Below are 62953 nucleotides of genomic sequence, written 5' to 3'. Positions count from 1 at the left end.
TGAGAACTAACAAAAAATGGAGCAAAACAAAAACCGCTTTCTACTTTTTTTTAACCAAGGGGGGGGGGGGGTGGGCATTTTCATTTTTTGTTTAAAAAAGGTATAATTAACGTTACCATCTTTTAAAAAACTTTTTTTTGCCAGGGGCCAGACTCGTCGCCCCCCTGGATCCGCGCCTGCATCAGGCTAAGTCATACAATGTTCATTGAGAACATTGATCTTTTCCCAGTGGTGTATATCGAGGGTCTTAGTGGCTTGAAATACACTAGGCTAGCAAGAATGTATGTTCTTTCAGAAACACCCAACCGTGTCCAAATTCATGTTAAGGGATCTTTTTTGGTGACATTGTGACATCAGTCTTCGTCAACAACAGCTATAGATGTTTCCTCGACCTCGGCAATATAACAATACAACTTCCTTAACAATCACTGCTATATACTCCTCTTATATCATGCTGCAAGATGATGTAAATTAATCTAGTACTAGTATACTTTTATCAGAGGAGGCTCTCCCGTGGGGCAGGGTGTACAGTGCCTCCAACTATTTCAAGTAACACAAAAGTACTTTGTAAAAAGTGCCCATTTTTACAAAGGATAAGTGCCTCTTTTATTTTGACACGTGCCTCTTTTCCTTCGAAAGTTTCCATTTTCCTTTGCAATAGATTTCCATTTTCTTTTCTCATAGGTGCCCTTCTTAATCTCTAGTAAGTGCCCCTTTTAGGTACGAGAAGTACCCCTTTTCACTCTTAATAAAAGCCCCTTAACCTCTGATAATTACCCTATTCAAATCTGAGAGGTGCCCCTTTTACTTTGCCAAATGCCCTTTTTTCTTTATAGGAAGTGCCCCTTCTCCTTTTTGTAATATCCTCCTTTTTAAACTCGGATAAGCTCACCATATATTGTCAAATGTGCCCCTTTTCCTAATGATAAGTGCCCCCATTAAAAAAGAGGAGCCACTTCCCCTTCTCATAAATGCCCCTTTTCATCTCTGGTATACGCCCCTTTTTAGGGGCATATAATTGCTTTTGTAAATTCAATGACAATTTCTTTGCTTTGATCCAGTCAGCAACTACTAGTTATTGAGAGTTCATCGTACTCAGTAAAATGTCTGGGTCTTGATGATTAAAGAATAGTTAAGAGTCGTCAGCAAACAAAATGAAGGACAGGGTTGTTGTTGGACATGTAAATGCAATAAAAATGAATGGACTTAAAATGGAACTTTGAGACACGCCAGATGCAATGGTCTTCATAGAAGGATGTGCATCGTCCATGAGTACCCATTGCTTTCTATTGTGGAGTTAGTTCTTGAACCACTCCAAGGCTATTCGTCTGATCCCGTAGTTAGACAGTCTATAAAGAAATATTTCGTAATTTATCATGTCAAAGGCCTTCGAGAAATCCAATAAAACCCCCAACCGTATGTTAAAAATTGTCAATAGAAAGAGCCACCTTTTTTACTAGAGTCACAAGGGTATGGGTTGTACTGTGCTTTTCACGGAAGCCAAACTGTGACTGAAGGAAGTTTTACAAGTACATACGAATTTCACAGTACGAACACATACCATTTTTTCAAGAACTACGGATAAAGATGTCAGCAATTAAACAGGTCTGTAGTTTGCCAACTCTAACGGATCTCCTTTCTTGAGGACTGGAACAATTTTACCAATGTCATCAATGCCCCAGATGTAAGTGATAGTTTGAAAATATGGACTGAACGTTGGACGATATTTAGTGTACTTTTTCAGGAGATCATCGCTTATGTCATCATGTCCAGAACTGCGCTTTATTTAACCCCTTAATTATGTCTACAATTTCACTTTCAATAATTGGTGTAAAATATATAGAGGATTTGGGGGGCCAAGAAAGTCAGTTAAATGTTTATTTGGGACTGGTATCTTTTGGGAAAGGTAAGACTTAAAAAATAACCATTAAAACATTCCGGAATAAGTGGGGTAATATCAATAACTTAATCATTGAATTTAATCTTTATAATCGTGGAAGTATTGCTTTTCCCGTGTATAACAGTTTTGATAACCTTCCACGTAAAAATAGGCCAATAGAGCTAACCGCGTCTGGAATAAATTTCACTAAACATAAATGATATAAATACATTAATACAATTTGGTTTCGTACCCTTTTCCCAGTCTACTCCGAAATAAAAAACGATAAAATCCCATCATTCATTTTTTTCAATTTTTAAAAAAAATGGGCATTGTAAGGTGTGCACTGGCCCAGGTCGATTTCTCTTTATTTTTGTTTGCGTACAAGTATTATCTCATGCACCGTTCAGTCAGCTCGTATAACAAACCCAGCACCTCTTATAGTATTACTCCATTGCAAAGGAAAACGCGAGTCGATTAGGTACGTTTGCATTCTTTCTGGAGAACATAACCGTCAAATCCTGCCTCACCCGTCTAATTTTCGCTACCATGATGTGGATTTATATACTAATCATAAACCTTATACTTGCTGGATTTGTGCTAGAGGTAAGAATATGATTCTTTGTGCTACTCTGATTTATTTATATTTTGACAAGTTGGAACATGGCAACAGCTAAGGTCACAACATCGCCAAACGATTATTGGAGAAGTCGAGCAGGCTGTAGAGCCCCAGGGATGCCTGAGCGGTGCCCTGTCTATTTCCCTTTGGTCGTCGGTCGATGTTAGGTAAAAACTAGGCAAGTCATGGAGCTTCTCCGCGAGGCGTCCCGGCAGTTACCGACTGATTCCAGGGCGTTCTCCCGCCGGCCACCGGCTGATTTTAAAGTAATTGTCCGGCGGCCGGCCAGTGATCGGCGGGGCATCTGCTGGTGTCTCGTAGGCCGAAATACGCTCGGTGCCCGGGCGGTCGCCTACCGGGCAGCGACCCAATCGAGCGTTCGCCATCGAGCGATTTAGATCAAAAATCGAAGCCGCTAGGTCAAAGGCTGCCGGGCTGGCGCTGCCTGGAGGCCGACCGATTTTGAACTCGCTCCCTAGTGACCTAGTGACCGGAAGCAGATTGGGATGGGGGGGGGGGGGGGGGGCAAACATTCCAGGGAGCTCATCTTCCAGGGGCAGTGGCGTAATGAGCAACACCACCACTCTTACATGTTACATGCAGGCCCCGCGGGACGTTTTTCAAAGTGGAATATTAACGATCAGGTAAAGCGTAGCGAGCGTAAATGGCGTAGGGTCCAGGAGCTTTGCCCCTGCGGGGGAAAAGGGGCTTACCCCAGAAAGCTCAGGCTTTTTAGGCATTAAATTACGGTCAGATAAGTATATTTAGACACCTTAATTGTGACACTGGCAAGTCACTAGTTGGCGGGGGGTCCAGGGAGCAGAGCCCACGGAAGCTATGGGGTTTGGGGTATTAAATTACGGTCAGATAGGCATCCAGGGCCTTCTTTAGGGCCCTAGCTTGTTGGGGGAAGAGTCTCCGGAAGCTCAGTTTTTTTAATGTTATTTAAATACGGTCAGATAAGCATCCAGGGGCCCTCTTTAGGGGCCTTGGTAGGGTCCAGGGGGTAGAGCCCCCGGAAACTCAGAGAGTTTAGGTATTTAATAACAGTCAGATAAGCATTCAGGGGTCCGCCTTAGGGCCCTTTGTGGGTTTCAGGGGGCAGAGCCCCGTAAGCTCAGGGGATTTAGACACTTAATTACGGCCAGATGAGCATATTTTGATACCTCATTTGTGACATTGGCTGGTCGCTCATTTTTTTTCTGTCTCTTTCTTTCTTTATCTCTTTAACAGGCTTTTTTCAAAAAAATGAGGGGGGGGGGGAGGGGGCTCGAATCCCCGTGTCCCAACGTTCTGCAGGCCCTGGAATGAAGGCTTCTTAATAAGCATATTTTTTTTTGCCCAACTGTAAATTGGGGAATTTGTAATTTTCCAACAAACGCATAAAAAGGTGTGATTTACACAAAAATTGAGAACAAATACCGGAAAATAATGTAATTTCACCAACATTTGTAAATCACTGGTATCAAAAAAGAAATAGCCCCCCATCATCAGTACGCCAGTGTTCAGGGGCTCATGTCTTCTCACCTGTATAATAAAAACACACACGCTTTCCCATCCTCGGACAGAGCCCTTACGCTTACCGGCCAGAACCTGACACAAACCTTATAAATGAAAATCAAATGAGTCCCGTACGGTCTCTAAAGTCCATGGGCAAGCCGCCGGATAGGGAAAATCGTACGCGGTCCGGTGTATATGTGACCTATAGGCATTAGGTCGGTGCCCGGGCGGCGACCGTCCGGGCACCAAGCGTATTTTGGGCGGCGAGTGAAAAGCAGGCAGGCACAGCCCGAATTTTAACTCCGCGCTAAAACTTCAGCGGCAATCGAGCGATGCCATAAAAACAAGCGGTGCCCGGGCGGCCGCCACTCGGTGCCCGGGCGAAGTTGGCTAAAAACTCACCGCCTGGATCCAGAGCAGGTTAGTTTTTTTGGGTTGTGACCATAGCCTAAGGATATAATCATGATACAATATTTTCATTCATAAAGATAAACATGCATGGTTCAGCCGGCATGTATCTTTAGTTACGCAAAACTTGGCTAATTCAGATAATTTGATTTGCTTCGTTTTCAAACTCTTTTAACAATGTACGTATCTGCCCAAAAATGTGTTGTGACATGTCTGTATTATACTTGGGGTATATCGCAGGTATCGGCTTCAGCTAGGAGCTCATGGTATTACGTTTTGCTCAATTACAGTATTTTCTTATTGTCAATCATTAACTATTAAAGATCGAAGCCAATATTTCGATTTTTTGTTTGCTTTTTAATACTGTGCTTGTGCTTTAAGAATATTTTGCTGTTAGAGTTGAGACAGGCCAATGTGTCTGTCAATCTTTCCTTTCTCCGTTTCTTGATGGTTTAGTTATTACGCAAACATTTGTAGATAAATAATTAAAGACACATTAAGAATTTCATTAATAGGGTTACCTACTACCAACCTCCGTCTCATCCTAACATCTTACCAGTTCTAAGCAAACACAATTAACTTTGCTTGTCATCATAGACCAAGTAGTCATATTTTACGAGCCGTACTATTTTTGTTATATAATTTTGAATAAAATCTATTTATAATTGTTATGAGGTTCAATTTTTAGAAACCCACTGCATTTGCTTTCGGCCAAGGATTTCCTCACATTATTGTGTTCTTTTCAATAATGAGATTTTATTCTAATATGGCGAAAGGAATACTAATCTCAATTATAATTTATTCCATTGTTCATCATAGTTGTCCCTCAAATATCCGTTTTTTACACCACAAAGTTTACTTTTCGTATTCGTAACGTTTATTTATAGCGACAGGACCTACCGGGTAGTGTTAATCCTTGTTTATTAGGAACTTATTTGGACATTATGTGCAAATGCCAGTAACAAGAGAAAGATTCGCCTTAACAGTGGAGATAACGATTGGACTCTAAATCCTTTTTAAGATTCTGTATCAGTTTTAATCGTCTTTATAACTATGATGGTATTATCGTACGTCATAATTATGTGCCTTTGAACAGAGTATGGGATACTATGTCAAATCGTCCTTTAATAAACAAGGAAGTGTACTTGTATAATATATTCGTGTCAAATCATATTCTCATGAAATTTCACAATGATCTAAACTTCGTTTATAGGCGGACTATAGGAAGGGTTGTGGGGTTTGCTGACCAGAACAATTTTAAGATTACTGCTCCCATCGGAAAATCCCCTTTACGAGCTTCTGAAGGAGGCTCACAATTTTGTTTTTAATATTCTAATTAAATCTTATCTTGAGCTCTGGTATGGGAATGTTGTGTCGAAAGAACATGGATATAATTCATTCTGGTTCGTTTATCCTGCAGTAGATTGATTGTCTGAACCAGTTAGATGAAAATGATCTCACATAAACTTGTTGGAAATCATCTTCAATAAAAACCACAACTCTCTTTTGCACAAAGTGACCTGTGTTAAGCAAATGGTGTCGGGCCTATTTACATGTACCTTGATTTCCTTATCTTTCTATGCTGATCACTCAGTCCCTATACATTTTCTACCAAAATCGTTTAGAACATGTCATGTATTTGCAAACTTGAACATTCCGTGTAAATTTTGTGCGATTTTTTTTCTATCATTACGAGAACTCAAGCTTATCTTTAAACTTTAAGGTATGTATCTCTCGATATCAACCGTTGAAGTTTGTGGGAGTGGTTTTCCGTAAGCCTGAAAATATATTTCCAAATATGGACATGACTTTATCAACAACAATGGCAGCCACTAGAGCCTTCTCTAGCTTCTATTGAAGAGTTACAGCGATTACCAGGAAGAAAAGATTCTGTGGTGCGTGTTTGATTTGTGACATCATCTGCCTTATTAAACTTGATCAGTGAAGCTTGGATTTACCTCTTCGTTTCAGCAACAGCATATTGCAGTACTGATTTGTATCATTCAAAGATAATTTATGTTGTTGTTGTGTGTTTTTTGTTGGTGGGGGGGGGGGGGGAGGCATTTTGTCAGACATAAATGTATAAATAGCTTTTTTGACATAGACATGTTTAATGGTGTTTTAGTAAATGAGCTACACAATTGCTATCTTAATCATGAGTAAAGATGAGTTATATTCAAATCTTGAAGGGACCGCGGTCGCCTTATCTTCGGGTCTGTCAATGCCTTCCCTTTGGAGTGCATTTAAACATTGTATTTAAACAAACAGAAGCAGATAATTGGATAGGTTCGAAAGAATCGGGAAGAAAGAAAGTAACAACAGCATAATTGACTTATGTGTTACAAGAACCACTGCCACACCGTTGTATGTATTATTGAGCAAAACATGACCTTACAAGTTCATCAAAAGAAACATTGATAACCGGATTTAGGGTCATGCAAAGAATCAAGTGAACAGACGATGATAAATAAGTTATTGTTGTTTATGGAACCTGGTCTCATATTCTCCAACCGCGTTGTACATGTAATTCCTAATTTTGAAACATTTTACTTAAACGGACAAAATGTTGTTGTCGGGTCTGCAAAAGCCATACAGACATAATTTTGTCATTGGAGCTGACGTCTATTGCCAGAAAATTCACTTTTTTAAAAAATTTGCATGCGAGGATCAAAAAAGGAAAAAAGTTGACTATTGCCCCCTTAAGGATTTCTCTAATTTTGACATTTTAAAAGTATTTATTCGATTATCGGAAGGGGCTGCAGCATCTCCTTTTTATGCATTTTGCAAGGATCAAAATCCGTCCCTTTACCAGTTTGGTCTTTTCAGTACGCAATTCTGTATTTATTAAACTTGCCTTTTTAATTTTTCTATGTCAAAATGCCGTTCATTCAAATCAGGTTCTGACTGAGCATTCTTTAAATCTGTACTAGTTTACAAGAGGGATTAGACCACCCTGCCAGGTCACTGGACAGGTGGTTATCTCATCAAATCAGCTCCCAGTTAACATAAGATAAAGAGGCTTATGGGGGACCAATGGTCACCGGTTAGGCATTGTTTCCTATATAGAGGGCGCAAGTAGCTATAAGTAGTACAGTGGGGGTTTAAAAGGTGCTGTATTTCAAAGCCAAAAATATTTTCTGTGTTAGTCTTGATATTCATTGTACATTAACTAGTCTTTTACCATATTAAAGTGTTTTATTGACTTCGTTTGTTTAAATGCTTGACATCCAATGATTTTTTTTTAATGGACAAATATTTATTTTATTTAAAAAATAAAATAAAAAAGGGGAAAAAAGAAAAGAAAATAAAAATAAAAAAAGACTCCCAAAAATGAAATTAATTTTTTTTTTGTTGCCTAACCCTCACTCTCGCCTCGTACACACCTTTACAAAATAACTCCAAAAAGAAACAATTTTGTCCAAATAAAAAGAAATGAGCAACAAGCCAAAGCGTCTGCATGATGAAGTTGAACCTGTAATGAGAGTTGAAACTGTAATGTTATTACAGGTTGATTTATTTATTTGATTATTTTTGGTGTGTTTACAATATTCAGGTGTAAAATTGTGCCTTTATCTTTTCTCACAGATCCATGGTAGGGTGAAAGTGTCATTCAGACTGGTAAACTACGAAAACAACGGTCACTATGAACTTGATGGGGGATGTTGTGACACTTTTTTCGGTTGTAATAGATGCGACAACGAATTCACACTCTGCTTTGATGTCTACGGAGGGTGAGAAGAACCATCATGACATTTATTTATGTCTCATAGATATAGCAATCAACAAATGTTCCCAATTTCATCCAGACAGCTTTTTTTAATCGAAAGAAACTTTCATTTGTTTACAGGGTATCAAAAAGAAGATATTTCCAAGTGCATCAACATAAACGAGAACAGTACCGAGCTTCATTCGAAGCAATAGGAGACCCTTTTGATATTGACGACATATTAATTTAAGAGTTAAGGAAATAATTTGCATATAATTGAGCTCCGACATCTGAATGCGTATGCACATGTAACCACGTCATCTTGTTAACATACGACTTCGTATTACAGTCTAAAATCCCGTTGCGTTTATCGCTGGAAATGTAAAAATCAATTTTTTGCCATGTCTTTGCATTTTCATCACATGTTTAGCCTTCATCCCATTTAATATCTTCCTTTATTCAGGAATAACGATATGAACAATTGTGCTTATGGCAAGTTTCAAACGGACCTCCTCTATGAAAACAATGATAATTTCAACTTCCCGTCGTCTCTAGCCAGCAATCTAGTAAACCCAATTGTATTGACTATCAGTCCATGGTCGGTGAGTACATCTTTTTTTATAATTATTATAAATAATAATGATATAATCTGGATTTGAATAGCGCTTAAGACGAAATACCGTCTCCAAGCGCTTTACAAATATTATAACACCGGTCATCGGATTTACTCACGCACAATGTGCAACATCTCCACTTCCTGAGAAATATACCTACCATATGCTCACCGTGAGGCCATATGGCAATTACTAACACAAAAGCTTTCGTCATCCTACCAGGTCCCCATTTTTCTTCTGGTTATTGATTGGTAAATGTAGGTTAACGCCTTGCCAAAGGACATTATCCTTAAGGAACAATCACAGTGTTACCACATAGTGAACCACACTGTGTACCACATAGTCAAGCACAGTGTGTTACCACAGCATGCTATGCACATGCGATGTTGGGACATGTGGTAACGCTGTGGTATTAACTGCATAGTCTACCACATTGTGGTACGCACCACATAGTACACCACAGTGTTACCACATGTCCCAAAATCACATGTGGCCCACATGTGATGGCACGCTCTTGGACCAAACACATAATTACCACATAGTATACCACACTGTGGCTATACCACATAGTCTGGTAAACTGTGGCATCCGCCACATAGTCAACCACACCCTCTAGATGATAACAAGAATTAGTAATTTACGCTAGAAGTAGCGATTGTACTAATTAATTTTGCCAATGGCAACAATATTAACACAGCTTCACTGGTTCATCTGCAATTTCCGAAGTAAAGGCATTGGTAATAGGTAGGCTTGTTCCAGTATGTGTGTATGTGTATTGGGTTTTTACAGACGTGTATCAATCAGATACACGTTCCAGTGTGTCTTAAAACTTTTAATATAGTTGTATTTATTGAATATATTTTAGTTTATAGTTAATATTTTCCTAATTCATGTTTAATTAAATGTAATTTATACAAAGTAGTAACATTTCCTAATAACTGGCAATTTATATTTTGTAGTATTTTTGAAATTAATGGCATATTACTTAATCATCAGTAATTAAGAAATATGCTTTAAATTAAGATAAATTGTATTAAAACATAGATCTGCAGGCATCCCATATTCATTATGCAAATAAACTGGTGTCAACTGGTTCTACTGGAAATATGCCCATGGACCCGTTTTCAACTAGTGCAACTGGAAAAATGCCTACAGTCAGGTATCGACTGGTTCAACAGGAAATAAGCCCACATACTATGTGGATATCATTTTGTGGTAAAACCACATGATCTCAAAATCTCACGCTGATAATATACTGTGAACCAGTCTACACATAATGATTCATACCACATTGTGGTAAATATGTGGCACACTGTGTTAAATATTTACGACTATGTTGAAGACCACATGTTCTAAAATTCAACACTATGAAAATACTGTGAGCACAGAGTTTGAACATAGTTAAATACATAGCACACTGTTGTAAACATGTGTCACTCTGTGTATATGACCGATTATGTGGTAAACCAAACCCCACACAATATAGACTAGACAAAGATGTGTCACTCCGTGTTTAGTTCGACAATGTGAACACAGAATGTCCACACAGTCTACACATAGTTGACTATGTGAACATAGTGTGGCAACACTGTGATTGTTCCATAAGGGTAGCGCCGTGTCAAAGGATCGAACCCGCGTTTTTTCCTTTTCAAGTCAGGTGCTTAAAGCCACAATGGTAGCTACTTGCTCCCTCTACATAGAAAACTACCCAAATCGGTGCCTGTTAGTCCTCCATGATTCTCTTTTTCTTATGTTGATTGAGAGCTGAGTTCCCTACGAACTGTTACTTGTTAACCGCTGTGACGACGTCGAGGGAGACTATACAACTATAATATTTGTATTTTCTCGAAGTTTCATCTTACTATAATATCAGCAAAAGAATTTGCTATCCAGACACTCGAACACGAGAGTTTTGATGCACAGGCGCCGCACTCTTTCCAATCACGCCACATCGAATGATTGCTCAATGAGGTTGCACACTTTACTATATAGCTACGAATCCTACGATGCTCACTAGTCTTGACGAAATAAACCATATATTTATGAGGTCGAAGAAAATGACCATGTGCGCATACGCAAGTTCTAGATAGTTCGTATGCAAAATATTTTAGCCCACGGCCCCGGGTTTATAGGGTTGAATTTGAAGACATAGGGACATTGTCATTACTATATTTGTCGGTAATTGGTGGCTAGTTTTGTCAGTAATCAGTTGCCACCCTCACTGAAAAATGTCTAGGGCCGCCCCTGGTCCAATATTCATCTTTCTGTGTACAGTGCTTGTTCCTTTGCCAAGACAGGGATACATTTCTTATCATTTTGATGACTCAAATTTTGTCTTAATTCTGCATTACAATAATATATTACTCGAAGTTCTTCTAATTTTCATTTAAATAAAATAAGACTAAATATAACTAAGAAATTTATATTTTTTAAAGGGCCACAATTGTGGAACAATATTACTCATGATATAAAATCTAGTCCATCAATTAATGTTTTTAAAAGGAGATATAAAGCATTTTTAATCCAAAAACAAAATAAATAAAGTTTGATTCTGTACACGGTCAGGTTTTTGTTTTGTTTTTGTTTTTGTGTCCCCTCCTTTTGCAGCCAACATCAAATGCTGTAGAACTTTGCAGGAGTTATGAATATGTAATGTATGTCCTATCTGTGAAATTTCAACGTTAGCAGTGTCCTAATATTTACCGTCAGACAATATTGAGTGACTGACTGGCTTTTCTTTCTTCTTTGGTAATAACATACATAAAATGAGCTGTAAAGGGTAATTGAGCATTGGTCTACATCAATAACCCACTTCTTGTGATGGCCAAAATTAAAAAATTAAATTGATTGAATCTTTGCGCATCATAAAACGTACAACCGTGCGGTACAATGGTCTGAAAATCAGACTATTACTTACTGGCTCTATAGCAAAGTCGATTCGAAAACTAATAGTCGTTATTTTCCCACTTAAAGACAATTTTAATCCGCCCTTTTTTAAGGGAAGTTCTAAATTAGTATTAGTATTATCTTTCAAATGCCGTTGTAATTTAAACTTTTTTATTTTTTGGGCCTGCAAATGGGACATTTAAAGATAAAGACCAGTTATCGTCATGCGATTGCATTGTGAAAGAAACCATCTAGCATACAAGTATTGGTGCGTACTGCAAGGTTCTGGAATCATCAAAATGATAAGAAATTTGGCCCAGTCTTCGTAAAGTTACAAGCACTGTACACAGAAAGATGTATATGGGACTACGCAAACGTGCGCGACACGTGCGTTTATCTCTCACACACCAATAGATAAACTAATTTACCAAATAATATAGGATTTCCCGGCCAAATTCGCGAGTTTGTCATTCAAATTCATTTATCTTGCGTTCAAATTCGACGGTTTTAGTGCTGTCGGGTATATTTCGGGTTTATATTCCTTTTTCTAGATTTCAAATCTATGAAGTTTTCGTTAGAATCTATGTATGTTTCATTCCAATTAATGAACAAAGTGCTTCTTTCGTTATTTGGTCATTCGATTTAGCGCAACACGATTTTCTGACATCGCGACGGTGTACTTCTAGCATTCAAATTCATTTGTAGCATTCAAATTAACACTTTATGCACTAAAATTAATGGTCAATATACATTTCTCGTTTATTAAACACATTTTATAGCTCATTCTTTTTCTTTCAAGATAGTTTTTTCATGTGTATTTCATCCTATTTAATTTTCTTGCATTAATACACGTTATATACTTTTAGATTTATCAGATATTCATCAGCCTTAAAGTTTGATTGTTAAAAAAAAAGACTTACGTCTACGGACTTGATGGTCTCAATATTTGTGTAAATTTTCATGTATGGAAGTTGTTTGACTTGAGTTTCATCATAAATTTATCACAATTTCATTATGGAGGAAGGGTACAATATTGTGACTGGGGTAGGTGTTTTTGTATCCCCACTTTTCCGGGGTATATGAACATGTTCGTTCAGAGATGCCATATCCCTTGATTTCGCCCCTTCTTTACCTAATGTCTGACTACAAACTATGCTTTGTCCTCAAAATTAATAAGTTGAATAACAGAAAAGACCCCAATGGCAAATCATGTATTTAATTTCATTTTTTTTAAAGCTGTAAACGTGTGTTGCATTTCTTCCCCATAACATTCCTAACTTGAATAAACATAATTCGAATACGAATGACAGGTGTTAATTTGAATGATAAAAATGACGCCTCGACAAGTGACGACTAATTTGAATGCTAATTGAGCAGTTTCTAAATTGAATGACTGATCTATGAAATCCTTCGACCAAATTCCTAAATTAAATACAAAATCGAGAAAATTGAATGATAATTGGCATGGCAAAGCTGATCTGCGCTTACTTAAATGCACAGTAAACGAATTCGAATGACAAACTCGCGAATTTGGTCGGGAAATCCTATAGTAGGCGGTTTCCCGGCAAATCTTTTATCATCATGTATTAGTCAAAACATACTCTTTCACATGATTGGTAATAAGAGCTTCCATTTCATTTTTTTTAAATTGGGGCGTTTCCAATACTGGTCTTTACCTTTAAGGCAGTAGTTTTTTATTTATTTAAATATTTTTTTAATCACCTTTTTAAACAACAGTATAATACTGTTTTATACTGTATTACTGTTTTGGTGGCAGCACCAATAAAGCCTTTGACTTTCCTAGCTGTCTCCGCATTCATATACATTTTTGTTGTTGTATTCTATTGTAAATGTTTCTTTTTAACTTGTACGCTCTGTTTTGTATTTTATATGTTTGTTATGATGTTTTTATGATGAATGAAATAAACATCAAATCAATTTAATTCAATTCAACTCTAGAACCTTGCAATAGACACCAATACTTATATGCTACATGATAAACCTTTTCTGATCTAATTCATACCGTTTCTTTCACAAAGCAATCGCATGACCAGAACCCAACTTTACCTTTAAACCATTTGAATACGACACCTGCATCTATTTTATTTCCTTTTTTCTCTTTCTCCCTTCTTATCCTACCATTTCTTACATCGCTCTTTTTTATAAGGACTTCTGAACAAGTTCTAGTTTGATACGAATGTCTGCATGTGCATTTATGATAATCCATTACATTTAACATGAAGCATGTGCATAGGCATGGGCTCAAGAGCCCTTTTTGGCATGAGCTCCAGGGACATTTTCGCCACGGGAGTCCAAATATAAACTTTCAAGTTTTTAAATTTCGCGAGTACGCGAAGGGATGGAGAGAAAAAACACTTAACTTAATTATGGTAAGAAAGACTTAGCCATCAAATGCAATAGACTTGAAATGAAAATTACATATTAAGCCCGTTGTGTTGCCCTAATATTCGTGTGGTGAAGGTTGCCCGGGTATTGCTATTTAAAAATAATAATTTCAGGGGTGGGGCGGAAGCCGTGCCTACATATAGGGTTGCAGTACATCTTTAATCTGTTATTTTGTTATATTCCATAGACCGGGTTCAAGTCCAAGATTGAAGTTTGGGATTATGATCCACAAAATTCAGACGACAAGATAGATTATTACGGCAACAATTACAACTATAGTCCCGATCGAACATCAGCTTTGGCAACAGAACACACTGTGACACTGAATGGAGCAGGATCATCTCTGTAAGTGAACTTAACTTGTAGTGTCCATCTTCAAATACATTAACTGTTTCGTCTTTGAGATTATTCGTGGTACTATATAGGCATTTGTATTGCGCCATCTATCTGGAACTTCTATTCCGAGGCGCACAAGGGAATAAGTCCGAATGGGCGCCACATTCTCATGTCGAGCAGTGCGTAAAAAAAAAAGGAAGAAGAAAGAAAATAGGAATTAAACTTGGATTTGAAACTCTAATAATATTGTAGTTCTAAACTGCAAAGGTAACTGGGTTATTGGAATCTGAAAAAGATGCCGATGTGTTTATCTAGACAAAAGTAGGCGTATATAAATCATGGGTGTCGATCTGTAACGGATACCTATTCATCAGGGGGGGGGGGGGGGAATCTATCTATTTATTCATCCCCCCTGATGAATAGGTATTACGTAAGGATCGACACCCATAATATAAATAGATCATGAAGGAGCTTGGTGTGAAGGAGCTTGGTGCGAATGAGAATCATATTGTTATTAATGGTATACTTTAAAGATCACATCAACATAGCAGGTACAATCAAAGGGGAGGTCTACAAACAAAGTGCCATATATTTGCCTATGATCAAACCTGTGTGCTAGAAACATTCAAACAAGAATAACGAGTAGTAACACATTAGTTTTGCATCCATATAAAACTCCTGACGACGGATAGTCAACCTGTTCGAAACGTCGAGCCACTCCCGCCATTAATATTTATCCTCTCCAAGCTCTATAGTTCTCCTTAGAACTATAAGCTAAGAAAGATAACCAACAGTCTTTTTCAAGACTATACCAAATTAACAGTCCTTTTTCAGGACTACAAACCCTCAAGAAAGATTACCGAGAGTCCTTTTTCAGGACTCCTCAATCCTCCCTCTCTCTCACATGGGGCACCCGCAAGCCTTCTATATATCTACATCACCATGCAAGCCGAAACTTACAAATGTATGTGTTAAGGGTGTGCTATTGGTTGTAAGGATAATTCAAAATCCAACTCCAAATAATACATGATTTGATTTATGATTGTGTTAATGGTATTTGTAATTAATTTAATCATGTACTATCACTAGATATTTAAAAACAAAGCATGCTTTTTCAGAAGGGATATTCATAAGAATAACAGCACTTTCATAAAGGAAAACTGAAAAGTTGTGTTCTTTTTATTCTGTTTGTTAGAACGAGGGTTGCAGTGAAGGTTTACTGCGATGTGCATTACTACGGAACGTCTTCAGGCTGTAGCACGTATTGTTTAGCGAGAGACAACAGTAGAGGCCACTATGATTGTAATGATATTACAGGAGCTAGGGTTTGTCACTCAGGATGGCAAGGATATTACTGCAATCTAGTAAGTCTGATTTGAACATATTCATTTGGATTAGGGTTTGAATGGTTGATGTTGTAGGAATTTATTCCTTGAAATGCTAGAGCGCCGTATGGCAGCCGTGCTAAAGCCAGGGTAATAATCGGGAGCGCCAGGAGGGTCAAATCTGACTGACATGTGCGCTATACAAGAACTCATTATTATTATTATATGTAGAGCTAACGCTTTGTCTAGCTATGCAGTGGGTAATCACCCATACCCAAGGATACATTACTCCACCGGGCGTCGCTTTGGCGACCTGACGTGTTTGTGTCTCCTTTTACCAGGGATAAACAAATACCTCTTTTCAATTTTTAATGACAAAGATTTAATGACAAAGATTGACAGTGACTCAAAGAATAAGTTATAAAAAAAAACTAATTTTGTTTTGGATGGCTATAAATAATAATAGTAAATTCTTAAAGTTCTATATTAGGGCCCTATGTCCCGAGTTGTTCTTTGAGGAACAACAACAAAATATTCAAACATTTTTCTTTTTCTGCTAGAGAATCTCCGTTCAAGATTTATACATTACTTTTGTAATGTCTCATGACAGTGGTCAGTGGCAGGCAGAATGTACGTCCTGTAAAACATTATTAGGGACTTTTCGATTTGCACTTTCATAAGTGGACTGCGACGTATGCGGTCATTTTCATGCAGGGTTGACGAGGCACGCTGACTGTTGTTCGTTACCTTTTCAATTTTACACAACTACGACGCTCGCTTAGTGAACTTGCGAAACGCGATCGAATAGCTAAAATATAACACCAAATTCGGTGCATGGGACTGATCTCGAAAATTATGCTGCAAAAGATTGGCGATGCACAAACAAAATGTGTTCATTTCATGAATTATTCTGCAACAATTTTGATTTAAGAGAAATTACAGACACGAAAATGTGTTAATTTAAGAGAATTCACGCTTCCACCACTCTCCGCTTCTAGAATTAGGTCAATTGGGTCCATTTTGTGACTTCAGTTTTATGTTTCGTGCCTACAAAAGATTGCTTACGAACATGTATCGTCATAGGTTGGGAACGACGGCAAAACAAGGGCGAACGCGTTCGAGAATTCTGCTACGAACGATGAGCTCATCGATGCGCATGCGCACTGCTTCAAAAGTGACCGCATACGTCGCAGTCCACTAGTGAACGTGCAAATCGAAAAGTCCCTAATGTACATTTGATCTTGACCTGTACAAATTTGTAAAAGTAGGGGTGCAACAGATCGTAGCATAGCCCGCCCCTTTTTATTCGGCTGTGAGATTTACTGATTTTGAATTATGCTTGATACCAAGTAATGGTCATCGATTAATTCAACGTTCATTTTATTTCTTCATTAACAGGAGATCAATGAATGCGACTCAGATCCGTGTCAGTTCAACGCTGTCTGTACAGATCTCTTGGCTGATTATAGATGTAACTGCCCAGCTGGTACACGAGGTAACAATATATACATCTACAGTTGATCATTTGTAAAATTCTAGTTAGCGACCTACGGGTTTTTTAATTTTAGAATACATATCTTAAGATTTAACAAAAAAGAAGAAGTAAAACAAAACAAAACTATAAGTTAATATCAGGTACGATGCTGTTCTAACATACTCAAAATGCTTTCAAAATTAATTTTGCAGGTAAGAACTGCGACGACATAAACGAGTGTTCTTCAGACCCCTGTGAACACGGAGGCACGTGCGAGAATAAACTCAACCATTATCAATGTGATTGTCCAAGAGAGTATAGCGGTGCCAACTGTGAATTCGAGATAGACTTCTGTGTCTCTGACCCCTGTCAAAATGGTGCAACATGCCTGGGTGAAAATGACATTGGCGTCCTGGAGTGTGTATGTGCTCCAGGTTACAACGGTGATTTCTGTGATGCAGATATCGATGAATGTATCGGAGTGGACTGTCTGAATAATGGCACCTGTCAAGATGGTGTTAATGAATTTACGTGTAATTGCACAGAGGGGTATGGAGGAACCTACTGTAAGTTAGATATTCGAGATGAGTGTGCATCCAGCCCATGTCAGAACAACGCGTCATGCGTAGATATGGTTGGTGGATATGTTTGTGTATGTCGAGCTGGCTTTCAAAGTGATAACTGTGAGAAGGATGTCAATGAGTGCGATCCCGATCCTTGTTCTTATGGTAACTGCACAGATCAAGTCGGACGATACACATGCGACTGTTGGCCTGGCTACTCTGGAGAGAACTGTACAGTGAACATAGACGAATGTGTGGATAACATGTGCCAGAAAAATTCAACTTGTCAAGACGGAGTGAATAACTACACATGTAGTTGCATGTCAGGGTATACCGGTGTCTACTGTGACACTGAGATTGATGAGTGCTCAAGCTCTCCATGTCAGAATGGCGGAAGGTGTGAGGACAGTCTCGACAGTTTCACGTGCCAATGTGCGTCGACCGGATACCGAAGTCTACTATGTGAAATCGACATTGATGAATGCCAGGATGAACAAGCGTGTCCATCCAACAAGAGATGTGCCAATGTAAATGGGAGCTACGATTGCAACACCAAACCTCCGGAACCGACTCCCATTCCAGGACTGTGTCGTACCAGTGTGTGCTATAATGAAGGAACATGTCAGATCATCAATGGTAGCTACCAGTAAGTCGCTTGGGTCGCGGTGGTGCATATGGGTAAAGACCAGTGGCGGATCAGGGGGGCGAGTGGTCCGGGCCCCCCTCCCCCTGGGAAAAAAAAGAAGGAAAAAAAAAGAGAAAAAAGAGAGAGAGAGAGAGAGAGAGAAGGAAAAGAAGGGAAAGAGGAGAGAAAGGGAAAGAAAGAAGAGAAAGAAGAAAAGAAAAGGGGGAAGAAGTGATCGGGGGGGGGGGGGGGGGGGCGAAAGCGCCTCGCCTCCCAGGCTGTCGCCTCCCCCTCCCCATAAGAGAGAAGGACGGAAATGGAAAGAAGGGGGTATCAGATGCAATCTTTTCCGCCAACAAGTTGTGGATCGGGGTGGGGTGGGGCAAAAGGCCCTTGCCTCCCCCGCCCCGCTAAAAAAAAGAGAGAAAGAAGGAAAAGGAAAAAAGGAGAGCTAAAAGGGACCGACAAAACAAGGTGAAAAGAAGTGGAAATAGATCATTTGCAGTTAATCCCGCCAACAACGTGTGGAGAAGGGTGGGGGCTGAAATGACCTTGCCTCCCCCTCCCCCCCATCAAACCTAAAAGAGAGAGAAGGAAGGGAAGGGAAAGAGGAGAGAACGGGAAAGAAAAAAAAGAGAAATAAGAGAGGTAGGGGAGATCAGTTACGATTTTTCCGCCAACAAAGTGTAGATCGGGGGGGGGGGGGAGGAGGGGGTGGGGCACTGGCGTATTGATCGGGGAAGGGGCTCGGGGAAAATAAAATTTAAACGTGGTTTATTTTTAATTCCATAACGGTGGTTTACACATAATGCTGAAATGACATAATTTTCAGAGATTTTTCCTCATTCTTTAGTAAATTATACTTTTTTATGCGTTTGTAAATTAACAGACAGGCAAGAAATACCGTATGCTTCTTGAGATGCTTACATGTCAGGGCCCCGGAACGGCGGGGATCGGGAGCATCCAGCTCCCCCCAAAGACAAATAGAAAGAAAGAGAGCAAGAAAGAAAGAATAGTTAACTGCCAGTGTCAGAACAAAATAATGTATCAAAAAAATCTCATCTGACCGTAATTAAACGCCTAAAACACCTGAGCTTCCGGGGGCTCTGCCCCCGGGACCCAACTAAGGTCCCTTAGGCAGGCCCCTTAATATTCATCTGACCGCAAGTTAGTGCATTAAACCCTTGATCTTCTGGGGTCTCCGCCCGTTGGACCTCACGCCAATCTGTGTCCTGCCAGTGTCACAAATAAAGTATAAAAATATGTTCATCAGATCGTAATCAAATGCCTAAACCCGTGAGCTTCCGGGGGCTCTGCCCCCTGCACCCCACTGGATGCTAATCTGACGGTAATGTAATGTCTAAACCCCCTGAGCTTCTGGGGACTCCGCCCGCTGGACCTCACGCCAATCAGTGTCCTGCCAGTGTCACAAAAAAGGTATACAAATATGTTCATCTGACCGTAATCAAATGCCTGAAACCCCTGAGATTCAGGGGTTTCCACACCCTCGACCCCACCATGGGCCCTGAGGCGGGCCACTGAATGCTTATCTGACCGTAATTTGCCTTCGACCCATGAGTTTCCGGGGGCGGACAAGGTATCAAAAGATGTTCTTCTGACCGCAAGCGCGTAGCCAGGGGGGCAGTGGGGGCGCCCCCCCCAAAAAAAAAAAAGAGAGGAGAGAAAAGGAGGAGGACGTAGGAAGAAAAAGGAGCAGACAAAAAGCATTTTTGAAATTCAGACAAGGATTAAGAGTCGAAAATGGTACAACGAATCGTCTTCTTTCTCTAATGATTTAATGAAACGTAAAAGCTTCCGCGCTTAGCACGGGAGGGGGGGAACTGTATTCAGACGAGCAGGCGCGTACGCAGGGGGGGGGGGGGGGGAGTTGAACCCCCCCGCTTCGTTTTTTTTTATGTGTGTATTTTGGAGCAAACCACTCCCCCTTTTGTGATGTTTTTTTTGTTCTTTTGTTCTTTCTTTTACATTAAAAAAAAAAAAATTATGCCAATGGCTGACCTAAAAAAGGTGACTTCTCCCTCCCCCCCAACGGAACTAAACTTCAAATTTTCAAATTTCGAGACCCCACCTAAAAAATAAAATGTCCTTTTGCCTGCTAGTAAGTACAGTAAAAGGAATATAATAATTAACATTTCATAGAAAAATTACATTTTTTTCACCAAACTTCAACAATGTTACCGAGGCACTTTAAAGCTGTATGTTCCTTGGTGATGGAATCACATATTCACTTCTCTTGACTATTCGGTTCGTGGAGCCTATGTTTTCGTATCCTGATATACATTCATGTTTGTAGGTATACATATATATTATGTATATTATGTAAGAAATTTACAGTACCTTTGGAAATCAATGTTTGCAAACGTAAAATTGTGATAATATTCCTTGTACCATTTCTGCGCTGTCTTCTCTCCAGATGCGTATGTACAGATGACTTTTCAGGCGAGCTTTGTGAGACTCCCACAGAGCCATGTTCTTCTAGCCCATGCCAGAACGATGGAAACTGCCATTTCGTAACTGCGGGGGATGGGTCCGTCTATTACATTTGCCAATGCTTAGAAGATTATGCAGGAATCAACTGTGAACTACGTGAGTATGGTTAATTGAATTAATATTTCTAATGTTATCGTGAAGTAAGACACAAAGGGTAAACGGAGATAAAATAATTCAAATAACAAGAAAGTTAAAGGGCATTTATGTAAAATTGGAAATGATAAAGGTAGGTGGATATGTTAATCTTTGATTTATTAAATCATTGTAGCAAAGTTATGACTTTTTAAAATATCAGATCAATATCAAGTCTTTGCGAATCTTAGATAGGAAGGATGTGTAATTTGAGTTCATACATGAAGTGCATCAATAAGATCAGATAATCACCCGTAATTAGGTAGCTTGTTAGATGATAAACCTCTCAGAGCCCGTCTGCACTAATTTGGACAGGGGGATTAGACCTCCCTGCAAGGTCACTTACAGATGGTTATCTCATTAAATCAGCTCTTAATTTACATAAGAAAAGGGGGACCATCGGGGACCAACATACACCGATTAGGCATTGTTTGCTATATAGAGGGCGCAAGTAGCTATACGTAGTGCAGTGGGGTTTTAACCAAAAAAATTACCCTACGAAAATCGTTGTTATTTTTCTATTGAATTTTCAGCGCTTCCGATGGGAATAGCTTCGGTAAGAGCACAAGTTTCCTTATTTCAAGAATGTGTAGTTTCCGTTGTTTGTAATATCGATGCTGTTTAACCCTAAATCTGATTTTTTTCCCCCCTCTCTCCCCCTCTCTCTCTCCTTTTTAAATTTTGTTTACACTTGTTTACAAAAGGTATCTGATTTGCGTAATGTATACCAATGACATGCAGTTACTGCGTTTTGTTACTTGACGATGGCAAGTAGTTGAGATTAAAAATCTTGAATGCGTTTGAATACGTTGATGTGCACCGGTATATGTAAGACCTTTCCATTTTCGTTGTCATAATGCAAAATATTCCCATTCTCTAAGGAGAAAAAAATAATAATACAAAAAAAAAGAAGATTGGAAAAGGGACATGCAATGACGAACTCATATTTACATGATATTGTGATGACTTTTATCAATTGCTTTTCGTGTTATCTTTTATTTATGCTCAATAATTGATAGTATAAATGTTATTGTCGCTGGTAAATTAAGGTCAATGGATAGAAGTCAACAACAACATTATAGTTCAATTCAATTTTCTTTCAGGAAGGAGTCTTCGCCCACTTGGAATTCGTACTGATTGCACTACTTTTCGTTATAATCATCCTATTTGGCATTTGTGTCATCAAAGTCCGCAGGTATGTTCAATTTGTAAATAATCCATGGTGTATATTTGCGTTGTTGAAATGCCTGAATTATTTAAACAGCCTTCAGTGGGGAAAAGCACACTTTTTGAAAGTCTGTGTGACATAAAGTACATTACTTTTTTAAATCCCAGTGCCATGCAAACATTGTACACTTGGGTAATTCATTCCTTAATTTAAGCCGTGTCATGTTAAACTAGTATTGATCATGGTCTGTATATAGAGATCACCGTATCCATATATTTAGGATACATAACAAGAAGAGATAAAGATACACTTTTAGGGAGGCGATGCATTCTGAGAAGAGGTGACTTAAACGGCTGATTTGTGAAAGTCAGATTTACCTTATTTTCAATGGAAATTATGTGAATATATTAGTTTTGTAATATTTCTGCGTGATTGATATTTCGGGATAGGAGAAAGAAATTGGCGACAGCGACATCGATGCCGACGACACACGATGCTACTACAGCAGCTACTACAGCAGACCCACCCCATCCACCAAACATACCCATGAACAACTTAGTCAGTCAACCAATAAATGGCAGCCTACCGCCGACCGCTTCACCAGGTACAAGTACAACAATTGATAACAATTTTATGTGTCTGGGTTGAGTGAAAGACGTTAATTTGAAGGCATATGCATATACAGTAGTTCATGACCAAGGTAATTTCATATGTTTTCCTTTCGAATGTCACTGATGCATTTTGTAAATATGACTTTTGGTAGATATTTTAATCAGTTACCAAACATGTGATGGAAATAGTTCTTGAAGCAGTCGAGCGCTTACAATCACGTGATACTAATATTGTAACGACTTTTATGATTGCTTGTATTAGAGAATTATGTTTAATAATTTCTGGTTCAGAATTTTGATTTAGGGAGTCAAGGGGAGGCCAAAGTATATTTTTATAGATATCGATATTATAATGATAAACTACGTACAGTACTAAATATATATATATATATATATATATATATATTAAATCATAAACGATAATTGTCTTTGCAAATTTCTAAGTGGAGTCCAGTTCGATATGCCTTTTTTCACAAGAGGTCAAAATAAAAACGTACTTGCTTTAAAAATTTGAACTCTGTAGATTTGATAACGAATTACAAGCGTCAATGAATCATCCTCATAATAATAATAATAATGAACATTTATAATGCGCCATGTCTGTCAAAAATGACACTCCTGGCGCAGTTGTGTGGAAATTGTATAATTGTGGGCATACGACCATAAAGTAATTTTCCATGCATGTATAAAGTGATCGTAAGGCTTTTTTATTATTCCAACATGCAACTGTAATTATATGTAATCTAAGAATAAAAATATTTTATAACTGGAAAACGTTCAATGCAGTATAATTCCACTATCTAAAGGGATCAAAGAACCCACTTCAATACAGCTTGCTTACATAACATGGCTATGATTAATTCTCGATTATGATGTCTTGTCTCCCTTGATTTGCTTCACACAATTATCTTTTGTCTTTATCGTATTGCTTGCATGGTTTGCAGAATCTTCCTCATGATATACAAATGTTACTTTCATTTCTCTTTGTTTCACATCTTACGATTCTGCATTTAAAGGTAATGTTGAGTTCTGGTGATGATGGATATAAAATGTTAAGGATCAAAGCAAACATAAAGTGTGTCACATGAGAATTAAGAATGATGTTACCCTGGTAAGGGTGAGTTTTTCCTTTGGTGTTTGGAATTCAGTTACACCAGTTACACCATGAATAAAGACATTAAAAGAAAGAGATGCGATGAAATTGGCAACAATAGTCAAATTTGACTAATAGCCATTATATAATACCAAACGAACAACAACCTCTTTGAGCCGAGACCTAAAACCAGTAAGACTAATTGTCGTTTTTGCGTGACAATTTATGGCGACCTTGCCAGGACCAAAGTTTTAGGTCTCGTATGTTATATCACATTTTGTTGGTTAAATATCCGTTACACTGTATGTGTAGGTTTCGTTTTGAAAGAGAGACGGATGTTAGCAAAAAGAGTGATTTTGCGGTTCGGTGTGGTGTGTCTCTCTCGCCACGGTTTCAGCAGTGCGTGTACCGTCAATAGACGTACAGTATTTGCGGTGGGTGATTTGCGTCGGTATACGGGATTGTGTGTAGATTGTTATTCAGATTTCAGGTATGCGTGTTATGTGCATGTGTGTCCGTAGGCATTGTGTATTGCAGCGGTGTATACAGGTTTGTGTGCGAGGGCTGTACTTGGTTTCAATGACCTGAATTGGACATGGTATTGGATTTAGCTATGTGTGAGCATGAGTTAATCCAGGTTGGATGCACAGGGATACTTTTTGTCATACTTTGACTTTGAGACAGGTCTTGATATTGCATGTCTATCTTAATTAAGACAAATGGTGGATAGTTTTTCACGGGTTCTTGTCTTGGGAATTAAGCTAGACCTCTACAACAAGAGTCTTGATGGTTGTCAGTGTTTTCTTGAATAGATTCTACGGGGATTGTTCCGTACCTGTTGATACCCAGTTGTGATTTCGAATACAGTTGCATAATGGCCAGTATAGATCAGATAAAAGAGTTCTCAACCCGTCGGGAGATGAGCCTTGCGGGTAGTGAGCTTAACAAGTTCGTTTCCGAGCGCTGCGCCGAAGTGTTGAGAGTAAAAGAGCTAGAATGTGATCGCGAAGAGCGCGAAAAAGAAGTGAAGCTAGCCGAGCTTCGGGTCGAGGAGAGAAAGACTGCCGGTGTAGATTCGGGTGGTTTGAGGTTGAAAATTGGTAAATTTGATGACACATGTGATAAATTTGATGCATACATTACCAAATTCGAATTAGTCATGGCTAGTCAAAAGGTACCTGACAGTGTAAGAGCCTTACACCTTATTTCTTAATTGACAGGGCAGGCTTTAGAGGTAGTGAATAGAATGTCAAGGGAAACTCGCAATGATTACGAGGCAGTAAAGCGAGAGTTGACGGAGTTCTATTATTTGACCGCCGATGGTTATAGGAGAAAATTTCGTACAGCAAAGCCAGAAAAGCATGAACAGCCTAGGCAATTCAGTGTACGATTGAAGGGTTACTTGCAGAATTGGATTGAGTTATCAAACATTGAAGAGAATTATGACTCCCTGTTTGATTTAATTCTAAGAGAACAGTTTGTGTATTGTTGCCCAAGGGAAGTTGAAGTGTTTGTTAGAGAGGGGCAGGATAGTAGCATTGATAAGGTTGTTGAAAGGGCTATGGTTTAGGTAGGAGCCCATGGATTACATACATTCGGTACACCCCGAAATCCAGGTGAATTCAAACCAACGTCTACAGGTACACAGGGTAGTGTTGGTCCCACTCGGCCAAGTGTCCCCAAGGGTAAGGGTTTTGACTTGCGTACACCAAGTAGTAAGGGTGCAAGAGCACATGATGCAGGCAATCGTTCTGCTAGAGGTTAATGTTATATGTGTGGTAGCCAGGGGCACCTTAAGAGCGAATGTCCGTTGCGCAAACAAATACAGTCAGCGCAAGGAATGATGACTTTGGATTGGACAGATTTCCCCACCCAAGGAGTAGACGGTAATGACAGTTCTCAGTTAGTCGCGAATGGTGTTGAGGATACAGGAGATAGTATCGGCACATTGAAGTCTGTGGATAGTTCACCACATGTAAATACAGTGCATCTTGGACTAGCTAGTATCTGTTTACTACCAGTAGAAGCAAATGGATTGAATTCATTAGAGCAGGCAAGACAAAGCATTGTGAATAAGTTAGGCATGGCTTATGATCTGGTAGGGGCTATGACGAAGCATATGCCCGTAGTTCAGGTAGGCTGGAAAAAGGGAACAATTAAAGCAGTATCAGTTTTGAGAGATTGTGGGTGCACTACTTGTGTAGTTAAATCGGAACTAGTCAATGAAGATCAGCTGACAGGGTACAAGCAGTTGGTTTTGCTCATTGATGGTACAGTAAGGGAGTTCTCAGTTGCGAGGCTGACTGTTGATTCTCCATACTTTGTGGGTGAGATAGAGGCTTTGTGTATGCCTCATTCACTATTTGATGTTGTTATTGGGGATATAACTGGTGCACGTGAACCCCGCGATCCAGATTTGAACTGGGTACCTAAAGGAGGTAAAGTAGTAAGTGACGATGCAGACCAGGTGAATAGTGATGGTGAGAATACCATTGGTGATGTCAAGGACACTAGTGAAGTGCAGGTTGTGGATGGAGTTGAGCAGGTTGCAAATATCTCTGGTGTGAAAGAGGATAGTCCACGGGTGATGGCAGTTGAAACTCGATCTCAGAAGGAGGTCAAGGTCAAACCGCTCAAGGGTTTGAAAACTGGAAGTCCCATTTCCTGCATAGAGCCTGCAAGTTTTGTTCGTGAACAGAAGGAAGATTCATCTTTGAGTTCATTGTGGAACAAAGTAGGTAGGGAGGAGGTTAACTTGCCAGTGGATGGCTGTGTTCATATGTGTACAGAGAGTAGCGAAGTGTGTGAAGATTCAGAGGAAGATGTTGAGGTTCAGATCAGTGATGTTGATAGTACTGAAGTGACAGTGATGCCATCCATACATGAGAAGGAATTCATAAAGCATGTCAGGGTGAATGAGTCCTTGGAAGAGAGTCGTATGAAAGGGATATCTCAGTCATTGCGCGAGTATCATGAGGTCTTTTCTGATGTACCATAGAAGACAAAAGCTGCAGAGTGCAAGTTGTTTTTGACACGATTAATGAACCAGTACGTTCACCTCCACACAAAGTGCCCAATTGATAAGGCATCTGACTAAGAATCATGAGATGGAGCATGAGGCTCCAAGAGTACATGTTTAGAATGTAAAGGGTCAGGATAGGGTTGCAGCAAATGGTATGAGGAAAGTGTAAAAGGCTCTACACATGTGTTTATTTTGGTCTGCGTACCATTGTAAATGATTGAATATGTGTATTATGTATCATGGGTTAACACAGTTTATTAATGTCATTTTGTTGGATACACATTGCATTTAATAAGATTATGTAATATCTATGATGTTAGCACGAGATAGCAAGAGCTTTGTAGACATCATTTGTTTATTTTCTCGTAATTTTTTCGAGCATAGTTTATGGACCTTGGAAATGTAACATATACGATTTAGTACGATAAAATCTTGTCTGTTTAAAGCAGCTATTTTATATTGATCTTGCAAACTACAAATGTATGTACCATCAAACTGTACATGATAGTGCATACACATTAATTTATTATCATGGCTATTTGTTTCGTATAAATGCATTACTCAAAGTTGATATTAAGAAGAAATATTACAACAGTATTACTTGCATTTTAGTTAATGCAAACGCAGGAATGTTACTGCATTTTAAACCATGCCAATGAATATTTTTAACGATGTCTATGTATGATAATCGTTATGAATGTTAGTGCTGGAGCTATATCATTGTGGACATTATAACAGATTTAGATGTGAGTTTTGCCATAGTTAGATTTGGACTTCTGCTGGTGGTCATCTTTAAAAGTCTTCAGGGATCACAAAGCTTGGATTCAGACGACAAACAATGACCGAGATGATGTCCCATTACGAGGAATACTCCTTGTTACTGCAGAGACTATGTTTACAGCATACGGGTTTACTAAAAAGTCACAATTTGGACTGATAATTTGGATCACATAAAGAGACTGGTGATACTTATTGTTTACAGCATATGTGGTTACTCACAACTTGGATTGATCAATTGGATCACAGAGAGAAACTGATGATACTTATTGGAAAGCCTTAAAGACAATTTAATGATTTTTGTGCAGTAAACATTGAAAAGTTTGATTTTCAAATTTTCATGAGATATTTATTTGCCAATAATTCTAGGTTTTGTGTAGAATATTTATTGTAAACATGCTATAGTAAGTACATTTGGAATGAGATGTTCAGTAAACATTGAAACAGTTTGCTTTAAAAATTTCCATGAGATATGTAATTGCCAATAATTCTATGATTTGTGTAGAAAATTTACTTTGGTAAATTGTTCTTAAAATGGGGGGCTAATTGTCACATGAGAATTAAGAATGATGTTACCCTGGTAAGGGTGAGTTTTTCCTTTGGTGTTTGGAATTCAGTTACACCATGAATAAAGCCTCTTTGAGCCGAGACCTAAAACCAGTAAGACTAATTGTCGTTTTTCTCATGATATACAAATGTTACTTTCATTTCTCTTTGTTTCACATCTTACGATTCTGCATTTAAAGGTAATGTTGAGTTCTGGTGATGATGGATATAAAATGTTAAGGATCAAAGCAAACATAAAGTGAATGTTCAATGATTAAAAAGAAGTGGTATCTTGTATTATCTGCTGTAGAAATTCATTCATTCAGGGTAGTGAGCACAATTTTTTTTTTGGTCCTCGAAAATTTTAAAATGTCCACCCCCCACCTTGAGCGCCGGGGGGGGGGGGGGCCAACCCCCCAAAAAGGTAAAAATCGCGTGATTTTGCATGATTTTTTTCTCAAGGGGGGGGGGGGGGGGCGGGCCCCCCGGCCCCCCCCCTGGATCCGCCACTGTCATGGACAAAGTCTCGACTAAAAGACTCAAATATTTTGGTCACGTCCTACGAATGAAACCCACAAGATACCCCAAAATTGCTGTTGAAGGAAACGTCACAGGAAATCGACCCAGAGGCCGTCCACCCAAAAGATGGCTTGACTTCATCTCAGAGGACTGCAAAGCAAGATCCATACCAAGGCTGACAGATGCATCAAGATTGGCTGCAGAAAGAAAGATTTGGCATACCATCACCATACAGAAGCCATCACGAGGCCCCTGGCCTGCGTGGACGGCATAAGTCAAGTCAATTTATAGAGAGAGAGAGTTAGAGAGAGAGAGAGAGAGAGGGGGGGGGGGCTGAGCGAGTATAAGGGAAAGGACTCTTATACAGAGGGAGAAAGGTAGATAGATAGATAGAAAGAAAGAAAGAGAAAGAGATAAAAAAAAAGATATATATATATATATATATATACATATATTTTACTAAAGGCGTCATTAGAGGGACATTTGGAGTGAAAAAATGAGTCATTAAGTAGACATTGTCATTAGAAGGACAATATGGTGTCCTCTTAACGTTTTTTACGTTTTATTTCTCATAGAAGGCCCAATTTGTTTAAATATCTCTCTATATATTTCACTAAAGGTGTCATTGGAGGGACATTTGGAGTGAAAAAATGAGTCATTAAGTAGACATTAGGGTTAGGGTAAGGATTAGGGTTAGGGTTAGGGTTAGGTTTAGGGTTAGGTTTTAGGGTTAGGGTTAGGGTTAGGGTTAGTGTTAGGGTTCGGATTTTTATGATGTCCGCTTAATGTACCATGTAGGGTTATATATGTATATATATATATAAGAGAGAGAGAGAGAGAGAGAGAGAGAGAGTGGACAGGGGGGGGGGGGACTCATAAATAAATATTAGAGAAAAGATGAAGTAGGAAATACTGCCAATTTATGTGGAAATTCGATATCTATTCAAGCTTATTCAACTCGACAGAGTTTGGACTCGTTAAAAGGATTTTTTAATTCGAAAGCAGAGGCGGCGTTCCATGGGGGGGGGGGGGGGGGGGTAGGCATGCCTACCAGTCTCCCCACCCCCAGTTTTCAAGCCCTCACGAAAGCCCTATTTTTTAAACATCAGAACAGTGCCCATTTTAACGTCGGAAGATGTCTTATGTTTTAAAATTTGCTCAAACAAGTGCTCATTTTCCCTTCAAATCAAATCACCTGACCTATTGAAGAGCTAGCCATAAATCATTACGGATCCACTTGCCATTGTCACTAATATTAGATTTCGTTTACAATTAGAATTTAGGAAAGAAAACAATCCAACAAAATTAATGTAGACTGTTTCCTGATATTTTGTTGATTGTACCATTGCATGATCGTCATGTATGAAAGGGCACATCAATTATTCGATGATTTGTTTTTCTGTTTCTTCTATACCCAGTTACTTTGCTTTTCTGTTTTCATCTATACTGTATTTTTCTTAAATAACAAGTTTTCCTGTCTCATATTTTGGACACTCTAGCCTTGCCTTTACCATCATCGAGTTATTCGTTAGTCCGGAATCTGACCGGTTCTTTATATTCCCTACACTTGATTCAAGCGGCCTAAGATGGGGTTATCAACGAAGTAATACGCTCATCAGCCCGCGACTTTTTTAAAACCTAACATAGCCATCCTTGGTCCTCGCGTGTTATACCAATTAAAGTGATAATGATAATACGGTTTATTTAGTCAGACTACATATCTAATGAATATTCATGACATATCGTACTCTAGATGAGAGGTTAGGCCTTAGCAGGGGAGGCGATCCCGGGGGACGGTGGGGGGGGGGGGGGGGATACGTCCCCCCTCAATACATCCCCCCAGAAAATGTAAAAATGTGCAAAAAACAAGATGTCTAGCAAATACTAACTAAATACTGCAACACACTTTTAGGCTCTGGAGGGCCCAAGAGTGCAGCGTTTAGACTAACTCGAGGAAGGACCGCCTTCGGCGGCTGTTTGCTCCGTGTAAGCAATATAAATTGTCAATGCTAATGCGTATTGATCTTTAGCGCTGCAAACGTGCTAATAGGCAGCAGTATCGCAGTATGCTGACGGTATCGCTAATTTTATAATCCTTAAATTCAATTTAAAGAGTGTACATTCGCTGTACAGCGCAAATACCGATATCCGTTGCCATCCTCTTTCACGAACTTTTTTGAGTTTTTATATTTCATTTCGAGATTTGAAACAACTTATTTAAAAAATCCCAGCCTTTAGAATAATCTGCAGTCATAACGAATGACACGTGGCATTTTTTTTTTCAGTCGGAGGCGTGCAGCACCCTAAAAGTTTTTAGATTTCAATGGATTTCCTTACTCAAATTATAATATAGCTAATAATATAGATATATAGATAGATAGATATAAATGCAAACATCTTCTCGCTGGATTGCTACGCTCCCTCGCATAACATCCTTCAAAATATACAAGTAAATGTTGTAGAAAATCTGTAATCCGTTGATATACGTAAGCACAGTTTACACTATGCCCCCTCGTCCCTCCCATGTCGCCCTCCGGTCAGGAACTGAAATCGCCGCCCCTGGGCCTTATGATTATAGGATAGGGCTTAGTTAGGGTTTCGGTTTGGGTTAAGATCAGGATTAGGGTTAGGGTTTGGGTTGGGTTAGGGTTAGGGTTATGATAATCAGGCAAACCCTTTTTTCATCTACTCAGCTTCGTTGGTTCAATCGATGAGGTTAGCGTTCTTAAATCATGAATCGCAGTTATCATTTCGTCCTATTGTTTTTCCTTTGTAAATAGTGAGGCAAAACAAACAATGATCAAACTGTAAGGCCCGAATTTACAAAGGAGGTTTGTCGACAAACCTTGGTTTTCGTGCGTCATATGACGCGTTTGGGCGCGTTTTTACAAACCAGGTTTGTAAAAATCGCGTCAAAACGCGTCATATGACGTCCACAAACCTCCTTTGTGAATTCGGGCCTAACTGTTTATGACCTCTTTCCAAACCCGTTTTCATTCATTAATAGGATTGCTAGATTAGGTTAAAAAATAGTCGCCACCAGCCCTATGACCCAGGCTAGGTCGGGCGTCATAATTTAAGGATCACGCCATCTTCGGCTGGCAGCAGGTAAGTAGGGGAGGTCGCATTGCGTTGGTGTGGTGGAGATTAAAATTAAATTGGCCAGATTCATGACTAGTTCTTCGTACGCGCAGATGATGCTGTGCTGACTGTATCTCGATAAACTTCTCCAATTGTTTTCCGCTCAATCCAATTGATTGATGCCATACTCAACCCGTACAGACTATTTATAGAAACTCCACAGGCACATCACATCAAGTAGAAATAAGGTTGGCTCAAACGGAAATTCATTCAGAGAAATGTATGCAAATTGAAAATTCAAGTGTATAACATAGTGTTCTATAATGCATGCTTTTGACATTCGATATGATCGGTTTGAAATCTAATGACCTTTAATGACGATTAACTTGGTTTTAGAGTTTCTATGAACCTTTGTCACATTTTACAATCTGATACTTCAATTTATGAATACAGATCAATTATAAGTACTGCACAAACTATTAGTTGTATTTCTCGAATATTAAGCAAATAACTACCGTTGGTGAAGGTGATGGGACAAACTATCACTTCCGAGGCGATATGGATGTAGCTATCTTTCCGAAGCGAAGCTGAGGAAACATAGCGTATATATTCTGATCGACGAGGAAGTGATAGTTTGCCATCGCCTGAAACCAAAAGGTGATTATTTGCTTTATATTCCACGTTGGTGTGGTGGAGATTAAAATTAAATTGGCCAGATTCATGACTAGTTCTTCGTACGCGCAGATGATGCTGTGCTGACTGTATCTCGATAAACTTCTCCAATTGTTTTCCGCTCAATCCAATTGATTGATGCCATACTCAACCCGTACAGACTATTTATAGAAACTCCACAGGCACACATCACATCAAGTAGAAATAAGGTTGGCTCAAACGGAAATTCATTCAGAGAAATGTATGCAAATTGAAAATTCAAGTGTATAACATAGTGTTGTTTAATGCATGCTTTTGACGTTCGATATGATCGGTTTGAAATCTAATGACCTTTAATGACGATTAACTTGGTTTTAGAGTTTCTATGAACCTTTGTCACATTTTACAATCTGATATTTCAATTTATGAATACAGATCAATTATAAGTACTGCACAAACTATTAGTTGTATTTCTCGAATATTAAGCAAATAACTACCGTTGGTGAAGGTGATGGGACAAACTATCACTTCCGAGGCGATATGGATGTAGCTATCCTTCCGAAGCGAAGCTGAGGAAAGATAGCGTATACATTCTGATCGACGAGGAAGTGATAGTTTGCCATCGCCTGAAACCAAAAGGTGATTATTTGCTTTATATTCCACATCTAAAAACAATATAACTACAACAAGAAAAGGACGTGTATGCATCTACATGAAAGACACCAGGCCCAAATAAAATTCACACCAAAAAGGCTAAAAGTTTAACCAAACCCCTCGAGGGTACGGTGCGCGCATGTGTTTGCTTTAATTGCGCTCATTGGTAATGCGCGCTTAATTACGCCTATTTTAGTGCGCTTTTGGATAATCTTTAGTGAAAGTGCGTTGCCCTTTGTGGATAGTACCTCTATCTTCAGTAAAAGTGCGTTGCCCTTTGTAGATAGTAGTACTATCTACAAAGGGCAACGAACTTTTTGCTTCTCCCATCAATGATGGGCGAACTATCTTTGATCACGTGATTTACTTATGACCAATCGTAGAGCAAGATTCTTGGTATGTGGAATATAATACATAATATAAAATATCTAATCATTGATTGTAATACATGTAAATAACATTTTAAACTGTGTCTCTGTTTAATAGTTGAATGTCGTTATTGTGCGTTTAAAGGTATAGACCAGTTCTGGTCATGCGATTGCATTGTAAAAGAAACGTTGTGGAATCGATCAGAAAAGGTTGACCATCTAGCATATAAGTATTTGTGTGTACTGCAAGGTTTTAGAATCATCAAATTGATAAGAAATTTGGCCCAGTCTTGGTAAAGTAACGAGCACTGTACACATAGAGATCTAAATGGGACTACGGGATATATATCTAGGCCGGATAGATATAATAATAATAATAATTTACCAAATATATCAATTAGTAGGCGGTTTCCCGGCAAATATGTAGCATCACGTATTAGTCAAAACATATTCTTTCACATGATTGGTAATAAGAGCTTCCATTTCATTTTTTGAGAGGGTGCGGGGGCCGTTTCCAAAACTGGTCTATACCTTTAATGCGATGCGGACTTTACTGAAAGCATTGCATTACGGTTTTCTCACCTCTGTCTCTCGATAGTTGCTCCCTCTCTCTTTCTTTCTCAAGTCTCAACATTACACCAACCGTTGCTCATGAGTAAATACAAAAAGAAAGTGTGGGAGGGAGGGCGATAGAGAGAGAGAGAGAGAGAGAGATTAATGGAGGGGGGGGGGGGGTATTGAGCACTAACAAAAAATGGAGCAAAACAAAAACCGCTTTTTACTCTTTTACTTTTTTTTTGGCCAGGGGGGGGGGGGGGGGGGGTGGGGGGGGCATTTTCATTTTTTGTTTAAAAAAAGGTAAAATTAACGTTACCATCTTTTTTAAAAACTTTTGTTTTGCCAGGAGGCCAGGCTCGTCGCCCCCCGCCCAGGATCCACGCCTGCATCAAGCTAAGTCATCCAAAGTTCACTGAGAACACTGATTTTGTCCCAGTGGCGTATATCGAGGGTGCTTAAAAATACTAGGCTAACAGGAATGTATGTTCTTTCAGAAACACCCAACCGTGTAAAAATTCATGTTTAGGGAATTTTTTTGGGTGACATTGCGACATCAGTATTCGTCACCGGATAAAGTTGTTTACTCGGAAATATAACAAAACAACTTCAGTAACAATCACTGCTATAAACGCCTCTTATATCAAGCTGCAAGATGATGTAAATTAACATGGTACTAGTATACATGTACTTTTATCAGAGGCGGCTCTCCCGGGGGCAGGGAGTACAGTCCCCCCAACTTTTTCAAGTACACAAAGTACCCCTTTTTCCAAAGGAAAAGTGCCCCTTTAACTTTGTAAGAAGTGCCCCTTTTTTACAAAGGATAAGTGCCTCTTTTATTCTGACACGTGCCCCTTTTCTTTCGAAAGTTTCCATTTTCCTTTGCAATACGTTTCCATTTTCTTTTCTCATAAGTGCCTTCTGAATCTCTAGTAAGTGCCCCTTTTAGGTTCAAGAAGTACCCCTTTTCACTTTTGATAAAAGCCCCTTCACCTCTGATAATTGCCCTATTCAAATCTGAGAGGTGCCCCTTTTACTTTGACAAGTGCCCCCTTTTCTTTATAGGAAGTACCCCTTCCCCTTTTTAAATTCGGATAAGCTCACCTCATACTTTTAAATGAGCCCCTTAACCTAATGATAAGTGCCCCCATTAAAAAAGAAGAGCCTATTACCCTTCTCATAAATGCCCCTTTTCATCTCTGGTAAAGCCCCTTTTCAGGTGCGATTAGTTACCCTTTTCACATCTTATAATTTTTAACAAAGAAACGTGCCCCCTTTCCTTTCTAAAGAGGGACCTATCACCTTTTCCTATATGCCCCTTTTCACCTTTTATAAATGCCCATATCAAAAACTGATGGATGCCCCGTATCCGTCAACAAATGCCCATTTCCCATAAAGTGCTCTTTTGCATCCCTGGTGAGTGCCCCTTTTTGTAGGTGTAATTAGAAGTGTCTTTATTTTCACCTCTGATAATTACCCTTTGTACTCTGACACGCGCTCCTTTTCTTTCTCTCATCATTAAACGCGACTCTAATTTGAAGAGACTAACATCAGTTTCCCGCAAAGATCGCTCGCTACGCTCGCTAACATTTATATATGATATATTCATGTTAGTTATCGAAGGCGTATTAAGTCTTTCGTTAAGAGAATGTGCTTATAACTCCATCAGGTTTGGGCCTTTCCCTCTTTATACGATGCAAGTTTTCGCACTGCGACTCCGCAAACCCTTTTTTTTTTATTCCCTCGATCCCTTTCCTTGTCTGCAAAATGAATTTTCAATCCATCACACCTAGCTGCAAAGTATGATGCTTATGCAATATCTTGTATGGTGTATTGAGAGAAAAAAATATTGAAATCATTCCTGATAACATAATCACAATGTAGGGGTATATACCAATGTCTAAACTAATGTTTATTTTGGCTTTGAGATTTCCCTTTCTAGGTTGGCTTTTTTTCCAGAAAGAAGTGCCCATTTTTTGTTGGTGCCCACCTCTCCCCCCCCCCCCACTTTGGAAGTCGCTCCGCCGCCCCTGGCTATTGTACACCCATTCCACCTTCCGTTCATTGAACATGTACTTATAGATTATCGAATGTACATATGGATTATAATATTTTAAACCATCGGGTTAAACATTATAATGACAATTTCTCCATGATGCTCATGACAACAAAACACTTTGTAGATTAAGGAAAATACAAAATCGGATAGTGATTACATTATTATTATTATTTTTTTTTACAAATGTCAGACTAGAAAAAAATAAAGAATAACTTTTAAATATGTATAATATTATAAGTATGAGAATGAATTACTTTTGCGACCAAGTAACATAATATCAAAATGTTGTAGAAACCTTTTTGTTATCATGATAATACTGCATATCTATACGATAATCACAGTTAACTGGAAAGTTTCTATGATCGCGAAAGAAAAAAGAGTTTTGAAAAAGATAGAGAGAAAAAAGGGTGATGGTGAGTGTGTGTATGTCTTTTTTAAAATAGAAAGTTTTTAAATATTAAAGGGGAAACAGTGAGGATGCGTTTGCATGTATTTTTTTTTATCATGGTGTAAAATACTATTGTGTGACAAGTAAAAGTATTTTTGAAAACTGTTTTTTTGCCAGGGGCCAGGCTCGTCGCCCCCCCTGGATCCACGCCTGTTCATTGAGAACATTGATCTTGTCCCAGTGGTGTTCATCGAGGGTTGTCTTAGTGGCTTAAAATACACTAGGCTAGCAAGAATGTATGTTCTTTCAGAAACACCCAACCGTGTAAAAATTCATGTTAAGGGAATTTTTTTGGTGACATTGCGACATCAGTATTCGTCAACAGCTTAAGTTGTTTACTGGACCTCGGCAATATAACAATACAACTTTCTTGACAATCACTGCTATATGCGCCTCTTATATCATGCTGCAAGATAATGTAAATTAATATGGTACTAGAAGTGCCCTTCTGAATCTCTAGTAAGTGCCCCTTTTAGGTTCAAGAAGTACCCCTTCTCACTTTTGATAAAAGCCCCTTCACCTCTGATAATTGCCCTATTCAAATGGGAGAGGTGCCCCTTTTACTTTGACAAGTACCCCTTCCCCTTTTTAAACTCGGATAAGCGCACCTCATACTTTAAAATGAGCCCCTTTTCCTAATGATAAGTGCCCCCATTAAAAAGAAGAGTCCCTTACCCTTCTCATAAATGCCCCTTTTTATCTCTGGTAAATCCCCTTTTCAGGTACGAGAAGTACCTCCTTTTCACTTCAAATAAGTGCCCCCTTCCCCTCCGATAATTGCCCCTAGTCAAATCTGATCGGTGCCCCTTTTCTTTCAGCTAATGCACATTTTCCTTTATTATAAGTGTCCAAGTCATTTCTGGCCAATGCCCCTTTTCAGGTGCGATTAGTTCCCCTTTTCACATCTTATAATTTTTAACAAAGAAACGTGCCCCCTTTCCTTTCTAAAGAGGGACCAATCACCTTTTCCTATATGCCCCTTTTCACCTTTTATAAATGCCCGTATCAAAATATGATGGATGCCCCGTATCCGTCAACAAATGCCCATTTCCCATTCTCATAAGTGCTCTTTTTCATCCCTGGTGAGCAGGGGCGTAAATCCGTACCGAGGAGTGGGGGGATGATCGGCGATAGCCATCACATACTAGCACGAGCACACGCCCACACACACAACACACACACACACGCACACACACACACACACACACACACACACACAACAAACATGTACATAAATTTATACATGCATACATATGTGCACGCACATGCCAAATTTGACAACCATAACATAAAAGAATTGGACATATTTCGAAATACTGACAGCTGCAAACTGTAGTGTTTTATTATAATGAACTCCGAAATAAGACGACACACTTTCAAGAAGTAACATAAAGATTGAGTATTTCGTCAGGAAGATGCGAACTCTTTATTTTGAGTCCCATCACTAAGAAAACGATTTATAATGGTCAGGGGCGTCGCTAGTGGGGGGGGGGGGGTGTAGAGGCCAACGATTACCGACAAAACTAGCCCCCAATTACCGACAAAATCAAATGTCCCAATATTTATAAATCTAACCCTATATACCCGGGGCCGAAGGCTAAATTGTTTTTCCTACGGACTATCTATAGTACTTGCGTATGCGCAAATGATCATTTTCCTCGACGACATAAATATACGAATTATTTCGTCAACTTAGTCAGCATCATAGCTATATATTTTAATGCAGGCGCGGAGCTAAGATCTCATTTTAGAGAGGGGTGGTAGTGAGCAGGCGAATCACTCAAAGAGCACGCGAAGCAGGCTCATTAGGGGGTGTGGGTGATAGGCCTACCGCGCGAAGCGCTGAAGCTTAGACGTTTCCTTAAATTATTAGGAAAAGAAGACGATTCATTGTACAATTCTCGACTGTAAAACCCTTGTCTGAATGAATTTTCCATCCCTCCCGCGCGAAGCGCGAAAGCTTTGGCGTTTCATTAAATTATTATAAAAAGAAGACGATTTGCTGTACCTTTCTCGACTATTAATCCTTGTCTGAATTCAGTCCCCCACAGCCCCCCCCCTCCCGCGCGGAAGTTTTGGCGTTTCATTAAATTATTAGAGAAAGTAGACGATTTGTTAAATCGTGCTCGACTCTTAATCTTTGTCTGAATTCGGTTTACCCCTCCCGCGCAAACAAGCGCGTAGCCAGGATTTCATTTTAGGGGGGGGGGGGCGGTAGTGAGCACGCGAAGCGTGCGAATCACTTAAAGGGGGGTGGGTGCAGGGAGGGGGGAGTTTTGAAAGAAGACGATTCGTTGTACCTTTCTCGACTCATAATCCTTGTCTGAATTTAGTCCGCCCCTCCTGCGCTTAGCGCGGAAGCTTTGACGTATTATTAGACAAAGAAGACGATTCGTTGTACCTTTCTCGGCCCTTAATCCTTATCTGTATTCAGTCCCCCTCATGCGCAAAGCGCGGAAGTTTTGACGTTTCATTAATTTATTAGAGAAAGAAGACGATTAGTTGTACCTTTCTCGACTCATAATCCTTGTCTGAATTCAGTCCGCCCCTCCTGCGCATAGCGCAGAAGCTTTGACGTATTATTAGACAAAGAAGACGATTCGTTGTACCTTTCTCGGCCCTTAATCCTTATCTGTATTCAGTCCCCCTCACGCGAAAGCGCGGAAGTTTTGACGTTTCATTAATTTATTAGAGAAAGAAGACGATTCGATGTACCGTTTTAGACTCTTAATCCTTATCTAAATTCAGTTCCTTCCCCTCCCGCGCACAGCGCGGAAACTTTGAAGTTTCTTTAAATTATTAGAGAAAGAAGACGACTCGAAGTACCGTTCTCGACTCTTAATCCTTGTCTGAATTCAGCCCCCCTCCTCCTGCGCGAAGCGCGGAAGCTTTGACGTATTATAAGACAAAGAAGACGATTCGTTGTACCTTTCCCGACCCTCAATCCTTATCTGTATTCAGTTCCCCTATTTCGAAGCGCGGAAGCTTTGACGTTTCATTAAATTATTAGAGAAAGAAGACGATTCTTTGTTCCGTTCTGGACTCTTAATCCTTAATTTAAACTCAATTTCCCCCGTTCCGCGCGAAGCGCGGAAGCTTTGACGTTTCATTAAATTATTAGAGAAAGACGATTCGTTGACCCGTTCACGACTCCTTTCCCTTTTTCTTCCTACGTCCTCTTACTTTTTTTCTTCTCTTTCTCTCTCTCTCTCTTTTTTTTTTTGGCCGGAGTTTTTTTTTTTGGGGGGGGGGGCGACCGCCCCCACCGCCCCCTGGCTACACGCCTGCGCGCAAAGCGCGGAAGTTTTGACGTTTCATTAAATTATTAGAGAAAGCAGACGATTCGTTGTACCGTTTTCGACTAGTCTTAATTCTCGTCTGAATTCAGTTTCCCTTCCCCGCGCGAAGCGCGAAAAGCTTAGACGTTTGATTTAATTATTATAGAAAGAAGACGATTCGTTGCACCGTTTTCGACTCTTAATAAGCCCTATATATCTGAATTAAGTTTCCCCCTCTCGCGCGAAGCGCGGAAGCTCAGACGTTTCCTTAAATCATTAGAGAAAGCAGACGATTCGATGTACCGTTTTCGACTCTTAATAGGCCCTATTTATCTGAATCCAGTTTTTCCCCTGTCGCGCAAAGCGCGGAAGCCTTGACGTTTCCTTAAATTATTAGAGAAAGCAGACGATTGGGTGTACTGTTCTCGACTCTTATTTTTCGTCTGAATTCAGTTTCCCCTTCCCGCTCGAAGCGCGAAAAGCTTAGACGTTTGATTTAATTATTATAGAAAGAAGACGATTCGTTGCACCGTTTTCGACTCGTAATAAGCCCTATATATCTGAATTAAGTTTCCCCCTCTCGCGCGAAGCGCGGAAGCTCAGACGTTTCCTTAAATCATTAGAGAAAGCAGACGATTCGATGTACCGTTTTCGACTCTTAATAGGCCCTATTTATCTGAATCCATTTTTTCCCCTGTCGCGCAAAGCGCGGAAGCCTTGACGTTTCCTTAAATTATTAGAGAAAGCAGACGATTGGGTGTACTGTTCTCGACTCTTAATCGTGGTTGAATTCAGTTTCCCCTTCCCACGCGATTGATTATAATAGATTATAATAGAAAGAAGAAGATTCGTTGCACCGTTTTCGACTTTTATTAAGCTCTATTTATCTGAATGCAATTCAATTCATTCAATATAAACAACAAATTCATTCATTCATAGACCTACACAAACATCTCATGCATTGCAGCCCTTAAATATCATCCCCTCGTCCCTTAAGTTTTAGGTGTGAACAAATGACAACCACCGAGTAGGACTTGGGCAATGCAATAGTTACCGTGATATTTATCACTCTCAATCAGATGCGTTCACAGTTTTCACACCTCTTAAAAAATGTTTCTGGAATTCATATAATGATAAATGTACTGTGTTTATTAATTAAATTTAATGAATTCTTTAATTTCCTCAGCCAAATCCTTTCTCAAATATAAAAATAATAAGAATGTGCAGGCTTACCTTGAAATAACTGAAGAGACAAACGGCCACTGTAAGTCTTGAACACACCAGGTCTGGAACTTCAGTCTTCATTTCCCCCCCCCCCCCCACTACGGGTTCGGAGGGACCGCATGCGCGTTCCTAAAATCTCCACGAAAGGGGTACTTTTTCGCGCGACAAAATCCGGCCCGAGAATTGTAAAAAAAGGGGGTGTATTTGACTTTTCACCCGGAGATTTCTTTAAAAAGGGGGTGTTTTTTTTCTCCCTCTATTTGGACTCCTGAGAAATGTAAAAAGGGGGTTATAAAATATCTTGAATATCATAGAAAAATTGATCAAATCCCGGAATCAAATTCCTGAAATTCCTGCTAGTTTTGAAAGCTCATTCAGGATTATTTCATTTTTAAAAGTAAAAACATTGGCCCCCAGTCCCCCTCGATCGACTAGAGCTCACCTGAAATGGGGGGGGGGGGGGGGGTGGTACATTTAGCAGTGTTCCGGATTTGGGGGGGGGGGGTTCCAAGGCAGGAAAAGCAAGCGAAAAGCCGGCGAAAGGGGGATTCAGAAATGTTGGCAGTCCTGAGATAGGGGGGGGGGTGCTTTCAAGGGGGGGGGGGGGACGAGCATACGCGTACCCTAAATAACACTGAGTGGGGGGGGGGGCGGGCATCTACTCTACATGATTGCACTTTTTAAGCGCTCGCGCGCTGGCGCAGTTTACGTCTGGCTATAATAATACCTTGCAAAATTATTCTGAAGTTTATGAAGTGCTAGTTCGCGCACGTTGCGCAACTACTCTTAATGATCGTGACATACTGAATACGTGTAGGCTATACAGTTATACATACATTAAAAAATAACTCATTTCTCATGCATTATGCTGAAATTGAAACAATCGTGGTGGTAAATCAAGTCTTTATTAGAGATCATGTACACAAAAACCAGGCCCGCCAACCCAGTGGGTTAGGCGGCAGGTTATAATGAACAGTAAATACAATAGCAAAGTACATTAACAATAACAATACAAGTTACAGTGTAATAATATATGTGATAACAAGGAGCACCGGGATAAAGAGAGAGGGAAAAGGAAGATCTGAAAAGGAGAAAAGGAGAAAAGGAGAGGAAAACAGAAGTGGTATAGTACAGAACAGGGTAAAAGAAGAAGATTGTAACATTATGGTGAGGAAGCTAGAAGATCCCCATACATGATACATAAATGAATAGTGTATAATTGAATCGAGATAAATTGCGTATTACGGTAAATATTGTCATTTTAGTACAGAATGGTTACAAGTTCATTGATAAACAAAAAAAAATGAAAAATTAGTGTATATAGATTCATAAATTAAAGGTATTGATCAAATTGCCATGCTGGCTCACGTCTACCTTTGAATATTACATAAGAACTAAAAAGAACGGCCTTCAATATTTCGTCCTTGGATTCCGGGTACCTAGTTGAGTTAGTGATTTTGAGGATTTCCTTTAGGCGGTATTTATTTTGTGGGGTTATGAGTCCACGTGAACCGATTTCAATACAGATTAGTTTGCTCGTCCACCCTGTTGATGTTATGTGTGAGGCTTGCGTATTTGTCTTGTTTTCGTTGATGTGCTTTGTCAATGTTAGTTTCGAAGGGGACTGTGAGTTCGATGGTGATAATGTCCTTATTTTTGTTGTCAATGTGGCAGATGTCTGGTTTGTGTTGGGTACGTATTATGTTTGGTGGTATGGTGCCCCCATTGATGCTTTCTCCTTCTATGTCTGCATATACTTTGGTGGAATTGTTTGAAGTGTTTTGAATGTGTTTGAGCATGATGCGTAGTATGTTGTTGTGGAGCCAGGTATATCGGTCGAGCATTCGTTCACAATTATTAAGAACATGATGCAGAGTGCCTTATGCTGAAATTGAAACAATCATTTAAAAACAATTGAAACAATCACATTTTTTTTTTCTTCTTCTTCTTCTTCCTTTTTTTCTCTCTTTTTTTTGTAATCTCAGGGGTGATATTTGTACAGGCCAACCCCCCTCCTTCAAGCGAGGGGGTGGGGGATGCATCCCCCATCCCCCCGGGATTTACGCCTCTGCTGGTGGGTGCCCCTTTTTGCACGTGTCAGAGTACAAAGGGTAATTATCAGAGGTGAAAATAAAGGCAACTCTGATAATTACCCTTTGTTCTCTGACACGTGCTCCTTTTCTTTCTCTCATCATTAAACGCGCCTCTAATTTGAAGAGACTAATAGTGGGTATAGCACACCAAAAATAAGTACAACAAACACATGTTATTTGGTGATTGCAAATGATCAAGCTTTATGAAAGCATCAAAAAACAAAAAACAGAATTGAAATCGGTCAATGCGTTGTGATTTTATACCATTTTTTTGATATCGCAAAATTACCGAAAAACCTGCCAGAAATGGTCAAATTGGCAAAAATGTCAAAATTCGACAAAGTGACAACTTAATTCATCACTTTCTTGGACACAAATAATAAATTAAATTATCAGACACTAAAATATCATCTTTGTGGTAAAAAATACAAAAAAGAAAATTCATATATCTATTACCGTTTTGAAAACAGAAGCAAACAAAATAAGTCCTTTTTGCCATTTTTGCGAATCTGCAGATATGAAAAAGTTGTGAAAATAACTAAGTCCGTCTAATTATTATGCGCATATGTAATCAAATCAAAACCGAACATGATACATCAATGAAACCTATGTATATCAGACAGGTGTGGAAATATATATTATGAATATTCATCAAATATGCAAATTAGGTCATTTCAGCTAATTATATATATATATATATATATATATATATATAGGAAAGTTAAACTGTTCATTTTGTTGGCATTTTTAAAAATCATATATTTATAGATCATATTTACACCAAATATTAACATTAAATTCCAAACAATTTTTGCAATGCCAATAACATATGGCGATGGAAATAACTTGGATCACCGTTACAGCTATTTCCTCTATATTCCACAAATTATTCAGAAAAACCGAACAAATGATAAGAATCTGCAGACTTTCAGCAACATCACAGTACAGTTTCTTTAAAAAAAATGTCAGAGTTGAGGATTTATGACGATTTTTCGAGAAATCATTCAATTCAACAGGCCATAACATTCCACAGGGACTGAATTTCAAAAAAAAAAGTTTGGTGATCCCATTACAGTTGTGGCTACCTTGAGTGTAAATAACAAATGAATTCAATGAGTGAAACATATGAGGATATTGCATTTTTGTAGGGGATTTTTATACATTGAAGTGCATTTTCAACACGCAGAATAACAGTCAATGGGCGATCAGCGGGCCATGTCGCACATGGCTGAAAAGATAATATTCTAAATAATAATTTAACATATTTCCCACATGCCTATATACATAGAATTGTAGTTAAAGGTATGCTTCAAAGATATGTGGAATAAATTTTTAAAAATATTGTTCATTTAAAAAAAAAAAATTTACGAAAATTGCTATTTCTACCAACTGTCTGCTGTTGTGTGTGTGTATGTGCATGGGGCAGACTGTGTGCAAAGGCAGTGTGATCACCCTACTAATAGCAGTTTCCGCAAAGATCGCTCGCTTCGCTCGCTCGCATTTATAGATGATATAATCATGTTAGTTATCAATGGCATTTTCAGTCTTTCGTTAAGAGAATGTGCTTATAGCTCCATCAGGTTTGGGCCTATTCCTCTTTAAACGATGCAATTTTTCGGACTGCGACCCCACAAATCTTATTTTTTTCCTCGATCCATTTCCTTGCCTTCAAATGAATTTTCAATCCATCACACCTAGCTGCAAATTATGATGCCTAAGCAATATCTTGTATGGTGTATTGAGAGAAAAAAATATTGAAAAATATAATCACAATGTAGGGGCATATAACAATGTCTAAACAAATGTTTATTTTCGCTTTGAGATTTCCCTTTCTAGTTACGCTTTTTTCCAGAAAGAAGTGCCCAATTTTTGTTGGTGCCCCCCTCCCCCACTTTGGAAGTCGTTCCGCCACCACTGACTATTGTACACCCATTCCACCTTCCGTTCATTGAACATGTAATAATAGATTATCGAATGTATATATGGATTATATAATCTAAAACCATTGGGTTAGACTTTATAATGACAATTTCTCCATGATGCTCATGACAACAAAACGCTTTGTAGATTGAGGATAATACAAAATTAGATAGTGATTACAATTTTTTTTATTTTTAAAGTCGATTTCTCTTTATTTTTTGTTTGCGTACCATTATTATCTCATGCACCGTTCAGTCAGCTCGTAGAAACAAACCCAGGGGTGTTTCCATTTACTGTACCACTTCTTTCTGACCTACCTGACACACTTTAATCTGACACACCTTTTTCCTATTCATTTTCTACACAGAGGCATTTTCATGAGACAGGTTTTGTGATTGGCTTTTTTGCTAGTAAATATTCATGATTATGCAAATTAGCATGATATGCAAAACCAGTGGCGGATCCAGGGGGGGGGGCGGGGGCCCGCCCCCCCCCCTTGAGAAAAAAAACCATGTAAAAACACGTGATTTTTAGGGGGTGCAAATTAAAAAAAAAATGTGCTCACTATCCCCCCCCCCCCCCCCCCCCCCCACTGAGCGACTTTTCGGCCGGCGCAATTTTCAAATTTTCAGAAGCAAAAAGAAAAAAATTGGGCCCCCTCCCCTGAGAAATCCTGGATCCGCGCCTGTGCAAAACAACTCGATTTCGGTAAAAATGTCAATTCAGCGCTATATCCGACGGCATGGCATGCACCTCTTGCAGTATTACTCCATTGCAAAAGGAAAACCCAAGTCGATTAGGTACTTTTGCATTCTTTCTGGAGATCATAACCGTCAAAGCTTGCAACACCTGTCTATTTTTCGCTACCATGATGTGGATTTATACACTAATCAGGAGCCTTATACTTGCTGGATTTGTGCTAGAGGTAAGAATATATTTATTTGTGCTCCTCTCATTTATTTATATTTTGACAAGTTGGAATGTGGCAACAGCTAACAGTCAGTCCGCAGCGCTCGCGAATTTGCACATATTTACACAAGTCGTATGCAAGCTATGTACGGTAAAAACGGACAATAAGCAGAAAAACATTGGTACATGAAAATTACGATTGCATCAATGTTTCTCTATGGATTTTCTTCATTTATCTACCAATATAAAGAATATAGACCAAATAATCTATCTGTTATGGTGGCTCCTAAGGGACACGCAAACGCAACATTTGACGTATACCTATGCAACAAATTTGTGGATTTTTACGTCAAAGACGTGAAAATCCACAAATTTGACGTATACCTTTGCCTTGTTATTTTTTCGTTTTTCTGTACTCAATGGCCCTGAAGGGACACGCAGACATGAATATTGGACGCAGATTTTCCAGCAAATTTTCACCAGGAAGATAAGCGTATATAGGCTAGGAATATTGTGTTTTGAGGTCAAACAAATTGCAATAAAATATTTTTCACTGCAATGCATTTCAGTAAGGTCCCCAAAATGACATACTAAAAGTCCAGAAAAATCCAAGTAGTGGAAGTGTCCCTAATTTGCAAAAATCCAATATGGCCGCTATTTCGAGGATTTTCACATAGGTTTTGTCATATTTGTCAACTTGTATAGGCTGTTGTGGCACTAAAGGAGTAGGAAAAGTGATCTGCTGTACATTTTGTATCAACTAAAATACCCATATACTACAGGTACATCACACACCTGAAACAAATCCCCCGCTCACCCACACCCACACAATCCAACATGTAATGTATTACCTTAGCAGATGATGTTATTTCATCATGCACTAGACAAAATAATATCATATCATTTTATATTGAAAAAACTAAAACAAAAATATCAGTTCCGAAAAACCGGCCCTTATGAGTATTCGTACAAACACAAGAGCTGTTATAGGGTTATTTTATAGGGGTACAGCCTGTACCTTACATTATCCGTGTAGTGTCTAATTTCCATGAATCCGAAATGGCCGCCAATTCTAGGGTTTTCTCCTAAATTTGGTCAAAATATTCACCATACATATCTTTTAGCACACTTTTAGTGTACTTTGAATGTCTAAAATGTTATTTCCAAGAATTTTTTTTGTTTGCATAAGGTTTCATATGCCCGGTTGGGGTAATAGTATGTAGTGATAGCTAAATGTAGTTTAACAGAGTCTGCAAATACAGACTAGCATGTATAACTAAATATAGAATGACCTGCAACTCATGACTCATGCCAGGTCATGTTATGAAACAATGAGTACTTGTACAGGAGATACTACAAAGATGTCTGACTGACATAGAGCCTCAATAAAGCTATACAACTTATTAGTTCAATCGAAGCTCTCCAACTGGTCTTTTATAAAAACATAACATGGTGTCAGAACTTGGCAGCCAGTGTTTGTGCTGAGCAACCCAGCCTACAGTATATGTATGGAGGAATCATTGAAATCAGGCCAGTTCAATCCAATTCTTTGTGATGTGAGAGATGATGAGAGGGCTTAGACTCTAAGTGTATGTCCAGTGAATGTAGTTATGTCCATAATAGTTAGCGCTGTCGTTGTATGGATTGGAGTGCATAGTTCTGTGCCGGGCCAGTTCCAGTATAACGGGCAGTAAGCGTGACATATATGGGACATGAACATACAGAATAACCCAGTGAAAGTTAATAGTTGAGCTTAAAGTAATTGTTGCAAAGATTACAAAAAGAAAAAGCTAATTGTTATGCTGTTCATGTGAGTGACTACACTAGGCTAAGAAACAAAAAGAAACAAAATGGCAAATCTCAGTCAACCTCCTCCACTCGACTTAAAGGGAAATATTTCCGAGAACTGGAGAAGATTTAAACAGAAATTCACTCTATACAATGTTGCCTCAGGAATGTCTGAAAAAGATGAAAATTTACAAACATCAATGCTTCTACACGTGATTGGCGATGCTGCCTTGGAATTGTATAATACGTTTGTATTTGCTGAGGGTGAGAGCATATGAAGCTTGAGAAAGTGTTGAAAAAATATGAGGAATAGTGCATGCCGAAATGTAATCTAACGTATGAGAGACATAGATATTTCACAAGATCTCAGTTAGTGCATGACACTGTTGATCAGTACGCAACAGAATTGCGGAGTCGTGCTCAGTCATGTGAGTTATCCATGTTGAAAGAGAGTCTTATCCAGGACAGAATTATCTGTGGTATTTTAGACGATGGTCTAAGAGAACGTTTGTTGAGGCAAGATGATCTTACATTGGTTAAAACGTTGCAAGTATGTCGTGCGGCTGAACAAACTCGAGCGCAGGCACAAGCGTTCAGTTCCGCAGGGGAAAACGCCTCAATTCCGGTAGATTCAGCAAGACTAAGAAGAAATTTTCTGGTTCAAAGTCAAAACGGTCAGAACCTCAAGGTCGTACTAAAAGTGATGCATGTAGCAGGTGCGGAAACCGACATAGCAAAGACAAATGTCCCGCACAAGGTCAAACATGCAAGAAGTGCAGTAAGCAAAATCATTTTGCTAAATGTTGTAAAACCCCAGTAGCCAAGGTCAATGAACTGCAGCACTTGGAGGTAGATTCAGAAGGTTTCATGATTTGCTCTTTTGAATCAAAAGAATCCAAGGATGAATGGATAGTTAATCTACTAGTCAATAAACAGCCGGTTGACTTCAATGTTGATACTGGTGCTCAGGCGAATCTTCTTCCTGAGACAGTATTTCACAAATTGAAACCAAAACCAAAGCTACAAAAAGCCAAAGTGATGTTGACAGGTTATTATGAGACAGATATCCCGGTCAAAGGTCGTTGTTGTGTACAAGTTGAGTACAAAGGGATCAAACGCAATGTGCCGTGTCTAGTCATGCCTGGAAATCGTCAGCCTTTGTTAGGATTACGGACGAGTGAAGACTTGTATCTGGTGAAACGGGTGTATCATGTTGAGAAACAAACTGAACACGTAACGGGTAAAAGTGTAGTTCAAGACTATCAAGATGTGTTTGTAGGTCTAGGTTGTCTTCCTGGTAAACATCACATCACATTGAGAGAGGACGCACATCCTGTTCAGCATGTATGTCGCAAAGTTCCATTTCCACTTCAAGATAAACTCAAAGACGAGTTAGATAAGATGGAACGAATGGACGTAATCACACGAGTTGATGAGCCAACTGATTGGGTTTCTTCTCTCGTGGTGGTGATGAAAAAGAATGGTCAGCTCAGGGTCTGTCTAGATACAAGGGACCTGAACCGAGCAATCAAAAGAGAACACTATCAATTGCCATCAAGAGCTGAAATAACTGCACATTCTGCAGGAGCCAAATACTTCAGCAAGTTAGATGCATCTAGTGGTTTTTGGCAGATCCAACTAGATGACGAAAGCTCCAAACTGTGTACGTTTATCACGCCATACGGAAGGTACAAGTTCCTGAGACTACCTTTTGGTATTTGTAGTGCTCCGGAAGTCTATCACAGGATAGTGCACCAATTGTTTGCACACATTCCGGGAGTTAACACAATGATGGATGATGTGATTGTATGGGGAACTACCCAACAGGAGCATGATGACAGGTTGAGAGAGGTTCTCAGCATTGTGAGAAAAATGAATCTCAAGTTGAACAAAGACACATGCGAGTTCAATGTCAAGAAGCTCACATTCATTGGTGACTTGATCAGTGATCAAGTAGTTCAACCTGCTCCAAAGAAAGTGTCTGCTATCTTGAACATTGAGAGACCGAAATGTCGGAAAGATGTCCAACGGTTCTTGGGTATGATGAATTACCAAGGGAAGTTCATTCCAGATCTGTCGACCAAGTCAGCAGCGCTGAGACATCTACTAGACAAAAAGAATGTATGGACATGGGATCATGCACAAGAGGATGCATGGAATCAGCTGAAACAAGCTCTAATACAAGAGCCAGTCCTATATTTCTATGACTGCAAGAAACCAACCAAGCTGTCAGCAGACGCATCAAAGGATGGTAATGGTGCAGTGCTACTACAGCAATATGATCAAGATTGGGTTCCGATCGCATATGCATCTAGATCAATGACTGATGCAGAGACTAGATATGCACAGATCGAGAAAGAATTGCTGGCAATTACATACGCATGTGAAAGATTCCATCAATAAATCTATGGACAACAAGTAGAAGTGGAGACTGATCACAAGCCACTTATTCCACTGTTTGTAAAGTCACTGGGTGACTGTCCCCTACGCATTCAAAGGTTACTCATCAGGGTACAGAGATATGATCTCAAGGTCTCGTACACGCCTGGAAAGTACATGTATACTGCTGATACATTGTCCAGAGCAGTAGATCCAAATGCTCAGTTGAATGCTGAAACTGAGGAAGATATCAGAGTCTACGTAGATGCTATTGTCAAGAGCATGCCAGTTACATCGAACAAACGAAATCAGATTGTCGAAGAGACAAAGAAAGATGATCAACTGCAAGAGCTGCTAGGCATCATCAGAGATGGTTGGCCGGAAACGAAGCAGCAATCATGTCCAGTTCGAGTCAGGGAATACTGGAACATCAGGAGTGAACTCTCTGAAGCAGATGGCATCATCTTCAAAGGCAGCAAAATAGTGGTTCCCACTACGATGAGAAGGTTCATGCTAAACAAAATCCACGAAGGACACTTAGGCATCGAGAAGTGTAAGAAACGTGCTAGAGAAGTCATCTATTGGCCCAGAATCAACACAGACATCACTGAAATGGTCCAAAGTTGTACTTCATGCCTAATGTACAGACCAAAACAGCAAGCTGAAAGTCTACATCCTCATGACGTGCCGAACCGCCCGTGGGAAAAAGTTGCTGTTGATTTGTTCACGCTGAACAATAGAGAGTACATGGTCATCGTTGACTACTATTCACAGTTCTTTGAAGTATGTACTATGACTTCTACTAGTAGCAAGGCCGTGATCAACCACATGAAAGCAGTATTTGCTCGCCATGGAACGCCATGTGAACTGATGTCGGATAATGGTCCTCAATTTGCAAGCCAAGAGTTCCAGAGCTTTGCAAAAGAATGGGCTTTTCACCATACTACATCGAGTCCATATTATCCGCAATCCAATGGCCTCGCAGAGAATGCTGTGAAGATTGTAAAAAAAACTTATATTGAAGTCACAGCACAGTTGACAGGATATCCACAGAGCTCTACAAGTCTATCGCAGTTCACCACTATCATGCGGAAAGTCTCCGGCAGAACTCCTCTACAATCGTCGACTTCGATCGAATCTCCCCATGCTTGACAGTTTACTTGACAACCAACAGGTCAATACTCGATCAGTGAGGGGAAGAAAGGAGGATCATAAGGTGAAGCAAAAAGAGCGATTCGACAAACATGCTCGAGACTTGTCAAAGCTAAAGCCTGGAGATCATGTCATACTCCAAGACATGAAAACCAACACCTGGTCGAAACGTGGTATTGTCAGGTCTGCCCAGGATCGAAACAGATCATACCAGATCGAGACAGAAACAGGAGAGATACGTCGCAGGAACAGACGTCACCTCAGGCCAGTCCCACGTCAACAACAAGCCGAGTCTATTCCACTACCAACACATGATGACTTCGAGCTAGATGACACTGCAGAAGCTACAGAGCAAACAGCATCTGAAGAAAGCTGAACTACGTCATCAACCAGAACCAGAAGCGGACGAGTTATTAAACCGCCAGATCGCTTGAACTTGTAAATAAATGAAAGCGAACTACAGAGAAAGACTTTCGCGTTTTGTAAATAGTTTTTAGTTACAGAGTTCAACTTGGACTTTAAAACATAACTGCAGGATTGCATGAGCATGACATATATATTTGCATGTTATAGTTTAAAAGTATAACCGGATTTAATTAGTCACTTTGATTACAAAAATCAACAGATATCACTCAACCTCAACGGAGAATCCCAGTTTCGCGAATTGCAACCTTGAAAGATATGGACTGTCGCGTAATAAGTTATTATGAAAGCGACAGTACTCCAGCTTTAAGGGACAGAATAATGCCCTAGTACAGTCGAGAGTGTACAGATAGTCCACCCTGTCACTCTGTACATTTTAAGAAGTTTTATATATGTATATGTAAATCTCTTTTAAAGAAGGGAGGTGTAGTGATAGCTACATGTAGTTTAACAGAGTCTGCAAATACAGACTAGCATGTATAACTAAATATAGAATGACCTGCAACCCATGACTCATGCCAGGTCATGTTATGAAACCTGAGTACTTGTACAGGAGATACTACAAAGGTGTCTGACTGACATAGAGCCTCAATAAAGCTATACAACTTATTAGTTCAATCAAAGCTCTCCAACTGGTCTTTTATAAGAACATAACAAGTATATTTGTAAAGCGCTTAGAGACATTTGTATTAAGCGCTATATAAAAATTAAATATTATTATTATTATTTTTTCAATTTGCTTAAAATTTAAAATGGCTGCAAATTAAACATTTTTGTAGAGAATTTATTTTAATGATATTTTTTGTCTTATGTTACATTCAGACTAATTGCGACAACACTTGTACAAATATATTTATATGTCAAATGTGTCATAATCAGGTTTTTTAATTTGCATATGTACACATACATTTCTTTTAAAAGTGGGTTAATACATTTTGTGTTGATTCTCACCTTACAATGCATTTCAGAGCAGCTATGTCTATGTTGGTTTACAATCCCAGTGCAGTTGTTATTACAGGATGCAGGTCATGCAGGCCTACAGTTAAGTATACATATTTTAATTTGATTAGAGTTGGTAGTCTCCAACAAACAAACATTTATGTGGCATGCTGATCAGTAGTATCATCCACTTCTTTGGTAGGCCTATAATGGTGGTGAGTTGCTACAACTAGTGCCATGACAATCACTGCAGGCTGTTGAACATTGGAGGCCATATACTTCCGGCACGTGCATTTCTTGGCTGCACAATCTTTCTTGCATCCACATCTGATGACCGTAAGGTGTTATGCGGATGGTGGTGTTTTATCAGTTTTTATAAAGAGACTTCCCATCCATGACCTGCCAACTCAGTTTCTCGATGTCAGGCTGTCTGCCATTCCTTTCCATTCTAATATCTGATAGTACACACGCAGACTGAGAAAATTTCCTGCTGCCGAAGTTGGTTGTAAAGTCTTTGCTTCTAAGGCAGACAAGATTGGTGATACCTTTACGCAATCTTCCATTGAGTCATCACCATACAGGCATACACGTGCCTTCTTTCCAGTTGGAATAATGGCTTCCTTCAGGTATGATGCCGGCTGACTAAATGCCATGGCAAGCTCACAAAAGTCGTCATTCTTCATGATTTTCTTCAGTGCTACGCCTTTCCCTAGTCCAAATATGCAAGACGTTGTGTCGCAGTCCAGAAGCACACGACCAAGAGAAAGTAGTCACACACGCTACCTCCTAGAGTTTCCTTCAGCTGTTTGATATTCCATGTTCGGTTCTAATTCTTGGAGTTGCCTTAATTTGGCTCAGATGCAAAAAAAAGAAGTCCTTTGCATTCAGATCAGCGTAAAAGATCAGCAAGATGAGAAGGTTTGTGTCATCATCGACAAGAATTGTTGGTTTAAACTTCTGTTGCATCACAATTAATTCCAGGATCTGCTCTTCCTCAATTGCTACATCATGATGAAGATCAGGAAGATGCTGTCCGTTAATTAGTAGTTATTCAAGAGAGAACTTAAGTGGGCTGCTCTGCGAAATTAGCTTCTCCACATGGAGTACCTGGGTGCTGAACAACCTCTGGAAATCCCTATAGTGATCACTATAGGAGCTTCCGGAGGTTGTTTGTACTCGTTGCAGATGTACATTATACAAGTCTGGTATCAGCATGGTATTTAGAGCAGCATCAACGAGTAAATGGCCCCGCACATGCAGCTCTAGAAATCGCCTTTCCACCCAGCATATAGGGCATACACTATACTTCAAGAAGTTCATGGGGTCCTGAGCCCGTCATCAAATGCCCTGCAGAACGATCTGCTTCAAGTCACTGTCACTTGGCTGGCTCCTGATTTTTGTGAGTGCCTTCTACCATAGCAGCATATCAAACGTCAAAACGTTTGTATACCGTTTAGCATGGGTACAAGCAGAACGCAGAGTGTAGTAGACACATGCAGGATGAATCACTAGGACTCATGTCAATCATGGGGAGAAACAAAGAAGATGACTGATCGGGGTACTTGCTTTTATTATCTGTATCGTTCCGGACCTTTGAAGGCCTTGGGGACCGCAGTCGTAAAGATGTCTTCAACAACACATCAAGGTCAAATGTTGGATCTTCTGGTCCCTGATTCATAATCGGCTAGTAAACCAGAGGTTGTACAGTTGTAGATGCCTTATTCAATGTTAATACGTCCAACAGTAGCAAAGTCCTCAGCGGATACCGTTTATCTAGATAAACGGTACAGGCTTACAGTACTTTATCCTTGGCTTTGGGTAGCAATGTGCCCATCTGTGGAAAGTACCCGATCCATAAGGAGTGTCGATATTATTTGCAAGATACTGAATGCACTCTTGAGAAATTGCCGCACTTCTTTCATATTTCTTAACCACCTGATAAGAGCATTAGAAGCATTGCGAGATGAGAATTGATGATGCATTTGTAATCCAAGCTGAAGAGGAGCAAGGAGAACCCTTGGACGTATTGCGTGCATTATGGCTAGCCCAATAGATGCCAGCATCACAATCTACCTTTTGGCCAACAAACATGTTCCTCAATAGCAGTTGCAGGGAATCTGTGAGAGATGCAGGTAAACGCGTCACTTCTAATTTTCTTTTAATAACTTGACGTCAGGGCTCAAATTATTTTTTTGTCCACGGGGGCTCTTCCAAAAAAAAAAGAGCCCCCGTGAGCCTTCTAATACGGGGGCTCTTATTTTAATGCAAATTTACATTGAATTGGAACCCATGAAACTCCTTAATTCCTTAGAAATTTACTTGTTACATAGCCAGGCGTGGATCCAGGGGGGGGGGCCGAGCGGGCCTTGCCCCCCCCCCCCGCAAAAACAAAAAAGAGAAGAAAGGAAAAGAAGGGAAAGGGAAAAAGGAGAAAAAGGGAAAGAAAGAAGAGGAAGAAGAAAAGAAAAGGGGGAAGAAGGAGATGGGGGGGGGCGAAAGGGCCTTGCCTCCCAGGCTGTTAACCCCCCGCCCCCAATCAAAAAAAATAAGAGAGAAGGAAAGGGAAAAAAAACAAAGGAAAAGAGGAGATATTGGCGTACTGATAGAGGGGGGGGGGGGGGGCTTGGGAGAAATCAAATTCAAACGTGGTTTATTTCTAATTCCACAACGGTGGATTACAAATAATGCTGAAATGACATAATTTCCGAAATTTTTCCCCACTTTTTAGTAAATTATACGTTTGTATGTGTTTGTTGGAAAATGACAAATTTCTAAATTTACAGCCAGGCAAAAAATATGATTCTTGAGATTCCTACATGTCAGGGCCCGAGGTACGGCGGGGATCAAGAGCCTCGAGCTCCCCCTTACTTTTCTTGAAAAAGTATATTAAAGAGAAATAAAATAGAATGAGAGCAAGAAAGTGAGAATAGTTGACTGCCAGTGTTAACAAAATAATGAGGCATCAAAATATGCTCATCTGACCGTGATTAAATGCCTAAAACCCCTAAGCTTCCCCCTTGCTCCCTGGATTCCATCTAGGGCCCTACGGCGGGCCCTTAGATGATCATCTGACGGTAATTTAATGCCTAAAACCCCTGATTTTTGGACCTGGACCCCACGCCAAATAGTGACCTGCCAGTGTCGCAAAATAATAAGGTATACAAAAAAATATGCTCATCTGACCTTAATTAAACGCCTAAAACCCCTGAGCTTCCGGGGCTAGCCTCTTGTCGATGGCCCTCGCGTTGTTGGAGTCCGTAAATTCTGGCGAGCGAAGCGAGACAGAGAAACCGAGCGCGAGCATTCGACGCAAGGCCCTTTCACCCCATGTCTCCTTCTTCCCCTTTTCTTTTTTTCTTTCTTTTCCTTTCTCAACTTTTCCCCTTTTCCTTCTTTTCCTTCTCTCTTTTTTGCGAGGGGGGAGGCAAGGGCCGCTCGACCCCCTGGATTCGCGCCTGAGAGACAGAGGGGGGGGGGGGGGTGGAGCTTTAATATGATCAGCACACTGAGTGTCACAGACCTATGCAAGGAACCGTCTCTGTTGAATTCACCATAATACCTTCATTGTTACTACTATTATTGTTTGCTAGTGTAATGTTTATTGATAAGTAATAAATGTGTTGACTTTTATATATCAAACTTTTTTAAATTATATTTTTCTTTTTAATTAGCATCAATAACGAAGTTTTAGAAAAGTTGAACCGGGTGAAAGTTGTGTGAGTGAATGTTGATTGGGTATGTCTTGTTGCTGTCTTAATTGGATAATAACTGATTATAAAGGTGACACATTAATTCGAACTAAAGAAGGGCATATTATGTGAAAGAATGTGACTTTCCTTAAATTTAGATTTGTGTGGATGTGGATGTGATAACAGCCATTATAGATGGCACATATGCCGGTGAATACATTTTTCAGATGGTATAGACAATTAAAGATAATTCCAAATTGTGTTGGCAAAATGTTTTAAAAATACACATTAAAAACCTGTGCACCCCTACATTTTTTCAGCAAGACTTAACGAATACATAAACGTGTGTCTGATTAAGTAAAATGGCAATTAATTTCTATTTGTAATTTAACGACAGCTGTTATGCAAGACTAGTTAACATTTAAAAACTGAATTCCATACAAAAAAAAGAAATGGATATTGTTTTTTATTTCAATAAATAAATGCCTGATCTGCAAGACTACGCAAAAATTAGTTTCTATTTTGATTATTTCAATTTATAAAACCACATTTCTATTCCTTAAACATTTTAAACGACTCATGTGAAAGACTATTCGACGCACCCTTTCGAGAAAAGACCCCCCTCTTTTCTCGAAAGGGTGTGCTATGACGGTCCTCCGCTCTCAACGCACCCTTTCGAAAAAGGGGGCCTTTTATCGAATGGGTGCGTTGAACTCACCACACCGCGCCGCACCACGCCGCACCCTTTCGATGAAAGCCTAATAGCCCTACCAACAGCTCTTGTGTTTGTACGGATACTCATAAGGGCCATTTTTTCTGAATATTTTTATTTTAGTTTTTTTCAATATAATTAAAATGACATGATATTTGTCTAGTGCATAATGAAATAACATCATCTGCTGAGGTGATAAATTGAGCATAAATTACATATTGGATTGTGTGGGTGTGGGTGTGTGGGGGATTTGTTTCAGATGTGTGATGTACCTGTAGTTTTAGGGTATTTTAGTTGATACAAAATGTACAGCAGATCACTCTTCCTACTCCTTTAGTGCCACAACAGCCTATACAAGCTGACAAATATGATAAAATGTATGTGAAAATCCTAGAAATAGCGGCCATATTGGATTTATGCAAATTAGGGACACTTCTACTACTTGGATTTTTTTGGACTTTTAGTATGTCATTTTAAGGACCTTACTAAAATGCATTGCAGTGAAAAATATTTTATTGCAATTTGTTTGACGTTTACCTAAAAAAAGACACAATATTCCTAGCCTAATATGGGTGGTCTGCCCCTAGTTACTGATAAAGGGATTACCAGCTGGTGTCTCATACTCAGTCCAGATTCATAGTCTTCTAATTGCAGACCCTATAAGTGTGTCTAAAGTCTCACTTGTTATTGTTTTCAACAAGCAGAGGACATTGCAATGTACGTGTTAATTCATTCACTATCATTACTATTGTTTGAGGACAATCAGATGACTAAAATAAGAGAGGAAGTTATAAAACAGTAACAATCAAAATTGGTACATAAACCATTTTTATGACGAAATCGTAAAGAGAGAGATAAAAAAGGGAGGGAAATAGAGGAGTGAGAGAAAGGGGGAAAAGAAGGTGAAGAGAGAAGAATAAAGACCAGTAGAGTATGGTGGCTCCTAAACATCATGTTTACAATTTCAATTCAGACAAATATAGACAACAAAATCACAAAGAAATACAAATACATTGAATTTAGCTCAAATTGTTTATTTTCTTCTTTTCTCATTGCCAAGCAATTATTTCTTTTCGTGCATCTTGTTGCCATTTAATTGCTTCCCCCTCCTATCACACCCTTTTCTCTCTCTCAATCTCTTTCTTCCCATCTCTCTCTATCTCTCTCCTCTTTCTCCTAATGTCCCACCACTCTCTTCTCTCGACTCTTTTCCTCCTTTCTCTATCCCAGTGTCCCCCCTCTCTCTCTCTCTCTCTTTCTCGTTTCTCTCTCCCAAAATGTTTATCCTCTTCCTCTCTTTCTATTCTTTCAACGTTTCTCTCTCCCAATCTGTCTCTCACTCTCTCTCTCCTTTTCTCTCTCTCTCTCTCTCTCTCTCTCTCTCTCCCGAATTCGAATACACATAGTACAGAGAGAATGGGAAGGGAGGAAGGACAGGAGAGAGAGAGCGAGAGAGCGAGAAAATATGCGTCCAATATTCACGTCTGCCTGTCCCTTTTGGGAGACGCAGACGTGAATATTTGACGCAGATTTTCCAGCAGATTTTCATGTCTGCGTGTCCCTTCAGGGCCATTGAAAACAGAAAAACGAAAAAATTATCAAGCAAAGGTATACGTCAATTTTGTGGATTTTCACGTCAAAGACGTGAAAATCCACAAATTTGTTACATAGGTATACGTCAAATTTTGCGTATGCGTGTCCCTTAGAAGCCACATAATCTTGACAAAACATTAAGATATTTTTTTTTACGTTAACATGCTTTAAAGGTACTATGTCCCTTTTGCAGCCAACCTCAAATGCTGCAGAACTTTGCAGGAATTATGAATATGTCATGTATGTCCTATCTGTGAAATTTAAACATTAGCAGTGTCCTCATATTCAAATTATGCAAGGAAAACCGTTTACTTGCTAGACTTCACTGCCAGACACTATTGAGTGACTGACTGGCTTTTTTTCTTCTTTGGTAATAACATACATGAAAAGAGTTGTAAAGGGTACATGAGTATTTTTCTACATCAATACCCCACTTCTTGTGATGGCCAAGATTAAACTGATTGAATCTTTGGGCAGCATAAAACGTATGACCATTCGGTACAATTGTCTGAAAATCAAGACTATTACTTTTGGGCTCTATAGCCCTAAAGTCGATTTGACAACTAATAGTCGTTATTTTCCCACTTGAAGACATTTTCAAGTCCCACCTTTTTTAGGGAAGTTCTAAATTAGTATTATCTTTCAAATGCAGTTGGAATTTAACTTTTTCGTTTTTTTGGCCTGCAAATGGGACATAGTCCCTTTAAAAAGAGCATTTAAAACAGTCTAAAAAACATAGCAACTTAACGATATGCAGCATTAAAAAATATATGAAAACGCTACTGCATCAAACAGTAGTTTGGTTCATTGTGATGATTAATATATAAACTTTCAAACCATCACTTTTTCCTTTGTTTTATTTCTTTATACCGGTCAGGAACACGGTAAATACAACACCATGTGTATTCCAACATATTCAATAGCGGTGACGCAGACGATATACGTGGGTCATCAGAGTATGACGTCATGTGCTTTGCGTCGATTAGGCCAAACAAAACAAATTGTTTGGTTGTCCTCGATTGCTATTCTGGAGTAGGGGCGGGCGGGCGGATTTTTTTTTTTTTCTTTTTTTTTTTTAATTCATTTTTTGTGTGTCTTTTTTAAAATTTCTTTTGTGATTTTTTTTTTTCCCCCCACTTTTTTTTTTCCACAAAAAAAAAAATCATTGGGATTGTCAAGCATTTAAAAAAACAAAGTCTATAAACACTTTAATATGGTAAAAGACTAGTTTAATGTACAATGAATATCAAGACCAACACAGAAAGTATTTTGGGCTTTGAAATAAAGCACCTTTTAAATCTCCATTGTACTACTTATACTTGCGCCCGCTATGTAGCAAACAATGCCTAATCGGTGACCGTTGGTCCCCAATTATTCTTTTTATCTTATATTAACTGAAAGCTGATTTGATGAGATAACCACCTGTCCAGTGACCTTGCAGGGTGGTCTTATGCCTCCTGTAAATGAATACAGATGGGCTTTAAAATGAGTTTAAGAATGCTCAGAACCTGATTTGAATGAACGGCATTTTGACACAGAAAAATAAAAATGGCAAGTTTAATAAATACCTAATTGCGTACTGAAAAGACCAAAATTTTGAGCCTTGCAAATGCATAAAATGGTATGTTTGGCATTTAAGATTGCTTCCCCCCCCCCAAAAAAAAAAAAAAAAAAAAAAAAAAAAAAAAAAAAATTGAATTGAAAAAAAAAAAAATTGAATAAAAAAAAAAAAAATAAATAAATACGAGCTGCCCGAAAATGACGAGCGGGCGGTCGAGGACAACCAAAAGATTTTTTTTTGCCTTATCGATGTTCTGTGCGGTCCAACCAGTCCGTGCGCTGTACATGAACACGCACGGAGGATAGACGGTGATTAGGGATATTCTATAGAAGGTCGTTGGTGACTTTATTCACATGCCCCAGACGTATGGAAAGCGGCACACGTCTGCTAATTGACCAATCACAGCCTGTTGTTTAGCAGACATGTGCAAGGTACGATAACACACGTCTGTTAGTTTGTTAGCACACGTGTGCCCTTTTCCAGACGGATGCGCAGTACGCTCGTAAATTGATTTTTAAGGCAACCAATCAAGTCCGTTGTTACAAAGCTGCTCAGCTCAGTACGTACGGGGCCTGCTCGCTATTACAAAACTGCATGCAGGTCAGTACATATTGGATGGGGAACACACCCACGGCGAGGCACGGATCCAGGGGGAGGGCCGAAGGGGTCTCCCCTCCCCCGCCAAGAGAGAGAGAGAGAGAGAGAGAGAGAGAGAGCAGGCCTGATAAAAACCCGATTTAAATCGGTTTCCCGATTTTTTTTAACTTTTAAAGTTTTTTATTTTATTTAAAGAATACGTATCTGATATCAACTTAAATATTTTGAATGAAGAAGATGCAAATTTATGTGAGGGAAAAATCACAGATAATGAATGCTGGGAAGCATTGAAGTCAATGAAGATGAACAAATCACCTGGAAGCGATGGACTCAGTGTTGAATTTTATAAATGCTTCTGGGGGGTATCAAACATATGGTAATTGACAGTCTGAATGAGGGTTACGACAAACAACAATTGTCGTGCACACAAAGTCAAGCTATCCTTATTCTATTATATAAGAAAGGTAACACAAATGTTTTAGATAATTGGTGACCTATTTCGCTGTTAAACATTAATTATAAACTTGCAGCTCGCATTCTTTCATTTCGATTACAGAAAGTTATATATAAACTTATATCACAGGATCAGGCTGGTTTTTTAAAAAAACCGCTCTGCATCTGATTGTACCAGACTAATTCAGGATACTATTGATTATTGTCTTTTTGCAAACAAACTAGTTGTTATGATGTTCTTGGATTTCAAAAAAGCGTTCGATACCATTGGTCATGTTTTTTTTTATTGTCCTTGTTACGGGAACTTAAATTTAAAGATTCGTTTTTAAGATGGATTGAAACGTTATATACTCGTGCTCATGGTCGTGTCTTAAATTTTGTTTGGATATCCGACAAATTTGCAATAGAAAGAGGCATTAGGCAAGGATGCCCACTTTCTCCACTTTTATTTATAATAATTGCAGAGGTTTTGGGGAAAAGAATTAAACAAAACGCCAAAATAGAGGGAATCCAAGTCCCAGACTTCAATGAAGATCAAGCTGATTTTAAAGATATACGTATCATTCAAATTGCAGACGATACGACGATTATTACTAGATCTGTTAAATTTGTTAAAGAAATAATGAAAGAAGTAGAACTGTTTGGAGCACATGCGGTGATGCGGGACCAAAAATTAACTGGTCCAAATCAAATCTTATGAAACTAAATATAAATGACGATGAAGTTGAAGATTTACATTTCTCCGAAGACCCTATAAAATGTCTTGGTATTTATGTAGGTAAAAAATCTTTTGACGTTCAAAATTTAAACTGGGAAAGTAAAGTAGAGAAAATAAAGAATACCTTGGATTTATGGAAAATGAGAAAACTTACATTGTACGGAAAATTTGTTGCGATTAAACATTTAGTTATGTCTCAGATACTACATACTGCCACGGCAGTTCAGATCCCTTCTAAAATAATTAAACGTATAAGTAACTGGCTTACACATTTTTATGGAACTCTAAAACAGAAAAGGTGAAACGAAACATCTGTCATAATCCTGAAGTAGAAGGGGGTTGGGAATGATCGACTTAGAGTAAAAATGCCGGTCACTCCGTCTTTCATGGATTAATAAATATTTAAGAGATGAACAAAGTGCTTGGAAAATTTTGTTTAAATATTGGATCAAGAAAAATGGAGATTTGTCGCTTTGTTTGCATTTTAATTGCAAAAAGAGCGATATGTATCGTATTTGTAGAAAAAAAAAAGTTGCCTAACTTTTATGTTGACATGTTTTGTTCTTGGGCTGAATTAAAATATATTGATATGTTTAAAGTAACAGATATTGAAAATGAAATGATTTGGTATAATAGCAATATTAAAGATATGAATGAGTTATTGTATTTTCCAAACTGGATGAGAAACAATATTTTTAAAGTGAAACAAGTCTTAGTAAACGGTATCTGGAAAAAGTTGTTTCTATTTATATTAATTTTCCAGAAAATGAATTACTTTCCGCCTTCAAATTGGCAAAGTTAAAAAGTGCATTTCCGAATTTTTGGTTGCAGAAATTACGTTATAGGTTACAATATGTAAATAGTCCACCGTCTGCAGTGAAATCCAGTACAACAGAAATAGTAACAGGTGACTCCATCGATGTAGCGGTCATGAAAGCCAAACATTATTATAATTTGATAGACAGGATCTGCCGTGCATTTATTTTTGG

At 39.1% G+C, this 62953-nt stretch overlaps 2 protein-coding genes across 2 annotated transcripts; both read left to right on the top strand.

The window, feature by feature from the left end:
* Positions 1-2323: 2323 nt before the first annotated feature.
* LOC592023 (delta-like protein C) lies at positions 2324-23040 on the top strand. The gene is made up of 11 exons (XM_030999959.1): positions 2324-2485; positions 7992-8137; positions 8576-8714; positions 14206-14363; positions 15550-15718; positions 17078-17174; positions 17366-18362; positions 20776-20948; positions 21518-21540; positions 22088-22179; positions 22602-23040. Exons 1-11 carry the CDS (start codon positions 2429-2431, stop codon positions 22798-22800), a joined length of 2250 nt encoding a protein of 749 aa, XP_030855819.1. The 5' UTR covers positions 2324-2428; the 3' UTR covers positions 22801-23040.
* Positions 23041-50304: 27264 nt separating this feature from the next.
* Positions 50305-51655, top strand: LOC115929869 (uncharacterized protein K02A2.6-like). The gene is made up of 2 exons (XM_030999958.1): positions 50305-51129; positions 51302-51655. The coding sequence occupies exons 1-2, from the start codon at positions 50305-50307 to the stop codon at positions 51653-51655; spliced, it is 1179 nt and encodes a 392-aa protein (XP_030855818.1).
* Positions 51656-62953: the final 11298 nt, after the last annotated feature.

The sequence above is a fragment of the Strongylocentrotus purpuratus genome, unplaced genomic scaffold (assembly GCF_000002235.5).
Source record: "Strongylocentrotus purpuratus isolate Spur 01 unplaced genomic scaffold, Spur_5.0 spur5_scaffold_6, whole genome shotgun sequence".
Taxonomy (NCBI): domain Eukaryota; kingdom Metazoa; phylum Echinodermata; class Echinoidea; order Camarodonta; family Strongylocentrotidae; genus Strongylocentrotus; species Strongylocentrotus purpuratus.
This window is presented reverse-complemented; position numbering and strand designations above follow the sequence as displayed.

Excerpts from the sequence above, each read along its gene's own strand:
- LOC592023 (XM_030999959.1), top strand. The coding sequence starts at position 2,429 with ATGATGTGGATTTATATACTAATCATAAACCTTATACTTGCTGGATTT. Across the intron at positions 14,364-15,549 it reads AATGGAGCAGGATCATCTCT|AACGAGGGTTGCAGTGAAGG; the intron begins GTAAGTGAACTT and ends TCTGTTTGTTAG. Across the intron at positions 15,719-17,077 it reads AAGGATATTACTGCAATCTA|GAGATCAATGAATGCGACTC; the intron begins GTAAGTCTGATT and ends CTTCATTAACAG.
- LOC115929869 (XM_030999958.1), top strand. The coding sequence starts at position 50,305 with ATGTATACTGCTGATACATTGTCCAGAGCAGTAGATCCAAATGCTCAG. Across the intron at positions 51,130-51,301 it reads CAGAGAATGCTGTGAAGATT|GTCAATACTCGATCAGTGAG; the intron begins GTAAAAAAAACT and ends GACAACCAACAG.